We start from the raw sequence: 72089 nt of genomic DNA, 5'->3' as shown, positions 1-72089 counted from the left end.
CTGGGATCCATGTCCTTGTGTAATTCCTTCTGAAGAATAAGGCTGGATCTAGTGACTCACTTCTAATGACTAGGATAAAGTAATAGGTTTCTTGTTCTGAGATTAGGGTTTTTTTGTTTTGTTTTAAAGATTAGACTTCCACTGAATTAAACTCTGATGTAAATTCGTGACTGATTCATATCCTGCAAAATAAGGATGGCTAAGTTGCATTAGAAAGACTGATAACAAAGGACACACTGAAATGTTATATAAATCAAAAATTTTGCATTATCCAGAGCTGAGTATAACTATTTTCCCCAATATCCAATAGAATTCAAGCCATCATCATAGAAAGAATTTATATATTTTTGTAGATTCCACATATAAGCTGTAGCATATGATATATATATTTTTCTGGTTTACTTCACTCAGTGTGACAGTCCATCCATTTTGCTGCAAATAGGTTTATTTCAGTCTTTCTTATGGCTGAGTAAGATTCCATTGCGTATCTGTACCACATCTTCCTTAGTCATTCATCTGTCAATGGACATTTAGGTTGCTCCCATGCCCTGGCTATCGTAAAGAGTGCTGCACTGAATGCTGGGGTGTGTGTGTCTTTTCAAATTGTGGTTTTCTCTGGATGTATGACCAGGAATGGGATTGCTGGTCATATGTTACCACTATTTTTAGTTTTCTAAGGAACCTCCATACTGTTCTCCACAATGGCTGTACCAATTTACAATCCCACCGAAAAAATGGGAGGGTCCCTTTTTCCCTACACCCTCTCCAGAATCTATTATGTGTGGACTTTTTGATGATGTCCATCTGACCAGTGGGCAGTGATATCTCATTGTAGTTTTGAGCCACATTTCTCTAATAATTAGTGAGGTTGAGGATCTTTTCATGTGCCTTTTGGCCATCGGTATGTGAAATTAGGTTTTCAAGGGCTGTGACTTCCACCTTGCTGACTCTCTCACTCTCTCTTGCTTGCTCTCTTTAGGAGCCAGATGCATGTCAAAGGGCCTAGAAGACAAGGAGTTAAGGATGCCTTCCAGCCAGGGGACACCGAGGGACGAGAGACGGAATCTTACTAACACCCACTGAGCAAGCCTGCACTGAGCCCTGATCAACTGAATGAGATGATGTGCCCATGCCTGAGAACTGATGCTGCCCTGTGAGAAACTCTGAGCTGCAGGACCCAGCTGAGCTGGGCCTTGATTTTTAACCCCCAGACACTGGGAGATAATAAACACATGTTATTTTAAGGCATGAAGATTTGGGGTAATTTGTTACACAGTAACAGATAACAAATGAAACAAATGGCCTTATCAGGTAGTACCTGTGATGATGACATAATTTAACATAAGTAAAGTGCTGTGAACACTGCATAATACTTGATAAGGACTCCTTAAATGTTGGGAGTGTAAGTCCTACTTATTGCCAAGGTTAGGCAACTTCTGCAATATGCAATATTAAGGCTGACAAAGAGTCTTGTCTCACACAAATCCCCCTTAAGCCCATTGGACCACAGTTCAGACCCAAGGAGCAGCCTTGCAGTTACAATGTCAAGGCTCACATTTTTTTTTTTCAAACTTTAGACTCTTTATTTTATATCTGGGTATAACTGATTAACAATGTTGAGATAGTTTCAGTTGAACAGTGAAGGAATTCAGCCATACATATATATGTATCCATTCCCCTCCAAAACCCCCTCCCATCCAGAATGGCACATAACATTGAGTAGAGTTCCATGTGCCATACAGTAGGTTTTGTTGGTTATCCATTTTGAATACAGCGGTGTGTACATCTTATAACAGGTCAACTCTCCAGCCAACTCAGTTCTGACTTTCTCCAGAAAGGCTTTAGACACAAACCCCACTCACAAAGCCCTCGCCTTCCTCTGGAAACTTTCCCTCATTATTTTCAGTGTCCAACACACAGTATGGTCTGGAACTGTATTCTCTCTTTCCTGGCCCTTCCTCCACCCCCAGATCAACTTGCAGCCCACTGAAGCCAAGTCGTGGAATATTACAGAGCTCGGAAACAGATCACATGCGTGTGATCTTGGACAAGCCACACAACCTCTCTGTGCCCACTTCTTCATTTGTAAAGTGAGGACAGAAATACAAACCTCGGAGGTTAAGACCTTCACAACTTTAGCAGAATGCCCAACCTAAAATTCACTGAAACGTCTCAGCCATTTCCGTTATTATCATGCCTTTGTATTTCCCTCCAACCCTGCGCAGACGAGGTACTTGAAGGGGATTCCACATATGCTGTTTTTTCTCCTATCACCGTCTTAGTATGCAACTGATTTCTTAATATTACTGCACTGATATCCTTGCTTAGTGGGATTCAAGCTTCAGTAAAGTGGAATCTTTGCTTGTATTCTTCACAACTTGATTCTAAGGACCTAGCACAGTGCTTAACATACAGTAAGAGTTCATGAAGTGATGATTGAATTGACGAATGAATGATGATGCTTGCAAGGCACTTAACCTCTGAGTTGGCTTTCTCTGAATAGGAATAATACCACTACTACAAAGAGCAGTTGCTGCTTTCAAACCCCTGCAGTTTATTCTATTCCACTGGCCAAAAATTTAGTTCAGGTTTTCTGTTAATCAGTGGTCCCCGATCTTCATGGCACAAGGAGCCAACTTTGTGGAAGACAATTTTTCCAGGGACCAGGGTCAGGGGGCATGATTTCAGGATGATTCAAACGCGTGACATTTTTTGGGCACTTTCTTTCTAATATAACGCTGTGGCTGATCTAACAGGAGACACCTGTCTGCAGCCCAGAAGTTTGAGACCTCTACAAGATGATATGGAAAAACCTGACCTATCTTTTTGGCCAACCCAATATGTCTAATAGTACAGCTCACCCTTCCTGTGTGGAAGCTGTTTCATGTGGTTCTGCTGACACTGACCAGAGGGGTGGTACTGTCACCAAGCTGGCCTGGCCAATACAGAAATATCACTTCTTTGGCTATGGGGATGCACAGATGAGTATATGCTCTAAGCAGTTTCAATCCATAAGATTAGATCAGTGTGTTGTGCCTGAAGGACAGCGAGGAAGGGCCAGGGATGTCTGGGTGAGCAGCCTCAAGAAGGAGTGGGCCTCATGCTCTTTTGTTCATAAGGATTGGCTGAGAATAAGCTGAGACAAACGAGATTTCAGGAATGGACTTGTGAACTGGTTTGGACAGATGGATGGAAGAGCCAGAAAGAAGCAATTCTCTGTCTGAGATGTCATCCTTCGATTTTTATTTGTCAAACTCCTGCTCATCCTTCAAAATCTCATTTGAGGATGTTTTCCCTCCTCTAACTCTCCTAGATTGAACTGATCATGAAGGAAAAATAAAACGAGTAAGGGAATGGAAGACATTGTCCTGCCCCAGGTCAAGCCAGACATTTCACTTGTCCACAATGGCCATGTGTTTTTTCCCCTCTGCTGGGTCTAGGAGAACTTCCTGAGCTGACGTAAGTCTGTCAGAGGTTACTGGAGTTCCTTCAGTCATATTTCGGGGAAGACGATGTGCCAAGGGGATGCCTGTATTAAAGTGGGTATTAAAATAATTAGATTATTTATCCATTATTAATTATTTTAATTTCTTAGGGTTTTCCTTTTACTCCCTTCCCATATTCAATAAATCTCCCAGAGCTGTCAATTCTTCCAATGTAGCTGTCCCTCAATGAGATCTTGCTTGGACTGGAAAACCAACTTCCCAAATGGCTTGCTTGGCACCACTGTCCCCGCTTTAATGTTAAAGTATTCATTGAAACAGCGGCCTTACGATTGCAATCTATCTGGAATTCAGGGCTAATCTTGCCATTCGTTGGCTAAAACCTCTGAAGAAATCTCACTAAAAGAGTAGGTCACCACTACCCTGACCTTCACATTCTTATTGGCTGGCATGTCACACATCTGTCCTGTTGTTCTATTCTCTCCACTCTTCCACCATACCAGGATCACATCCCTGAGCCTTAACCTGTGCTCTTCCCATTGCAGAACCTATAGCACTCCCTTCTCCTCCAAGGAACTCAAGACCAACTCAAGACACATGCTCAGTTGAAGCCTTCTACACATCACCATGAGTTGTCCTTTGAGCTCTTCATCATAGACTCATCATGTAGTATTATGGCTATTTGTATGCATGTATTATCTTCATCTGCTAGACTGGGAGTAATTTGATGGTCTTATTAATCAGGGTATCCCCAGCTCCTGATACAGTAACCAGAATATAAGTGAAAGTGAAAGTCGCTGTGTCATGTCCAATTCTTTGTGAAGCCATGGCCTGTAGCCCACTAGGCTCCTCTGTTCAACTAATTCTCCAGGCAAGAATACCAGAGTGGGTTGCCATTCCCTTCTCCAGGGAATCTTCCTGACCCAGGAATCGAACCCTGGTGTCTTGCATTGTAGGCAGATTCTTAACCATCTGAGCCACCAAGGAATCCCAACTAGAATATAATAGATATGCAAAAAAAGTTAGTAGAGTTTCTATGGATGTCAAATATGTCTCAGGTATAACGCACAATATGGATCTGACCTAGATCCAGTCATGACTCATGGTAGTGTCTGAAAGTCTTGAATGGAGGTGGGGGTGGGAAAGGATTCCTGTAGAGTGTGATCTGGGGCTCATCATATGGGTAGTGACTTTAGGAATGGAGTGCAAAACAATTTCTTGCCCGCAGGGTAAAAACAGGGGGAGAATTCCCAGTAGAAGTAAGTGGCCCAATTTGAGGAAAATTAGAAGCAGCCAAAAAAGCTTCAAGAATATTGAGTGGCTGAAATTAGTGGAGAAGTAAGAATCATTTGCTGAAAGTCTTCATGCTGAAGTGATGGTCCTTGGCTTGCAACACCGGTCACCTGCTTTCATGAACTTCCAGACAGCAGAAGAAAAGGCGAGAGCCCACATATGGGATGACTTAAATTGGTGCAAGGGAATGTGTGTGTCACTCGGATCGGGGGGTGGTACGTGCTGCCTTATTAGGTCCAGGCTGAGGCCATGGTACAGTCATAAATCAAGAAGCGGGTGTTTAAAAAACAGTGGAAGTGCTAAGGAAACGTGAAGTGGCTGACCTGTGGGGCTGGGCTGTTACTCCCGACAAGAATTTCGATGACTAATGATGTGGATACAGAAGTACTTAACTTTCTTATAACCGCACGTGTAATTTATTTAATTCCAGGGGTATCATGCAGTTCTGGAAACCCTTTAAGATGTTGGTGATCTGTTGAAAAAGGTTTCCCATTATTCAGAAGAGGCTGGAAACGTATGCTTCCAAAATCCGTCCCCTGCCCCCTACCGCACTCCTGGTAACTGGGATTCAAGGGCAGAAAGGTGGGATTGACGAGAGGCCACCCACCTTTCTACTTTAATGTATAGTTTGTGAAGTTTTACCAGTAGATAATCATTCACCTGGGTCTATGAGAGCTTTAAAAAGATAAAAATAACTGGGAAGGAGGTAGAGCTGACTTCAAGATTTAGTGCAGTGATCCCCAACCTTTTGGGCACCAGGGACCAGTTTCATGGAAGACAGCTTTTCCTTGGACCAGGGGCAGAGGGGTGGTTTCAGGATGTCTCAAATGCATTACATTTATTGTGTACTTTATTTCTAATCTAATGTTGCCCCTGATCTGACAGGAGGTACTGTCTGAGGCCTAGAGGTTGGGACCCCTGATTTAGTAGATCAGGTTCACAGAGACTCATAGCAATCTGCTGAGAAAAAGGCCTAGATGCTTAGGGGCGGTGAAGGATGACAAATCATGGAAGCCTGAGACTGTTCCCCTGCCTGCCTGCCTGTTGTCCTGTGTTCATATATAATATGCTTCTTAGATGCATGTGAAAGTTATATTTAAATTGAACAAGCATCATAAATTTATAGATGCATAATAAGAAAAGGCTGGTCTCAGCTAATTATCAGCTACCACATAATCCTTAATTGGACCTTACTTGTTTGGTGCAATCTTAGAAATAATATTTTTAGTACGTTGTTTGTTTAAAATAGTTTCTTTTTCTTTTCTTTTTTACTTTATAACTGAACACAGGTAATAAGCTTAAACCAAGTGAATGATACTGTTTATTTGTTTATTTTATGTCTTTTCTACAAGCAGGCCAGTTTTATAAATCTTCTCAAATAATTAGTATCATTGATCCTTTCTATTATATGTTTGCTTTCTATTTCATTAAAATTTGCTGTTATAGATTCCTTATTTGTTTAATTTTTTAACTTTCTTTGAATTAATATCTCTGGTACTCTTTTTAACTTCTGGAAGTGAATGTGTAGCTGATTGATTTCCAATTATTCTCTATTTCTAACATAGGCTATTATTTTATTATCATTTTCTAACAATATTTTAAAATTTCTATTTTGATTTCTTATTTGATCCATCATTAACCTGGAAGTATATTTCTTGATTTCTAAGCATATGAGTTTCCCAATTATGTTTAGTTACTGACATTATTTCTCTATTCTGTCAGGTTCAATCTGCAGCCAGATTTACACTCTGAGCTTTTAATTTCAGTTATAACATCCCTGGTGGCTCAGATGGTAAAGAATCTGCCTGCAGTTGGGGATACTGGGGTTTGATCCATGAGTCTGGAAGATCCTCTGGAGAAGGGAATAACTATGCACTCCAGTATTCTTGCCTGAAAAATTCCATGGATAGAGAAACCTGGTGGGTTACAGTCCATGGAGTCACAGAGTTGGACACAACTAATGGACTAACACTTTCATTTTTCACATAGTAACTTTCATTTCTAGAAGTCAAAGTTCCATATCATTCTATATTTTTGTGTTTCCTGCTGAAATTTTCAAACCCATCTTTATTTCTTTAATAGGCAGTAAGTATAGTGGTTTTTATCATCTAAGTCTGATAATTCCCATATATGAAATCTTGGGGTCGGTGCTGCAACTCCAGTTCATGGTATCCGCACTTGCAAGCTTAGTGCTAATCATTGTCCTTATACAAATTATTTAGGGAGGTTGTCCAAGCCCTTTCATGAAGGTACATTCTTCTAAAGAGGATTTAAAGTTCTTTTTTCATGCTGGTCATCTAAGGCATTGTGTGTGTGTTGTATTTACTAGTCCCTAACTTAGGATGCGGAGAAGGCAATGGCATCCCACTCCAGTACTCTTGCCTGGAAAATCCCATGGAGGGAGAAGCCTGATAGGCTGCAGTCCATGGGGTCACTAAGAGTCAGACACAACTGAGCGACTTCACTTTCGCTTTTCACTTTCATGCATTGGAGAAGGAAATGGCAACCCACTCCAGTATTCTTGCCTGGAGAATCCCAGTGATGGGGGAGCCTAGTGGGCTGCCGTCTATGGGGTCGCACAGAGTCGGACATGACTGAAGCGACTTAGCAGCAGCAGCAGCAGCAACATAGGATGCATGCATAACAACTTTAGACCAATCCAATGATTAGAGCTTTTTTTTGTATTGTCCCGGTGAAATCAGTTTTAACTCATTCATGGGGGCCAGGCATTTGTTAAAGCCTTGAAGGGTAGGTTTTCTCTTGTTTTATATGTTCCTTATTCTTCTCAGTGTTAAGACAACTCCCGTGTTCCATCCAACAGTTGGAAGTATAATATAAGGTAAATCCTCGCTCACCCTTACTTTGAGTGTGTAGTAGATCATAATCTTAGATAATTGTGAATTTGTGTGGATGACCATCAATCCCAGATTTTGTTCAGGCTTTCACATCTATCCATCTTCAGCTTATTGGTTTCTAGGTAGTCAAAAAATCTTCACACTCATTATTTCTTCCAGGGAGACAAATGTTCTTTGTGTCAAAGTAATTTTGCCTTCTTGCTTAACTTATAGGATTCTTACCTTCAGGTTTGATGATGTGGATCACTGATAGTCTTTATTGAATTTTTTTACAATATTGCTTCTGATTTGTGTTTTGGTTTTTTGGCCACGAGGCAGGTGGGATCTTTGCTCCCTGACCAGGGATCAAACCTATACCTCCTGCATTGGAAGGCGAAGTCTCAACTACTGGACCATCAGAGAAGTCCTAAGTCTGTACAATTTTGAACAAGAATTTCCACTAATTTGTCAGCATTTTGATGCTTTTAAGAAAATTTATTTTTTTCCTATTTTCATAAGAATTGTTCAGTTCAGTTAATTTCAGTCACTCAGTCGTGTCCGACTCTTTGGGACCCCATGAATCGCAGCATGCTAGACCTCCCTGTCCATCACCAACTCCTGGAGTTCACTCAGACTCACATCCATCGAGTCAGTGATGCCATCCAGCCATCTCATCCTCTGTTGTCCCCTTCTCCTCTTGCCCCTAATCCCTCCCAGCATCAGAGTCTTTTCCAATGAGTCAACTCTTCACATGAGGTGGCCAAAGTACTGGAGTTTCAGCTTTAGCATCATTCCTTCCAAAGAAATCCCAGGGCTGATCTCCTTCAGAATGGACTGGTTGGATCTCCTTGCAGTCCAAGGGACTCTCAAGAGTCTTCTTCAACACCACAGTTCAAAAGCATCAATTCTTTGGCGCTCAGCTTTCTTCACAGTCCAACTGTTACATCCATACATGACCACTGGAAAAACCATAGCCTTGACTAGACTTACCTTTGTTGGCAAAGTAATGTCTCTGCTTTTGAATATGCTATCTAGGTTGGTCATAACTTTTCTTCCAAGGCATAAGCGTCTTTGTTAGAATTGTTAGATGTCCTTAAATAAGAATTGGTCCAAATAGCTTAGCCTGCTGTTTCTGGGAGCCAATATTTGCTTTTATTTGTAAAAAGAAGCACACAAAAGATCTTTTCTCCATCACTTGTTATTTTATTTAGAAAATTTTACAGAAAATAATATTGTTGTATTAATGGTTACATAATGGAAAAGCTATCCTAAGTATTGGGAATCTTTAATTAGTGGCTTTTTACTAATAGGATATGAATAATCTCTCTGAATTCTCAACAGATGTTGAGAGTTAAAACTGTTGTATTTCAAAGGAAATGGATGCATTTACTATAAAGTACAGTAATATGGTTCTTTTGATCATTGTATTATGATTTAAGTCAGACATCTTCATTGTTTGTGCAATTTCTCCAAACCCATGAAAGATGATATATTTCCCTCTGGCAGAAAACCAACACTCTGGATTGGGCACTGGGTTATTTAACCATCTCAATAAATAATTTACACTTGAGGATATTATGCAGAAACCTTTTCAATTAACTGGTGTTGACAGGGAAACTAAATATAGTAGTCAATGAAAATTTTTTCAACACATTCTTGACCTAACAGGCAGAAAAAATCTTATTTAAAAAATTATCTACTCTAGAAAACCAAGGCACTAAAGGGAAAAATTGTGAATAATAATGGTTATAAATATGAGAATTAAATATCTACATTTTTATTTTAGAGAAAAATTTTAAGTTTAAATATGTACATTATTTTAGTTCACTAAAAGAAGTGTCTACTGGAATAGTGGAAGGAGGCTCTAAAATCTGAAAAATTTTGGTTCAAATTCTGAACCCATCAGGCTTCAGGCAAGTCACTAGGCTTAGGAATAGAAATACCTTCTATTTCCAGTGTTGTTATAAGGATCAGAGATAATATATGTAAAATATCTCATATAAATAGCAGTTTTTATTATTCTAGAAAAGGGCTTTCTCTTAATTTGTCCTATGAATTGATGATGCAAATCTTAGGGATTAGCAAAAATGTGACATTATTTTAAAAAGAAAATAAGCTCTTTAATTTTTTTTTTAATTGTTTTTGTTTAGTCATATCTGACTCTTTTCAATCCCATGGACTGTAGCCCACCAGGCTCCTCTGTCCATGGGATTTCCTAGGCAAGAATACTGGAGTAGCTTGTCATTTCTTTCTCCAGGGGATCTTCCCAACCCAGGAATCAAACCCATGTCTCCTGCTTGGCAGGCAGATTCTTTACTGCTGAGCCATCAGGGAAGCTTTTTTTTTTTTTAATACAGATGCACTTATTTGAAAATTAATTACAGGGCAGAGTAAATACCTACTGGTTAGGGCAAAATTAATTGTGTTGGCTTTGGAAAATCATATCTAATCAACTGAAGGCAGGCTGCTTACTAGAATACACAGGACTCAGCAGACAAAAAATGGACAGCAGTACTATATAGAAGCGGTAAACTATAGAAGCTTCCAGGGCAATTTATGACAAGATTAACTCTTTTTAGCCTATGAGCCTTCTTTGTTGACATTCTAACTCCCCTCCTATTAATTTCAAATTACTACTGACTACAGTTGTCAAAAAGGTGACACACTTACTAGAGTTTTCATTCTTGTCATGAGTTTTGCATAAGATTATGTAGGAAAATCCAGCATTACTTTCACAAGTCAGAAAGGCCTTCTTTTCCCTATGAAGATTGAAGTCACTCTCTAAGGAAAACTAAGACACCATCTTCCAAGCCAGTTAAGTCAGCTCCATATACCCTGGCTATCAGCAGGGTGGTAGACTGCTTAGTTTTAGATCATTAATTAATGAATTAAATAACCATCCTAATATCTTGTGAGTAATATGTATATTACAGCTCTGTACCAGATGTTAACAGGAAATAAGAATGTTCAAACATGTCCCTTCTTTCTGGTTCTTGAAAACTGACATCTAGACTTCAAATCTTCTCTCACCTTTATTTCTCTGATTTGATTTGCAACAAATAAATAGAAATATTTAGTCCTAGGGTAGCCCAGGTTTCAGTTATGTCTTTTTAATCTGTTCACACTACCCCAAACACTTATGTAGGATTATCCATTATAAGTCTTTCTACAATCTTAATCAAATTGCCTGCTAAAGGAAGCCTGATATTTATTACATTTTTTCTTAAATGGAAAACAGCTGTGATAAATTAATTCACTCACCAGAAATCTCATATTAGAAATGATTCTCAGATATTTTCTTAACTGCCAGTCTTTCCAACTATGAATAATATATTCCTCCACCCCTGTGTCTTTGAGCATGGCTAATTCACTTGGCCCCTTTTCTACCTCTCTGTGAGGCATACTAGAGGCAAAATGTCTCCTGTGCCAGACTAACAATATTTAGATGATAAACGGATATTTAAAAGAAGGAAAAAAAAAAAAAGAATCACTCAGAAGGCAGCATAGTCAGCCACAACAGAACGCAGGATTACAAGGTCCACGTAAGATCCAGATCCATCCAGAGCATCAACCCCCCTCCCCTACTTACGCAGGTATCACTGCTAATGTCATCAAACACGCCACCTCAGAATTAACTTCCTCTGGTTCTATAATAACAAATCAAGATTCTGATTTCATTCCCCAAGTGAATTTCTTTACTTGGGTAAAAATGCTACCCAAAGGAAAGAGACTTCCCTCTCCTTTTGTGGTTTTTTGTTATCAATGGGAATTTGGACAAATTCAAATATCTGAAGCTGCTAAGACCCAAACATTGTATACTGATATTCCCAAAGACTTGCCATGTTGGCTGCCTCTCATCATCAGCCCCCTCTCTTTCAAGCTGTAATATTCAATTTCTTCATGTTTTCACTTGCTCATTTGCAAGGTGATTTTTATTTACAAATTTATGTTTCTTCTCTCTAGTCAGTAATTCCAGTGGTCTGTTTTCTCTATAGAAAACAAAATCTATCCCAGATAGTTTAAGGAGGAAGAGATAGATTATAGTACACTAGGTGCCTAGAGAATAATGGGAAGCGCTGAAAAAGTAGGATAGGTTATAGTCCCAGGAATGACTCCAGAAACACAACAGTACTGACCTGCAAGTAGGAATCTGGAGGGCGCCCATGAAAATACTGAGTCACAACTGGCAGCACCACACCTAATAGTAGGGATCAAGAATCTGGGATCAGGAGCCCACCGCAATGGCAGCCCCCTCTCAATAACCATTAAGAAGTGAATGGACAGAATTATGAAGTCTATCCCAATTGCCTCTTTCTATCAAAAAAATAAAATTTAGAAAAACAACCAAAACCCCCTACCAAACTAGACAAAAAGAAATTACTCTGTACCCATAGCCTTTCTTGCCAGCAGAAAATAGCCAAAAACACCAGGAAGAAGTATTTCTTTTTAATTATCTCTTCAAATGTCACTCTAGGGGTATCTTCTTGCTGGAAACAGATTTTCATCCAGAACATAGACAATGTATGTTGTTTTGTTTACTGTGTTACAACTCTGCAGTCTATGCAAGCTAAAAAGCATGCTCCAGATGCAGGTGGCAAAGAAAATCGAAATGCAATTGGCCACATCCAGAATGTTTTTGGTTCTATTCATCTTATGTTTCCATAAATTTAACATGTTCTATTGGAGTTAGCCTATCTTTCACATAGCCTACTGCTCACAGGTGATCGCTTGATGTGTGTATATGCATTTGTGGGTAAGATTGAAGTTGTCCACTGGAGTTCAGTTCAGTTCAGTCACTCAGTCATGTCCGACTCTTTGTGACCCCATGAACCGCAGCACGCCAGGCCTCCCTGTCCATCACCAACTCCCGGAGTCCACCCAAACCCATGTCCATTGAGTTGATGATGCCATCCAACCACCTCATCCTCTGGCGTCCCCTTCTCCTCCTGCCCTCAATCTTTCCAAGCATCAGTGTCTTTTCCAGTGAGTCAGGTCTTTGCATCAGGTGGCCAAGTATCGGAGTTTCAGCCTCAACATCAGTCCTTCCAATGAACACCCACTGCTGATCTCCTTTAGGATGGATTAGTTGGATCTCCTCACAGTCCAAGGGACTCTCAAGAGTCTTCTCCAACACCACGGTTCAAAAGCATCAATTCTTTGATGCTCAGCTTTCTTTATAGTCCAACTCTCAAATCCATACATGACCACTGGAAAAACCATAGCCTTGAGTAGACAGACCTTTGTTGGCAAAGTAATGTCTCTGCTTTTTAATATGCTGTCTAGCTTGGTCATAACTTTCCTTCCAAGGAGTAAGCGTCTTTTAATTTCATGGCTGCAATCACCATCTGCAGTGATTTTGGAGCCCCCCAAAATAAAGTCTGACACTGTTTCCATTGTTTCCCCATCTATTTCCCATGAAGTGGTGGGACTGGATGCCATGATCTTAGTTTTCTGAATGTTGAGCTTTAAGCCAACTTTTTCACTCTCCTCTTTCACTTTCATCAAGAGGCTCTTTAGTTCCTCTTCACTTTCTGCCATAAGGGTGGTGTCATCTGCATATCTGAGGTTATTGATACTTCTCCTGGCAATCGTGATTCCAGCTTGTGCTTCTTCCAGCCCAGCGTTTCTCATGATGTACTCTGCATATAAGTTAAATAAGCAGGGTGACAATATACAGCCTTGATGTACTCCTTTTCCTATTTGGAACCAGTCTGTTGTTCCATGTCCAGTTCTAACTGTTGCTTCCTGACCTGCATACACGTTTCTCAAGAGGCAGGTCAGGTGGTCTGGTATGCCCATCTCTTTCAGAATTTTCCACAGTTTGTTGTGATCCACACAGTCAAAGGCTTTGGCATAGTCAATAAAGCAGAAATAGATTGTACAAGCCCCTGGAGTTAGTTGCAAGTTATACTTAGCGTGATGTCCTATGTGAGATCCTATATAGTTTCATTCCAATGGAGGCTACAACTAATGATTAACTATGTAATGTGTGTATCATTGAACGTCCCCATAGCACACATAAAGAGGAAAAATAGATAAATTCTCATTGGAAAAAATACTCTCATTTGATTTTTTGCAACATTTACTTTAACGAGATATTGTTGTTGTTCAGTTGCCAAGTCATGTCCAAGTTTTTGTGACCCCATGGACTGCGGCATGCCAGGCTTCCGTGTCCCTCACCATCTCCTGGAGTTTGCCCAAGTTCATGTCCATTGAATCAGTGATGCCATCCAACCATCTCATCCTCTGTCGCCCTCTTCTCTTTCTGCCTTCAATCTTTCCCCTCAATATAATGAGATACAGATCCCAACTCTGCTGTTCCTTTCCTTTCTACTTTGCCATAATTTTCTAATTTAAGTATAGTCGCTTTTTTATAGCTTCCATTATTTTTTTAAAATACAGTTATCTTCTTTTCCAGTTCACAGGAAATTATAGAGCAAAAAATGCGTGCTCAGAGAAAAAAGGAAAATACACAGTGACTTTTGCAACACCCTCAGCTTCATTTATCTATAGGATGGCTCGTGATAGCTTTGTGTGAGCTTTTGAAAGTTCAGCCAAGCCAGCTGCAGTGATCAGCACGGAGACAATAGCTCCCACACACGGGGCTACATGGATTAAAGAACCCGATCCATCAGTAAATCTGCCAGATGGCAGTGGAAGAAAGCTTGTAACTCTCTCACTTTCATTTCAACAGCAGCAAACAATGTTCCATGTTTAAAATAAACTCTTCCAGATGAGCTAAAGATAAACTCTGAGGTTGGTGGACTTGAGCTTGCTAGGCTGCAGCTCTGAAGTGTTTGATTATATTAACACAAAATCCCTGGGTAGAACCTGCTTCTGTCAACAGAATGCTTAGACTCGAACACCTACTACACAAAGCCATTTCCTGTGCTTTCATGGGTTGGTGGCAGAAACTCACTTGGCTTTTTTCACTGAACTAATAATGATTGCGTGTGTATATGTGTGTGTGTGTGTGTGTGTGTGTGTATACACACACATATATCCCTGTTCAGCATTCCTCAAAGCATGTATACAACTCCTAGATATACATAAAATGGCAACACTGTGTGTAGGTCTGCACAGATAAAAGTGTTTTGAATATATTTACAACTGAAACTTCTATTTACTCACTCATTACTGCTCCCTTAGTAGCAAAAAAGATGCCATTAGGATTTAGTCTTTCTGCTGATGACTGGATAACTATTCAATCTATGGGCTATACAAAAAACAAAAACAGGAAGGAAAACAAAAGTACAAGTATTTTTTTAAGTTAGAATTTACAAAGGAAGCTTGAAAACAGATTTTAAGACCTGCAACTTAAGACAGATCAAGCTGTGATTACATCATGTGCGACACGGCAACTTCTGAAGATACAATGATATACTGAAAAAATAATTCTATTAAAAGTGTTCAAGAATTTATTGGTTTAATGCAATCTGTAGGAGCTTTAAATGAGAGAGAGAAGCAAACAGTTGATGATGAAAATATGTCTTCAGTTCAGTCACTCAGTCGTATCCGACTCTTTGCGATCCCATGAACCGCAGCACGCCAGGCCTCCCTGTCCATCACCAGCTCCCAGAGTCCACCCAAACCCATGTCCATTGAGTTGGTGATGCCATCCAACCATCTCATCCTCTGTCATCCCCTTTTCCTCCTGCCCTCAATCTTTCCCAGAATCAGGGTCTTTTCAAATGAGTCAACTCTTTGCATCAGGTGGCCAAAGTATTGTAGTTTCAGCTTCAAAATCAGTCCTACCAATGAACACCCAGGACTGAGGCTACAAAAAACATTTAGGACCAAATATATCAAATAAATATATTGGGACATTAAAAAATAAAAGATATTCCCAAATTTAGATTAGAAGGCTTTGGGAAAATATGATACAGATACATTCATAACCAGTTCCTCCAAACTGAAATTTTTCTTATATGTCAGTGATAGCTTTATTTTATACAATAGAAGCCTTCTTATTTGAACTTGGTGGGTCACATGAAAAGTCGATTAAAGAAGGCAATTGTAAAAATGAATAATATGCACTGCAACATTATTATTTGAAATAAAAACATTTAACATGTTCATTCATTTCCAACTTCTGATATAAAGCTAAGGGTTTGTCTTCACTATTTTTCTGAGTATGAGCTCACTTAGAATTCTATCTTCTAATATTCACATAAATAGGGTAGTCTATGATTTCCAGATTTTGTGTCTTTAGAATGGAGTGAAAGTTTAAGCCACTTGCAAAGACTGAATATGGACAACTTTTAGATTTTTGTAATATTTATTTTTAAGTATTTGACAGTTGTTCTGAGACTTTATCCAACAGTAAGTTTCTATTGATTCACCTTCATTTAGCTTTTACAAAGCACTCAGCTTTCTTTTCATAAAATTTCATTTTCTCTTTGTATTTATATTTCATCAGTTTGCATTATGATTAATAACTTCTAGTGTGATTAATAAAAGGCATAGTTAACATACACGTGTAGGTTTGGTTTGGTTTCCTTCGCTGCCTCCTAGGTCCCCCGAGCCTTAGAATAATGCCTGACACATTCTAGGTATTCAATAAATATTTATTAAACAAAATGAATGGTACAGAACTTACCCTTCCTAAATGTATCACAGAACAGGTGAGGGCAAAAGTGCCAGTGACATGCTAGAGGGAGCCTGCCAACCTAGTGGATCCCCATGCTGTGGGCCTCAGTCACCATGTTTTACAAAAAGATCAGAGAACTGGTTATTATAGCCAGTCTGTTAGAGATGATCACTGGCTAAGAATGCTTCTACTGTACTTTGATTAAATATCTAGCGTAGCAAAAACTCTTTGTATAACTGAGCGCTCCCTCTAACTTTCCTTTAGGAATACTCTCTATTCCTCCATGTTAACCTGTAACTAACTTAACTCCCTGCTGTCCAGGGAAGCTTTGGGAAACATGTGAAGCTCCTTCTGTGGGGCCAAGCTCCTGAAGAGTGATTAGGAACATGTCTTCACTGCAGTATTCCTTAGCACATTTGGAATCAATTAAATATTTAAATACAGGTTCTCTTAGATCTCAGGCCAGGCCCAGCAGGTTTGTGAGAGAGGGAGCTGAAGGCAGATACTGCTATTCTTCACACCAGAATCTGGAGCTGCAGAGAGATTTGAAAAATATACTCTCGCCACTTCCTGGGTCTGCAAGCAAACAGTCCAATGAGATGAGAATGATTAAGAGAAACAACATGAGCCTTACTAAGAAATAGGAGTAACAGTGTACTTGAGAGCTGCTGCCTTACACCGTGTCTTAAAAACAAAAAGAATATATTCGGATGCTGCATAAGTACAACAGTATGGCCTGAGTGATCCAAGAATGTTTTTATATTTTTTAAGGATTGTCAAAAAAAGAATATGTAGCAGAAAAAGAATATATACCTGTGGCTTAATAACCTTAAGTATTTACAATCTAGCCTTATTTAAAAAATTGTTTTAAATTATGTTTTAAAATTATTTATGTTAACTGTGCTTAGTCGTTTTTGCAGCTTGGTCTTCTCTAGTTGCTCTGTGTGGGCTGAGTTGCAGTATGTGGCCTCTTAATTACCCAACCAAGGATCAAACCTGGGACCCTTACATTGGGAGTGTGGAATCTTATCCATTGGACTACCAGGGAAGTACCCAATCTAGCCTTTAAAAAAAAAGTTCACTGACTCTTGATTTAGAGGGTTTTTTTTTTTCCCATTATGCATACTCAACTAATTACTATTAACAGTATGGGGACGACAGAGGATGAGATGGCTGGATGGCATCACCAACTTGATGGACATGAGTTTGAACAAGCTCCAGGAGTTGGTGATGAATCGGGAGCCTGGCGTGCTGCAGTCCATGGGGTCGCAGCGTTAGACCCAACTGAGCTACTGAACTGAACTGATTAACACCTAAGGTACGTTGGGAAGAGGAAATGAACATGTGGCAGGCATTTTGTTAAACTCTTTAATCTGTTGGTTTCTTCACTGAACAATCCTCCAAAATAGGCATTCATGTCTCAATGACAGAGCCAAGGAAACAGAAGAGATGGTTACTTAACCTCTCTGAGGTTAAGTAACTTGGCAAGGTCACAGAATTGTTCATTAAACCCAATGTCGTGGTATATTTAAGTAGTGGGGTCACTGTCCTAATTAAATACTACTTAGAATCCCACTATATAAAATAGTTACTCTGAGCAAAGTTGAGGCAGAAGACCCAGAAGTCTCACCTTTTCAGAATAACCTGCTTGAAACAGACATCAACATTTCAAAAGATTAAGTCAATAACCAATGGGTTTCCAAATCAATTATTCCATTGTATGGCATGTTACATGCTTATCTCAAAAACAATTTGCTAAGAGTATCACAGTAACAAAACTGCCTTTTTCTTATTTCCTTGTCCAGTGAAATAGAAATAAGTCAGCAGAAAGGGGAAAGGAAAGCAAAAGGTTTAAATAATCTTCAAAATCTAACTAGTTCTACTATAGTGATTAGTCCTTGAGTCCACTGAACACCAAGTGGGAAGGACATCTTCCAAATGGCAGCTCATTTGACCTGAATAGTTGGTGTTTCCAGACAAGTTTCTAGTTTTCCATGATAAGTTAATATATCCAATTTTATTATGGTGCCACAAATAAGAACTCTGAAAGGCTCAACTCTTACAAAAAAGTCCCAAATCCCCTGAAAAGCATCAGGTATCAAAATACAGCCAGAAAAGATGGTATTAAATGAAAAAAAAAAAAAAAAAGGTTCCTTTTTAATGAAGTCAAGGTGTAGGACAGATTTATTAGCTTCCATTTTTCCAGGTTGCATTCTGATGTATTTCCTGCCCGTATTTCTAAATTCAGCAGGTCTTTTTTAGGATTATTTTTTAAAAATACATTTCAAAGAACACGATGCAGCTATAATGACACCTGCAAAGACACACCTGTGATAATACAAACACTCAGTGCTCCTCATATTCACCACCCAGTGCCCTAAGAGGAAACAGATCTTCCATACCATCTGCCAAGATGCTGCCTTTCTTAAAAAGAACTGATACTGGTAACCAGATATTACGGACAGGACTGCTCCTGGTCAAAATGGTCATTAAATTCTGTGTAGTTCAGTCTATTCTTCACTGTCATAATTCACTTTGCCAATATTATGAGATGGTTAAAACAAAGTTAAAATTATTTTTGATGCCTATAATATTCCTACTTAATTTTAATATTTATTCATACATAATTCATTATTCAATATGTACTGTGTATCAGGTACAATACTTGGTTCTTGAGGAAATAAATCTAGTAAGAATATATTTCCTTGGATAACTCCTATCCCAACTGCCTAATTGGAGTTGTGAACAAATAATTAGTGTACTAAATTGCTAGTTAAATTTCAAGTGCTCAGTAAGTGCATGTGTCTAGAGTCTGTCATGTTGGACAGTGCAGACAGAATTATTTCCTCACTTCAGAAAATTCGACTGGACAGCACTGAGTGAAGAGTACAAGGTAAGCCTGTGGCCAGTTGAGGGAGAGTCTCAAAAGTATATTAAAAAGTTTAACTGGAAATTGCTTATAAACTACTGAATTCCACAAATTTCTTTCAGGAAAAGCCTTTGAGAACTCCATTCTCAAAGCATTGCTATAATCTGGTTTACCCACACAGCTTCTATATTTGAATAATACTTCAAATTTTAGAAATAATACTTCAAATTTTAATATTTTAGAAATATTACTTCTTAAAGCAGTGCACAAAATGTGTGGGAAGAAAATACACTGGCCATACCATCAGTAGAGGCTAGTGATATGATAAAGGACTAACTTCAGTGAAGCTTCTAAAGAAAAACACAATTAAGAATCTGTATCAATAAATTTATTCCAAGTAAGAATTGTGCATTCACACCAGGCATATTATTCCCCACAAAAGCCAGTATCATCATTAAAATATTTAACACTAAATATACCATAAAACTCACAGTTATGTGAAAAACTTCTCAAGGTATCTATTTCAAGTCATTAAATTCTTCAATATTTGTAATCCATGCATAAACATATCACTCATAATTATTGATATGCTTATTATATATATTTAAAACATCTTTTGGGAAATTTTATGCTCTCCAAATAATAACTTCTTAGTAACTTAAAAATACCTCTATGAACCTCTTAGCAGTACTATTGTAAAACCAAAATTGTATTTTCAAGCAGCAAGGATCCAAGACACACCATTCCTGACTAAAGACAGGGCTGCTATCCGGTTTTCCAAACAGCTCTCGTCCATTCCTTGTCCCTATTTTAATATGCCAACCATCACTTCACTGATATCCCAAAGTTTTCTCGCCACAGACTCATCCATAGCTTTGGGCAACAGTTCTTCTTCTTTACAGTCCCCAAAGTACCTCCCTGAAACACCTTCGACCTCAGGTGAAGAGGCCAAATAAACTGCAGTCTGGGCCCCCTCTTCTGGAGTTTTGAAGAAAGCCCATGACACTAAATTGAAAAGTGGTCTAACTAACAGTGGGATGTGTATGTGCCTCCCGAGGTTAGTCCGCACTACGCCAGGGTGTAACACATTCACAGTGACGCTGGTGCCTTCTAAGCGGCGGGCTAGTTCTCTGGTAAAAAGAATGTTAGCCAGTTTGCTCCGACTGTAACAGAAGCTTTTATTATAGCTCTGTTCACTGTTCAAGTCTTCAAAGTTGATGTCTCCATATTTGTAAAGTTTAGAGGAAACGACCACAATTCTGCTGGGAGCTGAACTTTTGAGGAGTCCAAGGAGAAGGTTGGTGAGTAGGAAGTGTCCCAGATGGTTCACGCCAAACTGCATCTCAAATCCATCTTCAGTCTTCAAATAAGGGCACTGGAAGACCCCAGCATTATTGATCAACACATCCAGTCTAGGCTCTTCCTTCAAATGGCAAAAAGAAAACGGCAGAATTAGGAACACAGGCCTTAAACGTGCCTAAAATGAAATTAAAAAAAAAGAAAAATTCCCACAAACTACTAAAATTCTAAAAAATGCCTCTATGAGTTTTCAACAACTGAGAGAAAAAAAGACGATGACAACTTAAATGCTTATGAGGTGCCTGACTTGTGCTTTTCATGTTATCATCATCTACTCTTAACAATTCTATAAGCAAACGAAAGCACTAAAGTTAGGTGATATGTCCGGTATTACAGGGTTCCTCAGTGGCAAACAAAAATCTGAAGATGAGATTGACACAGTGGCCCTATTCTTAACTGGTAAGCTAGACTGCTTTTCTAATTGAGATTTTTAAACCAAAGTGAGACAACCAATGTGAGCTCAAGAGTGGAACTACAGCAGAAGACAGGTCAGCACTGTTCACTCCCAGGGGTAAGTCAGGATTGCTTTACTCTGGTTTTCTAAAGGTAAAAGGCACCATGCAGATGGAGCAACTTCAAGTTGTTTCCTTACAACTGGGCCAAGAAATAGAGAGCATCAGGGATACAAATTAAGACTGGAGAGAACATCATGAATAAATCAAAGAACATTAAGACAAAAATTACAGTTATACAAATACCAGAAACACCACCATGAATCAGATATACCAAGTCTCACAATAACAGAAAAGGAGACTAACAGGAGGTAGACCCAACAAGCACCTTTGACCTCTATTATGATTTTAGAATTCACAGTTCTTTTTTCCTATATGAAAAGCTTTCAAGCTTCAAAGGGTCCCCAACTTAGGAGATCTATACAGTTAGAGTTCTGCAGTTTGATCATATCCTTCTGCATCCCTCCAGATTAAAGTCCTAAAATTTAGACTGTCAAAAGGGAAGTCTTTTCATTCCTTACTTAATGTAAGGTGGCTTTCCCTCATCCTTTCCTGGTTCCTCTGTCTCTTTTGATAGGCAGAGGAAAAAAAAAAAAACATACGTGTTCCAGGTGTAAAGACACAGTGATGACCCACAATTATATAAATCTGAGGTCAAATTTCAAATATTACTGGTCCTTTTGCCAAACATAAATGAAAAGAAAAATGTGTTAAATTTCACAACTGTTATCAGAGCCTACCTGTCAGAGGATTAACTATTTCTCATTCTGTCTGTCTCAGCACCTTTTGCTTTTCCAATAGTCGACTTCAAAAAGAAGGCAAAAGTTCACCCGTGGGGGAAAGAAAGGAGTGTTCTTTTCAGTAATCCTTTGGAAGAGTTTCCTGTATTAATCATTTCTAAGCCATCATTCTTTGCTGGGCTTGTGTATTTTAAGACTTTATCATTTACTGTTTTTTAAGTTCTAGAAGATAAATGAGATAAATACCAAGAATACCAACTTGTGGGAAATTTACACTTCCTTTTTTTTGAATTCTGATTACAGTCACTGAACTACTGAACTTCAGAGCCAGGAAGGAACTTAATACATACTTAGCAGGAAGGACAACAACTTTGTTATCTGTTTATTTCCTTAACTTTTAATTGGTTTGTCAAGTGCCTTTACTTTTCAAAGTAATAAAAAACCATAGTATCAAGGAATAAGTATACACTGCTGCCCCATCTACATCTTTAATGAATAGGAAGGTCCGTTTTTGATCCTTCCAACATCTCTTATAAACTATTACTTCTTATTTTCTAAACCTGTTTTACTTGATAATGTAATACTAGTCCTAAAAACAAAATGAAACACACCTCTTTAGATCTGTAACAGCTCCCCAACTGTGCATTAAGGAACCCTAAGAGTCACAAGAACTCTCAGGATGATCTGGAGTGTTTTAAAATTTCAAGGCAAACAAAACAATATGTTGCTCAACATCTCAACTACAGTCTCCAAGTGGCACACAGCTTCAACATTTTATATTGGATATATTCAATATAATATATTCTATATTCCTTCTGATGGTGTCCTATCTTTGCAAAGGTGAGTGTTTAGCAGTTGTAATAAATGCAAGTACGATGTTAAAAATCAGCAGAGAACAGAAATGAGGGTGGCAAAATCCAATCTGATTCCGACAAGCTGGTACAGTGAACAGATGCACATTTCCCAATAGTATACGTATGGTTATGATAATTATGGTTATTAAAAAATGAAATAAAAGTATCTTTTCTTTCAGCTATGTATATATTTTTTTTCCAAACAGCTGTTGTTACAGAAATAATTAATAGGTTGTTTGGACCTAGTTACTTAATGAATAAACTAAGTTTTTGTTTTGACCCAAGGGCATCATGAAAAAATTAGAACTGTATGAAGCTTCTGTTCTAGACCCAGGAGACTTCTTTTCATATGGGCTCTTTTTTTTTATGCCAGGTAATTTTAGACATCACTCTTCTGAAGACCTCTGGCAAGTCACCTCTGCAGGAAACCCTTCTATCACAAATTCAGCAGAGGACATCCATTTCAGTGTAATATTTACTATCTATACAAAGAAATCCTCTACCTCACTGGCACACAGAAGAAGTAGAGGGGTTGAAAGCAAGGGCTTTAGAGAGATCCTGGGCCAATTACTTAGCCTACCTGTGCCTTAGTAGCCTTACGATGCAAAATGGGGATAGTAATGCCTACTTCGCAGGGTCACAGTGAGGACCAGATGACAATAGCAGCCAAAGTCACTTTAATTTCATTAAAAATTAGAAGTGTGTGTGTATGTGTATATATATATGTGTGTATATATATATATATATATCTGAAATGCTTAGAACAGCTCCTGGCACACAGGCATTTTCAATAAATACTAGGTATGATATTTTTATTTCGGTCCCTGTTTAGAGCACATGACCACTGGCGTTCCAAGCTCCAGTCTATTTGGAAATTAGGCCAGAGTCCCCGCTAAGGATACTACTCAAGAATTCACTGGTGGCAGAGAGCAACTTCCTACTCCAGCAGGGGAAAATTAAAAAAAAAAAAAAGACTTGCTCCAAAGTCCCTGGCGAGCAACCTCCCCTATCTGCTCTCAGGCTCTTTGAGAGATGGCTTAGTGCAAAAGAGTCACTTGGGACACAGGAAAAAAACAATTCAGAGAACTGGCGTGTCTCCTCCTGGGCTGTCCTCACATGGCAAGAGGAAATGTTCAGAAATTCGCTTATTTTCCTCTTGGGTCCACTTTTTTTTCCCCCCAATTTTTCCAGCTTTCAATTCCCCAGCCGCCTCCATCACTCGATCATTTCTACCCCTGGCCTCGGTCATTCCCAAGGTCACACCCCCTCGACTGTGGGCGGTCCTTTCCTCGTTCAACCCACGGCCCTCCAGGCCCCGCCCTGGCCGTCGAGACCCCCCACAATAGCCGGTCGCGGATCTCCAGAAGGTGCCCCAAGCCCCACACCTGGAGCATCTCCTGACAGAAGGAGCGCACGGAGCTCAGCGAGGCGAGGTCCAACTCCTTGACGACGAGCTCGCCGGCACCGCCGGAGTTGGGCCCCGAGTCGGGGCCTCCCGCCGGGCAGACCTCGCGACGGAGCTGGCCCGCCGCCTCCTCGGCGCGCTCGCGGTCCCGGCAGCCCATGATCACTCGAGCCCCCAGGCGCAGCAGCTCGGCCGCTGTGGCGCGGCCCAGGCCGCTGTTCGCCCCCGTGATCAGCACGGTCTTCCCGCGCATGAGGCCGGAGTCCCTGCCTTGGTGCAGCCGCTGGACGCTGGACCCCACAAACCGCCGGGCGGCTAACCACAGGATCCCACCTAGTGCAGCCAGTAACGCTGCCGCGGTACCCACTGCCATAGCCGCCGGGGCCGAGGGCCCACCGGCCCCTGCGCGGGACTTCCGGGGTCGCGGCTTGCCAGGTCCAAAGCCGGCCACCTGTACGCAAAGGACACTGGGCACGCGGTTCGTCGTCTCCTGAAGGCGGCGTGGGGCATGCTGGGACTTGTAGTCTCCTTTCCGAGGGCACCTGATTGGCTAAGAGAGTCCGGCGTTTGTGGTGCCTCGGTGGAATGGGCTCCCATCGCTAGAGGAGGGTGACCTCAGGTCCTTAGATTTTCAGGCTCCTGAGGCCACTGCCCACGGAAATCCCAGAGTGGTGGTGGCCTTGCCTGTGGGATGCCTAATGACTACTTTGAACTTACGAATCTCTTTTTAGGCTGCTTTACAAATCCCACAATTTAGGGCTCGTTTACTGTGTTTTCCGTTTAGGACACCTGGGACTTGTTAACCCTCAGTTCAGTTTACCTTCATTCTCTGGAGGATGGTCCCTGTGGAACTGAAGTCTGAGGAAACGCTTCCCACCCCCCGACCCCCATAGCTGATGCTAAGAACTTAAGCAGCATGAATCAGTTAGAAACAGAATAGATCTGCGGTTCTCAGACTTCGGCGTTGCATTGGAATCACCCACAGGACATGTAAAAACAAGAAATTTCAGGGCCCAGGCACTAGCGTTTCGAATTCATTAGAAGCCAAGATAGAACCTGAGACTTTGCATTTCTAACAGGTTCCTAGGTGATTCTGATGTGGCTGATCTGGTAACGGAAGACTATTTAGCATTGATCACTGTATAAAAAGTCATCCTCAGATGGTCTTATGGGACACTGAGAGAGATACACTGTGGAAAGCTTGGGCTGACTGTACATATAGACTTACAGGCTCATCCACAAGTGTCTTCTTTCCTGTTTGCAGAGGATATTAAATGTAACAAGGAAGTGAAAGTGTTTTTTACATTGTAAAATGCTTCAAAAATGAGGGAGGTGGGGGTGGCTATTGCCACAGAGATACATCTTTGAGCTGCAAACTTCAAACTTTAGGCCAGGTTACCCTTAAGCTGGAATACATTTATCTACTCACCCATCTAGGGTGTGCCAGGCCCAGTGCCCTGTGGAGTCACAAGGAAATAGGGTCCTATTTCTGCCCTCAGGGTGCCTACTGTCTGGGACAGAGACCTCTCTGCCTGCCCCCATTCTAGAATCTTTAGGACAAAAGATGAGACACACAACCTTTATAATTTGAACTACACTCCACAGATGATTTTGATAATCCCTCCTCCACTTCCTTATATTTGGGAAGGATATAACATGCAACCAAAGGCATAATATTAATACAAAGAGCAAACGGGTAGGATGCCAGAAGGTATTTTCTTATTGAGTGCTGAGAATGGAGCTCAGAGATGGGATGAGCACCAGGAACAACAGTCTTGAAAGGGAGGCCTTTATTCCACCTTACCTGTAACTTGATGCTGCCTCTCCAACTCACTGAGCCAGGAGCACATGTTTCCTCTCTCTCTTCCTTTCTCTCCTTCCACATCTTCCCATCCTTCAAAGCCCACCTTCATTTCCTGACAACTTCCAGCCCATATAGATCTCTGCTTCAACCTCAGTTGGCACTGAAGACTATTAACCCTCTGGTGTTGGGTATTTGAACTTGTACATTTGATTTTTTCTAAGGGATTGTTAAATAGGATGGGATGGGATAATATCTGAGTCTGTCTTGTGGCCTTATTATTGGGTAATGCAGAGAAAACAGTAGGTACTCAGAAAGCATAATGACCGATATTATTTTAGACTGGCTTACATCCAGTTAGGAAGCAGATCAAAAAGTCTGTGTCAGCAGCGGTCTGATTTAATAGAACTAGGTATGGAATATGTGGGTGGGGTAGAGAAGAAATGGAGTAGAAGGAGCAAGAGAGGGTATGAGGAAGGGAAATAGCATATAGCTTTTGAAGTGAGATCTGAATTTGAATCTTAGTCCTACCATTTATTACCTGTACATTCCCCGTCAAACTATTTAATCTTTTTGAGTGTTAGGTTCTTCACTGATTACAAAAAAAAAAAAAAAAAAAAAAAGGAAGGTGATAATGTCATGAAGTTTGCTTTGATGAAAAATAAAGTAACCATTGAAAATAACCAGCTCATTGTTTCTAACATTGTAGTAGATTATGATTACTAACCAATCAATGCTTTTTTTCTTTTGTAAACGAAAATCACAAAAGAATGACAACAATGAAGCTAGGAAACTACACTTACTGTCACATTTTGAAGTGGTAGCCAAGACTTCTTTCCTCGTACAAACGTTGGACCTACCTGCCAGAACGAAAGCCAGAGACTTCAAATATGAAGCCATGTAGTCCAGAGGCAATGAATCCACCAAATAAGCTTCAAAGATTCTAGGATGCTGTGTCTGGAACTCATCTTGGATGAAAGTAACTTGTATGAATAACTAGCTTCTTTATTTCTGAATGAACAATATCAAAATCGGTATACTCAGGCAGGTAGAGTGGTATTTTCATTTTTGCACTGATAGAAAGGCAGGGACAACAGACTAAAAAGCTCCAGTTTTCAAGAGTGTACTTAACCCCTATCTTTCCACTTGTGAAGACCCACTATTCTATAACAATGATGGGTAATGATTCATTCTAGCTACCAACATCCAAAAATGAGCAATGCTTTGTAAAACTAAGTAGGCTTCTGACATAGCCCTTTTGCAAGTTCTAAACTTACTCTAAAGAGTCATCACTATGACTTATACACAGAGGTAGTTGCAATGTTATCAACAGCATTGACAGCTCAAATGGAAATAGCTTGAAGGTAACCTGAGAGTTCAAAATGTTTTTGAAAACTCAAGAGAAAACCTTTGCAAATTAACAAAGTTGTGAGGTCTAGTCTACTTAAATACCTAATTACCCTAGGGATCCACAGATGATTCCATAATACCAGACTCGATGCTTTATTTCTCCTCCCCATCCCTAATTGTTCACTTTTGACTAATTCCATAAGGTACATGAGCTGTGGTGGTGCCATATTTCTGTGCCCCTTCAATGTGGAACATATGATCATCAAAGAAGAGATGGGGCCTTATCTTTGCCAAAATGGGACCTTTGGGGGCTCCAGCAAGGAAAAGAGCTTCGTCTATTTCTAGACCCCAGCGGCGAAGGGTTTTCAGCACGCGGGCGCCTGAACTGGCTGCACTCCTGGCTGTAACCAGGTAGGTCCGGATAGGGCAACATAACCGTTCGTCTTTGGCATAAAACTTCTTTTGCAGTCTGCCTAAATCTTCCATAAAGCCTTTCAAGGGACCCTGCAAAAGAAAATATGTCACAGCTGTCATCCATGGAGCAAAAGGAAGTGAATGCTAAAAAAGCAGATATTTATAAGAAACGTGTAATACTGCATGAAGCATGCAGTATAGACCAGTAATACATTGCTGAAACTCTTTCGTTTATTGTGATTATATTTCCTTGTATGGAACCATCCTTGCATTCTTAGAATACAAAATAGGATGGCCATATAATTTATCATTTGAACACACACATTTTAAGAGTGAAAGAAGCTTCTGTAAAAAGTTGAACCAGGGCAACAGACGTAAACTATCCATGGGAAAATGGGGTTACTCTAAAGTTTAGCTTAGAACTGAACCAAAACCACTACTTTTTAAATTTATTTATTTTTGTAGAATTGTACATTTTAATATTTATATAAAGTGTACTTTTCTATCTTGTTCAGTTTCTTCAGGGTTTGAATCCAATCTTGTCTATATTTACTGTAATTTATATATACCCTACTTCACACTTACTTTTATCTTCAACCTTTCTGAACACTTACTTTTAGCTGTACCTCTAGCACAGGACAGAGAATTGGATTTTGCTATGTGATACAATCATAAAGTCTTAATTTTTAAAACAAAACTTGAGTTTATAGCATAGGTGAAATTAAAATGTATGACCGTATCACAAAACATGAGAGGGAGGAATTAAGAGTGTACTATTGTAAGATTCTTCCGTTATACATGATGTGGCATAATATTATTATGAAAGTAGACTGTTATCAATTAAGGTTGTATATTATATATCTGATGCTAACTACTATAAAATCTAACATGAGTAATAAATCATTAATGGTTATGCAATTTTAGGAAGCCTAAAAACATACAATATGTACAACAAGTGCTAAGTCACTTCAGTTGTGTCTGACTCTGTGACGCCATGGACCACAGCCCTCCAGACTACCCTGTCCATGGGATTCTCCAGGCAAGAATACTGGCGTGGGTTTCCATTTCCTCCTGCAGGGGATTGTCCCAACCCAGGGGCTGAACCTGTGTCTGTTATATATCCTGCCTTGGCAGGCAGATTCTTTACCACTTGTTCCACCTGGGGAGCCCCCAGGTACAATAAGTTAAAAAGCAAAAATAATAAAAGGAAAAAAATTAAAGTTAACTCAAGATGAAACAAATCCAAAAAATAGGAAGATGGTAGATTTTAATCTGAGGCTTCCCTGGTGGCTCAGATGGTAAAGAATTCGCCTACGGTGCAGGAGACCCAGGTTTGATCCCTGAATCAGGAAGATCCTCTGAAGAAGGAAATGGCAACCCACTCCAGTATTCTTGCTTGGGAAATCTCATGAACAGAGAGACTGGCAGGCTACAGTCCATGGGGTCTCAAAGAGTTGGACACAACTGAGTAACTTAACAACAGCAACAAATAAGTTTCTGCTAATTGAAGGACACTGAACAATATTTAAATTAAAAACAAGCACAGACTGAGAGAAAATATCTGCAAAGAAATATATGATAAAGGACTTGTACCCAGAATATATAAAGAACTCTCAGAACTCAATAATAAAATGAAAAACAACCCAATTCACATGAGCAAGAGATCTGAACAGAAATTTTTTGCCAAAGAATACATATAATGGCAAATAAGCACTTAATAAAATGTTCAATATCATTTGTCATTAGGATAATGCAAATTAAAATCACAATGAGGTGCTACTATGTAACCACTGAACAGCTTAAAACAAACAGATGAAAAACAACTGACATCACCAAATACTGGCAAGGATGCAGAGTAAAAGATCTCTCATGGAAATGCAAAGTGGTATGACCACTTTGGAAAATAGTTTCCTTAAAGTTAAACGTATATTTATCCTGTGACCTAGAAATCTTACTCCAAGATATTTACCTATGAGAAATGAGATTTTATGTTACACAGAATCCTGTGTGAAAACGCTTAAAGTAGCTTTATTTATAAATGTCCCAAACTGGAAATGACCTAAATTATTGTTAAGAACATGTGGTTCATCCATAGAACAGTCTGCCTCTGCTGCTAAGTCGCTTCAGTTGTGTCCGACTCTGTGAGACCCCATAAACAGCAGCCCACCAGGCTCCCCCATCCCTGGGATTCTCCAGGCAAGAACACTGGAGTGGGTTGCCATTTCCCTCCCCAATGCAGGAAAGTGAAAAGTGAAAGTGAAGTCACACAGTCGAGTCTGACTCTTAGTGACCCCATGGACTACAGCCTACCAGGCTTCTCTGTCCCTGAGATTTTCCAGGCAAGAGTACTGGAGTGGGTTGCCATTGCCTTCTCTGTAGAAAAGGCTAATACTCAGCATAAAAAGGAATGCACTACTGATACACGAATGACATGAATGAATCTCAAATGCATCATTTGAAGTAAAATAAATCAAATTCAAAAGATTGCATCCTTTGGGGCTCCATTTATATGATACCTGAAGAGGCAAAACATTAGGGACAGAAATCAGATTAGTGGTTGACAGATCCTAAAGAGAGGGAGTACAATGACTTACAAAGAAACACAAGTGAATTTTGTTAGTATTTTGAGTTCGATCATGGTTTCATGTCTGTACATGTATGTTTGCCAAAACCCTCAGAACCATGCACTAAAAATGATGAATTATACTGTATATGAAGTACACCTCAACAACTCTGATTAAAACAGACACATACACACCCATATGCATGTGTGCGCACACACATACACAGAGATCACTATTCTAGAATGGTGAAATGAGACAGATATCAAATCAGGAGACAATGAGAGTGGATAAATTAATCCTGTCCAGCTGTCCCATTTGCTGGTGACCCTCAGATCTCCTCCATTTGAGACAATTGGACATTGTTATGACCAAACCACAAGCCCCACGGCCAACATAATTGAAAATCATAGTTAGGAATCATACCTCATAACTTCTTTCCCATCAGTGGAAACATCTGGCGAAGTCTGGTCTTTATAGAAGAGCTACCCTTTCTATGTGAAAAGTAGCATATTTTTCCACCGTCAGAAGGACCATATTATGGAAACAAGTATGCTTAATAAAATTCATTGGGTATTTCTCCAATAACCAGTGTTGAGCTTCACGATTGTTTAATGGGAAAATGATTTAAAATATGGAAAAAAGGAACTGATAAGTACAGAATCTAAAAGAAAGTTTGATTATTTCCCGGGGATGAGGAAAAACGGTGTTTTAAGATTATCTTGAAATAATTATTTTCAGAATTTTTAAATGCTATTTTTTAGAGATCTTGTACATTTTAATAATATTTAAAGGTTAATATACAATTGGCTCTAAATTTCAGCAAAGCAAGCATGTCAATTATAACAAAGGGTATTCCTTTTATTAGTAAACTTTGTTAACACTGAACAACTTCTTGACATGAGCTCAAGACTTCTAAACAAGCTATTTAGGAAGGGACTATGAAGTTAAACACACACATGAACACATAGAATTTAAATATCACTTGAGCTGTAATGTGCGGTAAGTTAGTAAAACATTCAGCTTTCAACTAGTCTCTTCATAGTTTTATAAATGTAATAAAACTAATAATATTTAAGTACATCTTAAGTTCAAGAAGAGCTGAGAAAAAAATGCCAATTAAAAAAAGGTCTTGGTAAGATTCACAGGTTAAACCTGAATGATCTATTGTTTCCTATTCAGTTTGGAGAAAATTTTGCTATTCAGATCTCCTTTGGTTTCGAAGTTGTAGGTTTTGTTTATTTTAGACCACAACTTTAACACTTCAATTCATGGATTGATTTCCCCAAACCTAAAATTTTAATTTCAGTTTGATTCATTGTTCATAGTTTGCACTTGTTTGAGGTTCATTATTTGACTGGATTCAAACTCTCAGTTTTGCAGATTTTTCTCAATCATGTTATGCCTTCATGGAGTCTGAGGTCATGGATGAGAGATTCAACAAGTTTACTGACTGGCTGGAAATGGTCTTACTATTTTGAGAACTTATTATGTAGAATTGGCTAATTTGTAAGCTGTATTACCTCTCTTTCTGTACTTATAATTTGGAGGAGATGAACTCTTTATCATGGGGAGAGGATAGAAACATTTCCAAAAGGATAAAAGAACACACACACACACACAAAAAAAAACGTTGGCAGCTTTAAAATGAGGAGTTCATGAAAGAAAGAGAGAAGGCTACAAAGGATAAGAAGTGAGAAGTGCCTAAAAAATTTTATAAAACAGTGAAGAAATAATTATATCTATATGTTGGAAAATGTGTAGATCAAAATTAAGCAGCTTTCACTGAACCTACCTGACCAAGAGGCTTATTGTCTGCTAGGGCTTCATGTTGGAAGCATTTGTCCAGCCCGTGATCCTTGGTACTGTGTTCAGGCTCCTCACAGAAGAGGACGGCGTCCCCATCAAAGACCACACGGAGCTGTGTGTCGCAGTAAGACATGTCCTTGGCGCCTTCATACATCGTTGCGGAGGCGATCCCTGGCAGACCATTGGAATTAATAAACAGTCTTAGGCCCATGAGTTTTAGGGTCTACTATTTAAAAACAAAACTAAGAATAGTCCTCCCAGACCTTGAATTTCCTCTCTGGCTATTACCTGACAACTCAACTCCTCTTCACAACCACACATCTCAAACGAGCTGTCTTTGAGCTGCCTCTGTTGCTATAAGGGATGGGAGGGTGTAAAATGGGTGTAGGACAATCACTGAAGACGTCCACCTCAAGGAAGGTCAAAGCTCTAACAGACAAACTTAGGGGCTTCCACTTGTGGAAACACCTTAGCAGAAAATCCAGTGACAATGATGTAAACAACATAATCACTGGAGCCCAAGGAAACACTAGTGAGACTTCTTTATTAACGAGAAAGAAAAAAACCAAGGAATACCTTCTTGTATTGCTTCTAGTACTTTGTCAGAATCCGCAGAAACATACAAGTTGGTAAGATATGCCTTCAAATAGCCAATGGGGCTTTTTCCTCCAGTCAGACAGAAGCGGTCAATTAGTAATCCTATTATCAGGCAAGAAAGACTTTGTTATGGCAGCAAGTTAAAGACAGCATGCTTACTGGAAATGCAAATTAAAGCTGCCTTCAGAATAACTGAGTGCCTAGAGAAATTTTCGAATTACGTTCATAGTACCAATATTGAAAAATGTCTCAGCTATTTTATATAATAGTAGGTGTGTCTGCTGCATAATAATTTATGAAGTATGTCCAGATAGGCCACGCCAGTTTACTGTCACAACAACTGTGATGGCAGGCATTATTATCCTCATTATAGAAAAGGAGACTGAGACATAAGTACTTGTTTAAGCCTACTAGATAACATTGACTCTTGTCTAGGCTAGAAGAGTGCACCTTTACTTCAGCTATAGCCTCCTCACTTGATGAGAGGGCCACCTGAGATGTGGCTCTATTTTTAAGTACCATTCCCATATTTTCTTAGTAACAATACAATGTAATAGTCAGTAGTGATAGGGTTTAAACTATTTCCCTAAAACTGAAGAACAAAAGGTCTGAAATTGTTTCTCTTGACTTGAAATTTTAAATGAGGTCATTATCAGACTAAAAATTAATAGACCTTTAAATGCCTTCTGAATCAACCAAAGTTTTTAAAAAAACACTAGATGCTGGTGAGAAGTCTGTAAAATAGGCACTTACATACACTATGGATGAAAGTATGAATTGGCACGGACTGTTTAGAAAGTAATTTTATATTTAGTAATAAAAGTATTTTTAAATTAAGTTTATTTATTTTTAATTAAAGGATAATCATTTTACCAAATTTAAATCTTATTTTTTCTTGGACATACCCATAAGACTGGACATGTCACTTAGCAAATAGGCTAAAGGTCTCCACATAAGTCAGGTAAATTCATAAGAGGAAAAATGGGGACCTCCCTTGAAACTCTCTAACACACTGATGGAGATGTCATGAAGAGTCTAGTGTCAAACAAATTTTCCCTGTAAAGGAATAAAGACAGTTTTGCTGGCATGGGTATGAATTTGATGTATGGGGCAAGCAGCCGGGGAGAGTCAGATGTTAAGAGTGGAAAGGAAAGGTAAAAACCTTAAAACCTTTAACATGCATCTGTGGTGAGCAAGAAGTCTGATCACACAGAGAAAGCCCTAGGCTGACGGCTCCTTGAAGTCAAGTTCAGAAGTGAAAAACGTAAAACAGAGAAATATATTGCAGGGCCTGGGATTAAGACTTTGAAATTCACACTTGACAAGTTAAGTCCAGAGCTTTGGGCCCGACTCTGGGCTGAAGTTAAAAATGAACATGGCCTCTCTTGTTCTGACATAGGCAAATAAACATTCTCACGCAGAAGGGGGTGTCAGTATCAAAGAGGCTGCATTAGTTAGGCCACGGCGAGCAAAATAACATGGCTTCTCTCTTCCAGAGCAGCAAGCTGTTCCTCCACACGTTATTTATTTTACTTACCGTAGTGATTGACGCTGTTTATAAGCCGCACTCCCACTTGGGCATGGTTATTAGTCATCAGTACAATATCAAATAAGTCCTGTTCGTCAGGATACAGCTCACGGAGTCTACAGTTGACATGCTGCAGTGCCTGCAGGTTACAAACACGGACGTGTGTGAGGAGGGCCAGGCAAGGTGGGCATCGGGGGTCTGGAGGGAACGGATCCCTTAGGTGTCCAATTCAAGCTCCGAAGACTCTTCCCTGAGAGATTGTGGCTCCTTTAAGGCAGGGTTATGCCATTCATTTCAGTATTTTCAGCCTCTCATACAAAGGACCTCAGCAAATGTTTATTGAAAGATGGGTGATGTTTTGGTTTACTAGAATTATTTCTGTGAGGTAGACATAAGATCAGGCTAACCCTTTTAGGGTTTGTCTATTTTTGTTTTTGATTCATAAAACCTGCCTTTTTTGATCATCTGATGATTATTTTTTATTGTGAAACATATAGGCTGCCTCAAGAGTTCTCATGTTATCCTTGCACAGAGGCCATGTTAATGGTCTCTATATTGTTCCAATTTTAGCACAAGTGCCGCCAAAGTGAGCATTTTGTCTATTTTTTAAATGTGAGTCTTTAGAATAGGTTTGTGGTTTCCTCCAATGATTCCACTATGCTCCATAACTACTTTCTACTTACAACTAGCAGAGGTGTCATTTGTTTCTGCCTGGTTATGATGTTATTGTATCATATTTGTATAAGCTGTATAGGGGATCAGAGCTAGAAGTGCTATACATTTTAGTGCAAATTCCAAGATTACTTTCTCTATTAAAATCATGCCCCTAAGTGCCAAGAGCATCTTGACTTTTTTAATGTGCTGTGTTTGGGGCAGGAGAAGCTAATGTGAATTTCATCATATTTGAATGGGGTGTTTCATTTCTACTACTTGGAATTGTAAACTCACTATTGCTTCTGGTTATTGCTCCTTCTGTGGAGGGAATGATCGTTTCTGTTACAGATCTCGGGATTTGGACTCAGAGTTCCAAACCTCGGGCTGCAGTCCCTCCCTCAACAGTGTTGAAGTTTCTTTGAAAATACAAAGTGACCTAGGGTCAACTTGCAAATGGCAAAAATGACAAGGGTGGACTAGGAATGATAGGAAAACTGGATGAGATCCTAAGGGTTGGCATGGGTCCTTGCCTGCCCTCTAAAGTCCTGGAGGGCCAGAGACAGCTTTGCAGAGTACCTTGACAAAGCGGAAGGCCGGCCCTGGGGTCAAGACGACATTCTCGTTGGTAAGCTGATACTCCATGTATTTCTCCAGACCCTCTTCATCATAGATTTTCCTGCTGTCCATCATGTTGAAGAGTGCCCCGGATGACACAGCAACAGTGATGGCATGCTTGGGTTTGGGCTGCAGAGAGGGGCACCAACAGGAGGACAGTCACACAGATACAAAGGGGTCAGGAATAGAGCTCATGCCAGGGTAGGGTGGGAAGCAAATAGGTGGTCCTGGCTTGGAGGACTGGGATGCTGGAGACAGCCAAGAATGGGATCCTGGCGTCTACAGTGCAGAGGGGCAGGTTTAGGGAGGAGAAGCAGTGGCCTGAGTGAGCTTCCCTGCACCACGGAGAGGAGCTAGGCCTCAGGGCTGGGCTGCGTGGGGATAAACCCGGGTGCCCAGGGGAGGCAGGCCCTGCTCACCGGCCTGGGGCGCGAGCAGTTGGGTGTCTTCTCGTACAGTGTTCTCACGGACGCCCAGTAGGCCTCATCCTCGTCCTCCTCTTCCTCTCGTTTCCTGGCCAGTTCGGACACACAGTCGTGGTCCATCTGAGAGGGGTAGAGCATCCTGCGCTGAGTATAGGATTTCCATTCAGAGGGAGGCGTGCGCGAGTATTCCCGCTGGTGTGTGTCCCTGGAATCGTGCGAGTCCCGGGAGCGGGACATGTCTCGCGTGTCCCGGGACTCTCTCTTCTCCCGGCTTTCTCGCATCTCTCGCCCCGTGCTGTGAGACCAGGTGTCAGGATTCTCAGACTTGGTGGTGCGCCGGGATGTGGTCTGCAGCTGGGCCTCTGGGGACATGGAATTCCGTGAGTCGAGTGGCATGTTTTGCGTGGTTGGTGAGGGCTGTGCTGACAGCTGTTTCGGTGACTCTTGATGGCTAGGGGAGGTGGATGAAGTCCGGGAGGTCGTGGAGCTATTGGGGAGCTGGAACAAGAAAGTGGGCCTCTGGGTTCCATGTTTGCTTAGGGTCCCTGTACTCCTCTCCACCCAGCTGGCATCAAGGAGCTGTCCCTTCTGTCTGTTCCATTCCTAGCTCTTACATGGATCCTGGTTCATCTCAGCTTCTTTTAAATAGGGCTTAGTAGTAGAAGTAGTAATTTAGTCGCTAAGTCGTGTCCAACTCTTGCGACCCTATGGACTGTAGCCTGCCAGGCTCCTCTAGGGATTCTCCAGGCAAGAATACCGGAGTGGGCTGCCATTTCCTTCTCCAGGGGATCTTCCCAACCCAGGAATCGAACCTGGGTCTCCTGCATTGCAGGCAGATTCTTTACCGACTGAGCTATGAGGGAAGCCCTTAAATAGGGCTTAAGGGGCTCCAAATGTTAGACATTTCTGTTATGTGAACACAAAGACAGTTCTCATTTTCCCCAGCTGCCCTGTCAGCCCCTTTCACTTTCTTTGTTCATTTCCTTTTGTGATAGACAGGGTGGAGGTCCTTTTCCTTGCTCCTACATAGTCGGCACACACTTTACAAAGTTCTGTCACTTTGTTCACATACACCTGCTTAGTCAGAGACCTCCAGGTAGGACAGAGGGCTTGAGTAAGGGACCTTGCTTGCCCCTGTCTCCACCTGCCACCTCCACTTAACTCAGCGAGTGGCTGGACCGGAAGTCCCCACCACTGAAGACTCTATAAAGCATCATCTCGGGGCATGTGTCTCCACCTTTGCCCCCTGTAGTTAAAGCAGCGAATACTGGGAAGGTCGGCAGGCTGGAGAATCAAGTGACTCCCCTTCAGAGTTTCTTGTGCCAGGGAAGTTCAACTGGAGAGAATCATCTTCTTAAGCTGGAAGCAATCTTTCTAGAGAAAGGACTCTTTCACTAAGGTGTAAGAGAGATTATAAGTATCCATATATCATTCCAGCTTTTGTGACTGTTTCACAAGTTTCAAAAGGCAAGTTCTTGGTTAAATTATTGAGCCAGTCCTCACAAAGATAGACAGATTGTTTCTCCCAGTGCCTGGGACCGGGTCACCCTCTGCATTCAAAAACTTAATCTCACGACAGACTTTTTCTTTTGTGTGACTAGGCCTAGTTAAGGGCTCACAGTGTCACACAGCCTAGTATTCTTCAACAATTTATCTCCTTTGTTGACCTTTTCACCCCCTCTTCTGAGTCTTGAGTACTCAATGAATAGTTTTTAAATGTGTGAAGTAAGGAAGGAGAAACCGTGGAGTTTAATCATTCAGGGAGCCGTTTAGAGACCTAGAGACTCTAGGTTTTGATTTAGTTCTGTGGGCATTACTAATGAGAAATCTTAGGTGACTCTGTGTTTCAGTTTCCTTACGCTGGGGATTAGTGGGGGTGGGAGTGGGTGACACTAATTAGCTGAAAGATATAAAGTACACAGAACAGGGCCTGGCACATAGAAAGTATCAATGCACATTGCTGTTATTATTACTATTATTCTGCAATGTGCTCTTCCCTTTCGTGCCCATCTCTACCTTAAGACTGGTGTTCTTGCTTCTGGACTCCTCTGCTGATGGAGGTCTGGTGGATGGGCTCCGTGAAGTTCGAGACCACTGATTTCGCACTACGTACCCTCGAGAGTCTGACTTCGGCAAAGTTAATTCTTGTGATCCCTTTTGAGGAGAGAAGAGACCCAGAAGTGTAATACCCCACCCCCACCCCCTGTCCTTCCACACATGTGCTGATGAAATAGCCATGTCGAGCTAAATATGGCAGTGATCAGTGAGAAGGTCCCTGACCTCTATAACCTGTAATTCAGCCTTAGCCCTTGTGTATTTTTCTAGCTCTGATTGAATCCTAACTTCTGTGAGGATCCATGAAGTGGGAATCTACCTGGAAGGGCATCCAAAACCAAGAAGCAAATCTGGTATCTCATGTTTTTTCACCTGTGACTCTAAGAGTCTTAAGCGAAGCTTAGTAGAGTTGAGCATTCTTCCTCCCTTTGCCCCACATCTTTCCTTAAGGATAAGCCTGTTAGCAGATGCTGAAAAGACATCTCCAGCACTTTTGACCAGACTGCAAAGATGAAAGCAGCTGGTACCTGGTTAAGGCTGCCGCAGGGCTCCAGGCACTGCAGGAGAAGGAATAGCGCCCTCTAGCACTCCCTTTGGGAGGAACAGGATGGAGGAGACCATGGAGAGGCAAGTGGACATTTCTATTCCCGTATCCTTCCCCTCACCCAGATTGCCTGTGGCTACCCTCCAAAATCAATAGTTTGATCTCTGCTCACCCTGATCATCGTGATCTGCCGGCCCTGTTCCCACAACAGGCACATGTGAATATAAATACGTATTGTGCGGCAGGGGCTAAGAAGTACTTTTCCCTCAGCTGCACAAAGGCAGCGTCTACACGATGGGTGACCCCGCATGGAGCAACATCTCAGCGAGTGATTCGGTATGACTGCACGCCTCATCTGAAAGATGGTGCAGAAAATGGTCAATGTGATGGCCAGACTCCCCTTCCCTCCCTGATTTGAACATAGACCAGTCTCTTCCCTTAGACTGAGCAGAGGTTTCTATACCACTTGTTCTGTATGAAGACTGGGATGTGGACTGGACTGGGAGGCAGGGACCAGCTAGCTTCTCCTAGGTTTTTCTCGACCTCTCCACAAGGGCATTAGGTATCCCTTAATGCACATCTTGATAGCTTGGTCTTTTCTCCCCAAACTCCACTGCCCCCTAATATTTTTTGTTATGCTGTCTACTCTTTAATTTTCTCACCAACTCTAAAGAGGTCAGCTCACCTGAGTGGTCAGACGAACTGATTTCTCAGAATCTTTTCTAGATTTGTCTCCTTCTAGGCTGTCTTTTGAGTACCTCGATCCAGTCTCATTCTTGACATGGAAACAAAGAATGTTTATTAATTTTTTACCTCAGGGACATTAGAAACTTTGGGTATGGGGAATGAAAGGATAAATAAGAATTAGAATTTGTCTCCTTGCCATTATCAAAAAATATAGATTTTAGATATTATTTTTTCCCCTGTTCTAACAAGCGTGAGTAAAAAGAATACATATCAGAGAACTATACGAACAAATTTTTAATATAGAAATTTGTTGATGTATAGATTTGAGGTGGTGGTAGTTTAGTTGCTAAGTCGTGTCTGACTCGTCTGACTCTTGTGACCCCATGGACTGTAGCCCAGCAGGCTTCTCTGTCCATGGGATTTCCCAGGCAAGAGTACTGGAGTGGGTTGCCATTTCCTTCTCCAGGGGATCTTCCTGACCCAGAAATTGAACCTGGGTCTCTTGCTTTACAGGCATTCTCCTGCATTTCAGATGGATTCTTTACCGACTGAGCCACCAAGAAAGCCCAATAGATTTCGAAACATGATGCATTTATCATTTGAAAAATGATAACGGGGGAAATGCTTTGGGATAATTTCCCAGAGGTCAGTAGCACTTAGAATTAAGTGTGGAGTTGCTTACACAGAACATTTTTTTCCCCATTACTCAGAAGGTTGCTTCTTATGGAACTTTTTCATTTGCCATGTAGAATTGAAACTTCTCTCTCTCTCTTTTTTTTTTTTTCCATAAACCAATTTTCTGTAGATCTGAGCCTCATCAATAATAGATTTTTAAAATCAAAGACCTTAATCCTATAGAAATCAATCAATAGGCATGTATTCTATCCGTATCATCTAACTATTCATAGCATCAAGAGTGAAAAGAGGTTTCTTATCAATAAACTAATAGGGAAGGCCATGCAGGAAAACACAAGATGATAACTTATTTCATGGACATCTATTCCATTTTTTTTTTCATTTTCAATTGCAGGAAATACTATTTTACTGGACCAGTATTTCTATTGCTTCCTGCCAATTCAGTAACTATAATGCAGTCAAGATTAATATTATTTATCTGTTTAAGGAGTCAACTTCCAGCATAAATTGAGGTTTTCAAGGGCAGTCTGTTAATCTCTTTATGCTCTGTGTCTTGCACTCACGAAAAATCTCGAGTTGAGTGATTGAGTCTGTGTCTGAAGAGAATGGCATAGCTGTGCATTCCTAGAACTAATCCTAAAATCTTTTTGTCACCGTGCCCCCAAACACACAAACACCACCACCACCACCGTAAAATCCCGCCACTTCTAAATCCAAAAGATATTTGAATCCAGTCCCTCTTCTCCATTTCTTTTACCATTGCCTTGTTCTAGGCCTTTAGATCATTATGGACATGTAATCTTAAAATACAGCTTTTAACCAGATTTTATGGCCTCAAATCCTCTCAACTTCTAGGTCTATCTACTCGATTTATTTATGATATTTATAAAATATAAATCTACTGATGCTTTATTTTCAGGTGCATTCTTCATTCGCTTGGTTAGAGAGACAAGAGACTCATGCTGTATCCTGTCTACCTGTAACTTGTATACCCTCCACTCTACATCTTATCTCTGTTCTATTTATGCCAAATGACTTGTATTTGTCTGTATACCACCCTTATTTTCTTAAAACCTCCTTTTCCCCTCAGTGTTCTTCAGAGCTAAGCTCAGCATGACCTGGGAGAAGTTCCCAGTGTTAAACATTCCTCCGTGTTGCCTGTGTCTTGTGTACACACTTTTACTGAGCGCCAAATTGAACTTTGTTTATGTATTCTCTTTCCTACTAGGCTGTGCATTCTTCAAAGATAGCAACTGTGTTTCACCTCTTACCACTCGCGTATGAGCATCTGCTCAATGAATGCTGATTATTGGATGGACTTACACCACATGCTTTCAGCTCCTTTTCCTCCACTCTCCATATTCTTTACCTCTCCTTTTGTTTCTATGTGTGGTCATCCTCTGAAATTTGATTGCTGCAAAGCATTGCCCCCGAGAAAAGGATGGGCTGACATCTATGTTTCCTCAGTTCTTTGGCAAGATTCTAGGACATTCAATTCACTGACCTTCTTTTTCTGTTTCAGAGATGTTTGACTCATTTCTCTAACTACTGATATTCTTTTGTTGTTATGTAGGTTTTCTTCTCCCCAGCTCCATTTCCTGTTGTTTCTGTTGCTCAGTTTAGGTTTGCATTTAGAATGTCAAATTTATGACATCATATGTGATTCCATAGTAACCAGCTGACTCTGTGAATATGTGACTTTTTAAAAAAAGAAATAGTATTTATTTGAGTGCATCCATTCATAACCATTGTCTGGGTTTTTATGAATCAATGTCTAAACAATGTTCAAATGTTTAATATCATCATCAGCATTACTGTTTCCTTCTTTTTAAATCTGTCTAATATTTCTAAGTTACTTATCCTATCAATCCCGTTTGTGGGTGTACATTTTCTGGTACTGCCAAAATGAATGGCAGACTCATTTGTGGGCCTGATCAATTCTTACTATTTATCCTGACACACTTTGGAGAACTTTCTGAAAATCTGGAGACTATTTTTAACCGCTGAGACCTGTTCTACGCTTGAGTGTAGCTTCAGTATTTGGTGTATCTTTCACAATGGCAAGGCCACGTCCATTCATTAAGTTAAAGTACTTAATATGGATAGACATAGTGTGGCAGAATGACACTTTCACTGTTTTGCCTGGTGTTTGCCCCATCCCGAAACATCTAAACATACATCTGTCCCTCTTGTGTACACACAGAGAAGAATATGTAAAATCCAGTCCCTGACTCTGGTGTATAAAGTCCAATAATGTTCTTCACTTATGGTTCTGCTTTTAGGTCAGAGACATGTGCCATGTCTATCTGATATTGTCAAGCCATCATGGACTGAGACAGGAGAAGTTCTGACAGCTTTAATCAAAGTTCTCCAGAGGTCTTCTAGATAGTTGGTTATGTACACTCCAGGTTAGACTGCCTGGTTTTCCATCCTTAAATTCTGTCCCCTCCCAGCCCCCATTTCTCACTGTGATCTCTGACAGGTTGTTTAATGATCCTAAATCTCAATATCCTCATTTAGAAAATGAAGATAATGATGGTATCAGCAGCAAATGGCAGTTGTGATAGTTGAAATATAAAGTTTTGAAGACAATGGCATTCATGAGTTAGCAATGGACACTGTCCATGTCACAAAAAGGATGGCTTGGGGCATGTTGGGCCTCATGTTAGTCAACATAGCTGCACCTTTCCTGAAACAACTGAATAGCTTATGGAAGGAAAGAAAAATTTGATTTTCCTGTTGTCTTCATCTGCCACTTGAATTGGTTTGCTGCGTCCATTTTCTCCTGCTGTGTAACAAATCGCCATTTATTTATCAGTTTAAACAAGTCTGTTTATTATCTCATAGTTCCTCAAACTAGAAGTCTAAGTGGTCTTAACTGAGTTCTCTGCTCAGGATCACCTAAGGCTGAAACCAAGGTACACCGGGATGGACCGGAAGCTCTGAGGAAAAATCTGCTTCCAAGTCAGTTCATGTTCAAGGAATCCAGTTTCCTGCAACTATAGGACTGAAGTCCAAGTTGCTGGATGTTGGCCAGCATTTACTCTCAGCTCCCAGAGGCCATTCTCAGGTCCTTGCCCCAAGCCCTCCCTCTCATTAATGGGGAACCTCCGTCATGTTGAATTCCTCTCTTGTCTTGAATCTCTCTGCCTTTCTCTTCTGTTAAGGGACAGAGACAATGCTTTGTTCTTAAAGAAATCAAATGATTAGGTTATGCCTTCTTGGAAAAAATCTCCTTTTATATAACCAAGTCAGCTGATGAGTAAGCTAAATGATAGCTACAAAATCTCTTTGTAGAACATATCATGGAGGTGGTGTCCCACTTCATACGGGGGAAGGAATCATTTAAGGATAAGGGTCTTCTGTGGGCCATCATCTTAAACTGTGTCCAGCACACTCACTTAACTTACTTTACCTTAGTGACTTTTCAAATCCGGAGCTAAAAGAGTAAAACCCAGGCTTGCAAATTATTGACCACCATCTTCTACCTCAAGGAATATAGGCTAACTAGGACTTCTTTAGGCACTTGATTTAAATACCTTTTCTATTTTTGAAAGTATGGGAAAGTTAATAGATGGAGAGGTGTCTGAGCTTATTCTTAAGTCTCTTGGATTCAAGTGTTTGGATATTTTTGGAGGAGTGATGAACGTATCCCTTTAGCCCTCTGATAGTCTGTGACTGTTTTAGCAGTCGTGGAACAGCCCTGGGAGCACCTTGACACCTACTGAGTGTTTGTTGTTGTTGTTTAGTTGCTCAGTCATGTCCTACTCTTTGTGACCCCATAGACTGTAGCCCACCAGGCTCCTCTGTCCATAGGTTTCCCAAGTAAGAAAGAATACCGTGGGTTGTGATTTCCTCCTCCAGGGAATCTTCCCAACCCAAGGACTGAACCTGCATCTCCTGCATTGAGAGATGGCTTCTTTACCACTGAGCCACTAGGGTGGCTAGGGAAGTCCAATGATTTTTTTTTTCCCCTAAAAATAAACTCAGCAGTGGCCACAGGACTGGAAAAGGTCACTTTTCATTCCAATCCCAAAGAAAGGCAATGCCAAAGAATGCTCAAACTACCGCACAATTGCACTCATCTCACATGCTAGTAAAGTAATGCTCAAAATTCTCCAAGCCAGGCTTTAGCAGTTTGTGAACCATGAACTTCCAGATGTTCAAGCTGGTTTTAGAAAAGGCAGAGGAACCAGAGGTCAAATTGCCAACATTCGTTGGATCATCAAAAGAGCAAGAGAGTTCCAGAAAAACATCTATTTCTGCTTTATTGACTATGCCAAAGCCTTTGACTGTGTGGATCACAATAAACTGTGGAAAATTCTGAAAGAGATGGGAATACCAGACCACCTGACCTACCTCCTGAGAAACCTGTATGCAGGTCAGGAAGCAACAGTTAGAACTGGACATGGAACAACAGACTGGTTCCAAACAGGAAAAGGAGTATATCAAGTCTGGATATTGTCACCCTGCTTATTTAACTTTTATGCAGAGTACATCATGAGAAACGCTGAGCTGGAAGAAGCACAAGCTGAAATCAAGATTGCTGGGAGAAATATCAACAACTTCAGACAGGCAGATAATACCACCCTTATGGCAGAAAGTGAAGAACTAAAGAGCCTCTTGATGAAAGTGAAAGAGGAAAGTGAAAAAGTTGGCTTAAAGCTCAACATTCAGGAAACTGAGATCATGGCATCCGGTCCCATCACTTCATGGCAAATAGATGGGGAAACAGTGGAAACAGTGGCTGACTTTATTTTGAGGGGGCTCCAAAATCACTGCAGATGGTGACTGCAGCTATGAAATTAAAAGACACTTACTCCTTGGAAGGAAAGTTATGACCAACCTAGACAGCATATTAAAAAGCAGAGACATTACTTTGTCAACAAAGTTCCATCTAGTCAAGACTATGGTTTTTCCAGTGGTCATGTATGGATGTGAGAGTTGGACTATAAAGAAAGCTAAGTGCCAAAGAATTGATGCTTTTGAACTGTGGTGTTGGAGAAGACTCTTGAGAGTCCCTTGGACTGCAAGGAGATCCAACCAGTCCATCCTAAAGGAGATCAGTCCTGGGTGTTCATTGGAAGGACTGATGTTGAAGCTGAAACTCCAGTCCTTTGGCCACCTGATGCAAAGAGCTGACTCATTTGAGAAGACCCTGATGCTGGGAAAGATTGAGGGCTGGAGGAGAAGGGGACAACAGAGGATGAGATGATTGGATGGTATCACCGACTCAATGGACTTGAGTTTGGGTAAACTCCGGGAGTTGGTGATGGACAGGGAGGCCTGGCATGCTGCGGTTCATGGGGTTGCAAAGAGTCGGACATGACTGAGTGACTGAACAGAACTGAAAAATAAATGTGAGGATAAAGTGATATATCCTTTTTACACCTTTCTGTAGAAATGGAGTCATCACTCATAATTGACCTTCAAAATGTATACCTGAGGTATCAATGTGGGTTTTCAAGTCAAATAAACCTGCATTTAAAAGCTAGCCCTGCTACTAATTGTTTAGTAAACCTCTCAACACCTCAGTAAATCCCCCAACATCTCTGAATCTTGTTTTTTATCTCTACAAGATGGGTATTATGATATCTAGTTTGAGGATCTCTTAGGGAGAAAGATATGTGGAATGCTTTTAATATATTTGGCCCAGAATTCCTGGTTTTGTGGCCAAGTGAGTCACACACATTACTTTGCAGTCCCTCTCTTCAGGAAGCAGGGATTTCCCACCCCTTGAATCAGGCCTGCCTGTGTTTTATCTACAGTGGTGCTGAGAAGTAGCATTGTGTGAGTTCTAGAACCTGGGCCCTCAAAAGCTTGCAGTAGCTCATTTTCCCTTCTGAAATGCCTAGGGATGGTCTGAAATCTTTATGAATGAAAAAACATGGACCATGAGAGCTCATGATTTTGATGAGGCAACTTGTCCAAAGTCACAAAATCGGCAGCAGATAGAATCAAGTTTCTAACTCAATCCTATCTGCCTCTGAAACTTAACAATGATTGTTTTTTTTTGTTTAATCACACTTCCTCATCTGGGAGCTTCTCCAGTGGCCCATTCTTCTATCCCCAGCTTAACAGTAGGCCAGTTGGAAACCCTATGCAGTTAATTGAATAGTCTAATTAATTAGATCAGAAAAACCTTGCAAGTTTCTAAATATGAGCCTTATCCAATGAGACCATGTCTCTACAAGTCACAGAGCATGAATAAGGAGAAACTTCTCATATCAATCCTGCTGACAGTGTTTGTGAATAGTATGCTTGCTATGAGTTGGTAAGTGGAAATTCCTCATCCAGAATATTGATTGAAGGGCAGCATGCATATACCAGGCCCTGCCCAGATGGCAGGTATGTGAGTGTTCTGTTTACATGGGTCAAATCTGCAAAGTACAAGTTCTGGGATGGTTATCCAGAGAAGAGAGTATGCTGCTCAGCACTCACCAGTGAAGAATAAGCTGTTTTTGAAGTTCATATTTCTTGAGTGTGTCCATCTTGATTATCTGTATGACTCAGGAGAAACCGTGAATTTGGGTAGCCAGAGAACTCTGTCTGTGGCACAGGCTAATGTGATATGATTGATGGATTGGGAAAGAATTAAAAAATGTAAAACACTTGTAATTTTTTTTTTTTTTTTTTTTTTTGAGGAACCACCATACTGTGTTCCATAATGACTGCACCATTTTGCATTCCCACCATCAATCCACAAGTGTAGCACCTTCTCTACATCCCCACCAATACTTGGGTTTGGTTTTTTTTTTTCAGTTCTTGTTTGTTTTTTTGGTAATAGCCATTGTGATGAGGTGATATGTCATTGAGATTTGACTTGCATTTCCCTAATAGTTAGTAATGCTGAACATCTTTTCATGTACTTATTTGCTGTGTGTATATCATCTTTGGAAAAATATCTGTTCAGGTCCTTTGTCCATTTTTTATTTTTTTATTTTTTTAAAATTTTATTTTATTTTTAAACTTTAATTTTTTTTTTAGATTTTTTTTTAATGTGGACCATTTTTAAAGTCTTTATTGAGTTTGTTACAGTATTGTTTCTGTTTTATATTTTGGTTTATTGGCCTCAAGGTATGTGGAATCTTATTTCACTGACCAGGGATTGAACCTGTGACCCCTGCTTGGAAGGCAGAGTCCTAACCATTGGACCACTATGGAAGTCCCTAGAAAATATATATTTTTAAAGTAATCTGGAGGGGAATCATAAAGTTAAAGATGTTCTTTTAAAGTATAAGTCCTTTAAAAATAGAAGTGTTACTTAATTGCTATATAGATTAGCATTCTGAGCTTCAATCTTCCCATCTGTAAAATAGGAATTAAGTGTTTATATGTGTCTCACAATTTTGTCATAAAACTTGAATGAAATCATGCAAGTAAAAGCATGTAGCACAGTTCACAGTGAGTTCTTAATAACACATACCTCCAAGACAACTTCCATTAAAATATATATATATATATATCTGCATGTTTCAACAGGGAGAAAAGGTCAATTGGAAGATGGCCAAAGGGCTTAAAAATCAGGCAGGCTAAGTAGAAATTGGTGACCACTTTCTCATAAAGGTGAGAGAACTTGGTGCCAGTGTGAAATCAGGGTCTTGATCTTTTTAAAAAATCATGAGGAATTTTTTCCACTTCTCATTTGGCTAAGCCAAAATGGTCCATGTTCACCTTTTCCCCTCCATCCTGCCTTCAACACTTACTTTCATAAGTAAAGTTAACAAATGATCCCATTTCTCCCATTAGTAACAGCCATTAGCAGGAATGTTCAACACTCACCAACATTAACCAAACCCTAATTAGCCAAACACGGCCTTCCACCCCTTACAATGCACACCTTTCTTTCCCATGCCTGCTATGACTCTCCTAAAAGAAACATTTATAGAACTCCCCTCCTTAGCCCACTCTCCCTCACATCATTAATCAGCTTGCTATGCCTCATCCAAAGGGGGGAAAAAAATTATTCAGTTTCCTGTTGCATGCCGGCCAGATGAGCAAGTGCTGAGCAGGACTTCAGTATGTACCCTCGTGTTCACGTCACATACACAGCCGCACCTGGGACTGGGGTGTGTTAAGGAGGACGTGTCCTGGATTTCACAGAGGCCGCCTTTTAACTGTCTGGTAATGTATGATGCTGTGGTGCTTCCACTTTCCAGAGCCAAGTCTTGAGCAGAACAAAGCAGGGGAATACTTTCTAGCCTGGGACCTGGAGGCCGCTATCAGCTTGCTTGGAGAACTCATGATCTGAGAGGGGTTCTGAGGACTCAGCTTTAAGAAAAGGAAAAAAGAGAAGGTTGAGATATCTACATGTATGCAGGTTCATCACACTGCCCCTGCATTGTCACCAAGTTATTTCCTACGTGGAGGTGACAGTGGTAGGAACTTCATTTCTGGGCTCCAGGAGCTCCCAGGCAGCACGTCTGCCTCCTTGGCCAGGTGGTATGTTGTGGAGATAAGTAATGGGTTTGTGGTCTGCAGACTTGGCTTTGAACATTAATGCTGCCACTTCCTATGGGTCTCTGCAAGTTCCTTAAGCTCACAGCCTGTTTCCTCATTTGTAAGATGGGAATGATAATAATACTGACCTCATAGAGAGAAAAGAAACAAGAAATGTGAAGGACGAAGCACAATGCCTGGCACAGAACAGGCACTCAGTAACCATCATTGTCCCAGGTCCCCTGCCTCCTGATTCACCTGCAAAAACAAATTTCAGGGATGCTGGGGAGGATTTTATCTGGACCCTGTGACCACCTAGCGAGGGCCTTGCCCTGAACTTTAGTGCCCCATGAACAGGAGACTAGGAGTCTTTTCTCTTTGTTTTACTTTGGCCTGTTTTTTATTTGGGGTCTGTGTGATTTCCTGGCAACAGCCCCGTTGGTGGTGAGAAAATATGCGTGTTTGCTATTTGAGGAGCAAGCAGCTTGTTTCTAGAGGTCCCTCCCCCCCAACATGGTTGTAAAATGTAGGTCAGCAATGAATGTCTCTTAGCTCAGCACAGCTCAAAGTAGAATCCCAAGTCTAGTCTACCTTGGATTCTGTATTCCTGGGGATGCATATGGGCCAAATTGACTTTCATAACACTTTGCAGTCTTTTGAAGTTTGACTTCAAGATTCATAGCCTTTTTTTCTTTTCTGGTTAGTCTACTTGGCTGCCCACTTTCTCCTTTCCAGTAAAATCACAAGTTTACTTCTACTCCTGTGTTCCTATTTTGTGGATGGCACTACCATCCTCCCAGTAGTTCAGGTAAAATCCTGGATTTATCCTAGACCCCTGCGTCTTCCTCCCTATCACATCCTGTTGCTCATTAGCATCTTTTGGCTTAAGATCATTAATATTATTCAAGATCAGCCATGTCCTCCCATCACACATCCTTTTACTGTGTGTTTCCTTTCTTCTGAAAGTAGTCTCTAGTAAGCAGCATATAGCTGGATATCTCTCTCTCTTTTTTAAAATCAATTCACTCACTCTTTGTCTTTTGATTGGCAATTTAGTCCATTTACATTTAAATTAACTGTTAATTATTTTCTAGATTTTTTGTTTGTTTTGTAGTTTTTCTCTGTTTCTTTCTTGTATGTCTCTAGAAAGAACAACCCTTAGACTACCCAAGAAAAAAAAGAGGACTCAAATAATTAAAATCATAAATTAAAGAGGAGAAGTTATAAGTGATAGTACAGAAATACAAAAGATCATAAGAGACTACTACAGACAATTGTTGCTTAGTTGCTATGTTGTGTCAGACTCTTTTGCAACTCCATGGACCATAGGCTCCTCTGTCCATGGATTCTCCCAGGCAAGAATACTGGAGTGGGTTGCCATTTCCTTCTCCAGGGGATCTTCCTGACCCAGGAATTTAACTCATGTCTCTTGTATTACAGACACATTTCCTGCATTACAGGCAGATTCTTTAACACTGAGCCACCAGGGAAGCCTATACAATTGTACATCAACAAATTGTGTGACCTGGAAGATATGAATAAAATCCTAAAACATACAATTTTCTAAGACCAATGAGAAGAAAACATAAAATCTGAATGGATTAGTAAGGGATTTGAAACATTAATGAAAATTCTTCCAATAAACAACACACCAGGACCAGACAACTTGATTGCCAATTCTAAAAACCTGCAAAGATTTAATACCTGCCCTGAGATTCTCCCTAAAAATCAAGAAGGGAAACCTTCCAAACATACTTGATGAATATGAATGTCAGCATTGCCCTGATACCAAAATCAGACAAAGACACCACAAAAAAAAAAAAAGAAAGAAAGAAAACTGTAGGCCAACATCCTTGATGAGCAAAGATGCAAAAATCCTCAATAAAATATTGGAAAACTAAATCCAAAAATATATTAAAAGGATCATACACCACAGTCAAGTGGGATTTATTCTAGGGACATAAGGATGATCCAACATCTGCAAATCAGTCATTGTGACACATTATATTAACAAACTGAAGAATGAAAACCATATGATCTTCTCAATAGATGCATAAAGCACTTTTGACAAAATTCACCATCCATTTATGATAAAACTTTCAACAAAGTGGGTGTAGAGGGAATGTCCCTCAACATAGTAAAGATCGTATACAATAAACTCATGAATAATATCATACACAATATTGAAAAGCTGAAAGATTTTCCTTTAAGATTAGGAACAGGACAAGGATGCCCCTATTACCACTTTAGCATAGAATTGGACGTGCTAGCCACAGAAATTGGGCAAGAAAAAGAAATAAAATGCATCTGAATTGGAAAGGGAAAAGTAAAATTGTTACCATTTGCAGATGACATGACACAATATATCAGATCAGATCAGTCGCTCAGTGGATTTCATGTCTGACTCTTTGTGACCCCATGAATCGCAGCACACCAGGCCTCCCTGTCCATCACCAACTCCCGGAGTTCACTCAGACTCATGTCCATCGAGTCAGTGATGCCATCCAGCCATCTCATCCTCTGTCATCCCCTTCTCCTCCTGCCCCCAATCCCTCCCAGCATCAGAGTCTTTTCCAATGAGTCAACTCTACGCATAGGTGGCCAAAGTACTGGAGTTTCAGCTTTAGCATCATTCCTTCCAAAGAAATCCCAGGGCTGATCTTCTTCAGAATGGACTGGTTGGATCTCCTTGCAGTCCAAGGGACTCTCAAGAGTATTCTCCAACACTGCAGTTCAAAAGCATCAATTCTTCGGCACTCAGCCTTCTTCACAGTCCAACTCTCACATCCATACATGACCACAGGAAAAACCACAGCCTTGACTAGATGGACCTTTGTTGGCAAATTAACGTCTCTGCTTTTGAATATCCTATCTAGGTTGGTCATAACTTTCCTTCCAAGGAATAAGCGTCTTTTAATTTCATGGCTGCAATCACCATCTGCACTGATTTTGGAGCCCAGAAAAATAAAGTCTGACACTGTTTCCACATCTATTTCCCATGAAGTGATGGGGCCAGATGCCATGATCTTCGTTTTCTGAATGTTGAGCTTTAAGCCAACTTTTTCACTCTCCTCTTTCACTTTCATCAAGAGGCTCTTTAGTTCCTCTTCACTTTCTGCCATAAGGGTGGTGTCATCTGCATATCTGAGGTTATTGATATTTCTCCCGGCAATCTTGATTCCAGCTTCTGTTTCTTCTAGTCCAGCATTTCTCATGATGTACTCTGCATATAAGTTAAATAAATTAGGGTTAGGGTTCATAGATTTCTGTTTTATTCAATGGGTAAAAACTCACTAATATCATCATTTATTTAGATGCACAAATTTTTTCCAGATTTGGCCAGTAAAAGCTCTTCCAAGTAACCTCTTATGTGTCTTTGATTTGTCCCCATAATTCTTTCAGTTATTTTCTACTTTCTGAAATAACAGAGCTCTAAGGACCTATTTTACACTTTCTCTCTTCCACCTCTGAAATTAGCTATTAATATTTCTTGAGAGCTCTGTTTTGTTTAGTATTTAGAAACCAATATATAGGCATTAAGTGGCTTGTTGCTTCTAGTATGTCACAGCTTCTAGTTTCTTCCAGTTGGTGGAGCTTTGTAATACACACACACACACACACACACACGAACACACATCTGTGTTTATTTCCATATCTGTTTATCTACCTACATGTTTATAGTATTGAAACTCATGAATTTATTCTGGTCTCCCCAATTGCAATCTAGCTCTATATGATTCACTTTAATCTCTTTTTCTGTATTTGTAATTCCCTTATTTGGGCTTCCGTCAACATATTTTTTCCCTTAGTTCTAGTGTAAAGATTGGATAGTTTTGAAATTGCTAACCCATAACACTGTGGTAGTTTTTAAAATAGATGAAGAGCCTTCTTCCTTGTTCTCCTGCCTCCAGTGTTTCTTGCCCCAGTTTCTTACATACACATAGCTATCAGACCAACTTTTAAACATTTGAAACTAGAAACACTCCTCTATACTCAAGAGATAATGAAAGATAAAATGCAAAAGATTCAAAAAGAACCTATGTCATTTTGAGAAAAATATTTGAAATCAGAGTAAGTACCATGTTTATGGGCTTCCTGGTGGCTCAGATGGTAAAGTGTCTGCCTGCAGTGTGGGAGACCTGGGTTCGATCCCTGGGTCGGGAAGATCCTCTGGAGAAGGAAATGGCAACCCACTCTAGTATTCTTGCCTGGAAAATTCTGTGGATGGAAGAGCCTGGTAGGCTACAGTCCACGGGGTCACAAAGAGTCAGACATGACTGAGCGACTTCACTTTCACTTTCTTTCACCATGTTTATGAAAAGGATTAGAATAGAGTCCTAATTTTGTTAAGTTATTTAGCATCCAGGTCATTGAAGGTACTTATCCTATCTAGCAGTTATTCACTATTAAATCTGAATAATATTCTAACGTGAGAAACTTCTTAGCTACCCGTATTGACTTTGACTATATAAAGACCTTGTGAACATTTGAGTTATTTGTATGCATGGGCTTTTTCTTAATGATGAGAAAAAACCATAAGCATGATATGTTTCAAAGTACAAATAGACTTGTTTATAATATGAGTTGGTAAAGACTCTGCCTGCAATGCAGAAGACACATGTTTGATCCCTGGATCAGCATGATCCCCTGGAGAAGGGAATGGCAACACATTTCAGTATTCCACCCTGGAGAACTCCATGGACAGAGGAGACTGGCAGGCTACAGTCCATGGAGTCACAAAGAATTGGACATGACTGAGAAACATATATTTTTTAGAAGTCTTTACTGAATTTGTTATACTATTTCTTCTGTTATTTATGTTCTGTTTTCTTCTGGCTATGTGACATTACCAAGAAATGAACTCACACACCCTGCATTGGAAGATGAAGTCTTAAAACCACTGGACCACCAGGAAAGTCCCTTCACTGGTATCTTTGAAATAATTATTGAACTAATACTCCATTACTTATTTTCCTATGGAAGAAGTTGATTATTTATTAAATCTTTACCCTGCTTTAAAAAATAGACTCAAACATGAGAGCTGGGTATTTCCCCAAGCACTATATTCCTCTTAAAAACTAAGGATGTGATACCTGTATACAGTGGAATATTACTCACCCATAAAAAGAGCAGATATGAGTCCATTGTAGTGATGTGACGAACTGACAGCCTATTATCAGTTCAGTCACTCAGTCGTGTCCGACTCTTTTCAACCCCATGAACCGCAGCACGCTAGGCCTCCCTGTCCATCACCAACTCCCAGAGTCCACCCAAACCCATGCCCATTGAGTCCGTGATGCCATCCAACCATCTCATCCTCTGTCGTCCCCTTCTCCTCCTGCCCTCAATCTTTCCCAGCATCAGGATCTTCTCAAATGAGTCAGTTCTTTGCATCAGGTGGCCAAAGTATTGGAGTTTCAGTCAACATCAGTCCCACCAATGAACACCCAGGACTGATCTCCTTTAGGATGGACTGGTTGGATCTCCTTGAAGTCCAGAGGACTCTCAAGAGTCTTCTCCAACACCACAGTTCAAAAACATCAATTCTTTGGCACTTAGCTTTCTTTATAGTCCAACTCTCACATCCATACATGACCGCTGGAAAAACCATAGCCTTGACTAGACGGACCTTTGTTGGCAAAGTAATGTCTCTTCTTTTCAATATGCTGTCTAGGTTGGTCTTAACTTTCTTCCCAAGGAGAAAGCGTCTTTTAATTTCATGGCTTCAGTCACCATCTGCAGTGATTTTGGAGCCCAGAAAAATAAAGTCAGCCACTGTTTCTACTGTTTCCCCATCTTTTTGCCATGAAATGATAGGACCAGATGCCATGATCTTAGTTTCCTGAATGTTGAGCTTTAAGCCAGCTTTTTCACTTTCCTCTTTAACTTTCATCAAGAGGCTCTTTAGTTCCTCTTCACTTTCTGCCATAAGAGTGGTGTCATCTACATATCTGAGGTTATTGATATTTCTCCAGGTAATCTTGATTCCAGCTTGTGCTTCCTCCATCCCAGTGTTTCTCATGGTGTACTCTGCATAAAAGTTAAATAAGCAGGGTGACAATATACAGCCTTGATATACTCCTTTTCCTATTTGGAACCAGTCTGTTGTTCCATGTCCAGTTCTAACTGTTGCTTCCTGACCTGCATACATGTTTCTCAAGAGGCAGGTCAGGTGGTCTGCTATTCCCATCTCTTTCAGAATTTTCCAGTTTGTTGTGAGCCACACAGTCAAAGGCTTTGGCATAGTCAATAAAGCAGAAATAGATGTTTTTCTGGAATTCTCTTGCTTTTTCCATGATCCAGCAGATGTTGGCAATTTGATCTCTGGTTCCTCTGCCTTTTATAAAACCAGCTTGAACATCTGGAAGTTCATGGTTCACATATTGCTGAAGCCTTGCTTGGAGAATTTTAAGCATTTTTTTACTAGCGTGTGAGATGAGTGCAATTGTGCAGTAGTTTGAGCATTCTTTGGCATTGTCTTTCTTTAGGATTGGATGTGATGAACTTAGAGCCTGTTATACAAAGTGAATTAAGTCAGAAAGAGAAAAGCAAATATTATATATTAATGCACATGTATGAAATCTAGAAAAATGGTACTGATGGACATTTTGCAGGAAAGACAAACATAGAGAATGGACTTGTGGACATAGCAGAGAAAGGTGAGATCTGGGCAAGCTGAGAAAGTGGCATTGACACAAATCCTCTATCATGTGCCAAATGGATAGTAGAAAGCTGCTGTATAATACCAGGAAGCCAGCCTGGCCCTCTATGATGAACTAGAAGGGTGGGATGGCGGAGAGGAGGGAGACTCAAGAGCAAGGGGATATATTCATATGTAATTATGACTGCTTCACATTGTTGTATGGCAAAAGCCAACACAACATTGTAAAGAAATTTTCCTCCAATTAGGAAAAAAAAAGCTAATGCAAGCAAGAGAATTTTGAAACTACTAAGTTAATGGCAAATCTTATCAGATTTTCATGCTCCATGATGCTCCTCTAACATTGTATAACCCTCTATTATCAAACATATTACAGGACACTTCGATTGTCATTTGTATGTCTGTCCCTCCCGGATCACCTTGATTATACTTTGTATTCTAGTGCATAAATTGGCCTGCTTCATCACAGGCCTCAATAAATATTTCTGAAAGAATGAAGGCTGGGTGACTACCTTTTGAAATGAATGGACTTCTCTTTCTCTAAGATCTCTTTAACCCATTCATTTCCAAGCTTGATCTTACAATGTGAAACTGACATAGGAAACATACCTACATTTCCACAATAGGATCTGCAAGGCCATAGATGGATTATAAGCAAACACATATATTGAGAAACTGCTAGATGCCAGATGACTACTCTATGTGTTTATTTGTTTTCAGTCTTACAGCGACTCAATGATGAAGGAAATAGGAATCTCATTTTGCAGATAAGTGTCATGGGAACTGAGTAACTTTCTGGGGAAAGGAAGGAACCAAAACTGAACTCTGTTTATCTGACTTCAAAACAATTTTTTGGCTATGTGACTGCCCACCAAAGTTCGGATGATATCAGAGCTATGCCAAGTAGGAACATCAAGAGGAAGCACAATGAAAAAGTTAAGTAATGTCTGAAATTATGTTGAGAAGCATCACCAAAATAAGTGAACTTATCAAGTAAATACACTGGCTGGTACAAGCAGCTGGTTGTATTGGGGAGGAAGTGTGACACTTTTGGTGGGACAACAGGTTTTTATAAAGTATGGGTTAATGGAGTAGATGACATTTTGGATACCATCAAGAAAAATGGGCTTATTTTATAAATGAAGAAACCAAAGTCTAGAAAGAGGAATGGACTTAACCTAAAGTCATAAAGCAGATCAATGATGGAACCAGGAAGAGAAGCCAGGGCTTTGCAGTCTGTCTCTTCTTACTGTATCTAGCTGCTTTATTTTATTTTATTTTCTCATAGTCCATCTTTCTCATTTGCTTCAATTCAATAACAAAACTCTATTGAGAATCAGCTTTGTAACAAGCATTATATTAGGCATTTGAAGTCCAAAGGCAGGAGAATGGAATCGGGTTAGTAAAACACTCGTCTCTTTTTCTCTCTGTCTCTCTGTTCTTGACAGTGGATGGCCTCCTCCCTGAGTGCAGACAGAGGTCAGAACGTGCCTGTAACATGAACATGTCTTTCGTGTTTTGTCCTCTCTTTACTGTGCATATGTTCTGAGGCTCAGTGTCACATTATGCAGTGCCCACTGATAAAGAGTAGGCCAAGAATGGATGGGCATGATTATGAAGAGGGGGAAAATGTCCAGATGTTAGTAGCTCACGATGTTTTGATTTGGAGTAGTTGTGCTTTCCCCAGCACCATCACCAAAGGTTTGTCTTTGGTTTATTTGTGTTATCACAACAGTGACGACGGAGTTAAATGCCGCCTTTGAAAAGAGGATTTTTGCTTGTTTCATTTATATTCTACTGTTCTTTCATTAAACATTTCTAAATATCCATGGGGCCCAATTCTTACAAAAATAAATCAGATAAACCTAGGGTTCTTGCCAAGTCAAATATCTACAGTTTCTGGCAATTATGTAATTTCCAACTCTGCTTCAGTAACTATTGCTGATAAGTCAATCGTCATAAAGAGAAATGTTCCAGACCAATCTTTATTAGTGTGTCCTTCACTGATATAGGCAAAGTCTTATTTTAAAAGCAGAGTTCTAACTTTTTTTTATCCCTAGTGAATAGCTTCTCATCATAACAATTTATATCTGGATAATGTCATAGTAAAATATAAAAATGGTAAATTAAAGCCCATGAAATTAGGTTCTGCTGCTATTAATAAAAACTGTTCTGGTTTTCACCATTTTGTTTTGATGGCACTGTCTTATAATGCAACTTTGCAGTAATGTATTTCTGGCATTGCCAGTTGATTTGGCCCAGACGAAAGCAATATTTAGAAAGTTACTCTGTAGAACTGCTTTAGGAAGCAAGAACTTGAGAATCATGTGCTAATTTAAATACCTTCTTAAAGTTGAAGTTAAACACATTATTGATCAGGAAAGGCTTTTATAGAGAGAGAAACTGCTATTTTATAAGTGGTCTAAAATAAACAAACTGAAAATACCAGCCTGCGATGTTTTTCCAAAGTGACGTATCTGGTGCAGATAAACATTGCTTAACATTAGTATATTAAAATGAAAACATTATTTTCAAATAAGGATCTCTGCCTGTGCTTTGAGAGGAATCCTCTGGAGACATTCTTCTCTGTAGCTACAACTCACATGCTATGAACTTGCTTTTATCAGGGTCATTCAGACTGTAAAGAATCTGTCTGCCTGCAACACAGGAGACCTGGGTTCGATCCCTGGGTCAAGAAGATCTTCCAGAGAAGAGAATGTCTATCCACTCCAGTATTCTTGCCTGGAGAATCCCCATGGACAGAGGAGCCTGGTGGGCTACAGTCCTTGGGATTGCTTCCCTGGCAGCTCAGCTGGTAAAGAATCTGCCTGCAATGCAGGAGACCCGGTTCAATTCCTGGGTCAGAAAAATCACGTGGAGAAGGAATAGGCTACCCACTCCAGTATTCTTGGGCTTCCCTGGTGGCTTAGCTAGTAAAGAATCTGCCTGCAATGCAGGAGACCTGGGTTCAATCCCTGGGTTGGGAAGATCTCTTGGAGAAGGGATATGCTACCCACTCCAGTATTCTGGCCTGGAGAATTCCATGGGCTGTATAAAGAGTTGGATACAACTGAGCAACTTTCACTATAAATGATACCATATGGTATTTATCTTTCTCTCTGACTTACTTTACTCAGTATGACAATCTCTGTATCCATCCATGTTGTAGAATATTTTTGCTCAAATTTTCTCATTCATTTCCTATATTGGCCTAGGAGGCAGGGTTTCATTCCTATTTTACAAATGAGGACGCTGGGGCTCACACCAGGTCTTATGCACTTTCATTACAGCACTCCTGGCAAGTAGAAACCTTGAGACTCAACCAGACTTTCTGCTTTTTGACCACTCCCCATCTGAACACTGCATGAGAGTGGGGAGGTGGTCTTTTTTGATGAACAGCAGTAGAGGTTTACCATTCTGATGAAAATACCCAGGAGATAAACCCAGCTTTTGTTTCTGTGAGGGGAAAATAGTCTGGTACAGTCATCTGAGTTTAGATGCTGTCCTCTCACAAGATTGAGTGATAGCCAAGATGAGTTAATCATTCTTTCCCACCTCACACTCCTGTGAATTCAGTGAGAAAGGAGCAAACTGATGGACCCCTGTGTCAAAGAGCTCAGACCTTCAGATTCTCTAACAGGGGGCTTGGTTTGCAAACAGTTATCAGAAGTATTTTGTTGATAGGGACAATATAGTTTAATTTTTGGAGGATTTTCAGATGCCTTTCATTGCCAGAATCAGTTTAAAATAAAAATTGGACACATGGGAATAGAGCTTTATTCCTAATGGCTAGGAGTCTTTGCTTTCAGTTTTCTACTTCTTTGTGTATACTTAAGGGCTGGCTGAATAGAAGCTTCCAGTCAAAGGACATGTGGAGGCAATAAGCCTAGATAGTTAAGAAAAGCTCAACTGAAGAGCTAGGCTGGTTGAAGAGGACTAGAAGCCGGGTTCTATAGGCTGTTAAGGCAAATAATCTATAAGTAAAGTGTATAGTGTTACAAAGGGTAGGTCTAAAAGAAAATATGCTAACTGCACACCAGGAAAGCATTGGCTTTTTTCAGCTCAGTTGCTCAGTCATATCCGACTGTTTGCGACCCCATGAACCACAGCACGCCAGGCCTCCCTGTCCATCACCAACTCTCGGAGTTTACCCAAACCCATGTCCATTGAGTCGGTGATGCCATACAGCCATCTCATCCTCTGTCATCCCCTACTCCTCCTGCCCTCAATCTTTCCCAGCATCAGGGTCTTCTCAAATGAGTCAGCTCTTCGCCTCAGGTGGCCAAAGGACTGGAGTTTCAGCTTCAACATCAGTCCTTCCAATGAACACCTGAACTGATCTCCTTTAGGATGGACTGGTTGGATCTCCTTGCAGTCCAAGGGACTCTCAAGAGTCTTCTCCAACAACACAGTTCAAAAGCATCAATTCTTCAGCCCTCGGTTTTCTTTATAGTCCAACTCTCACATCCATACATGACCACTAGAAAAACCATAGCCTTGACTAGATGGACCTTTGTTGGCAAAGTAATGTCTCTGATTTTTAATATGCTTTCTAGGTTGGTCATAACTTTCCTTCCAAGGAGTAAGTGTCTCTTAATTTCATGGCTGCAATCACCATCTGCAGTGATTTTGGAGCCCAGAATTGGCTTTTTAGCAAAATGCAAAACAAAATACTGGAATAATTTTGAAAGCAAATGATATTTAAGTCACAAAAATTAGAATACAGAAGGTGTCATTTCTGTTTCTTGGTTTGCATCCATTGCACGTTGGGCTAAGAGTATAGATTTCAAACTGTTGGACGATGGGGCTTATCCTCAGTCTGTGTGTGTGTGGGACCGTGACAGGTGAACAGTACAGCTGTAGGGTGATGAACGTATAATTCATCAGCTGGGGTCTTAGGGCCATTTATGTGATTGAATAAAAAGAGTTAACTATGATGCTGTCTTACTTGTCACTTTCTCTACTAGATTATAAAACTTCTTTGCAGAAATGGAATGTTTTAGTGAATTGGAGGGAGGGGAGGTTATTCAAGGAGGAAGCTGGACCTGCCATTGTGAATCCCTTTCGGTGTGGCGGGTCATGTGGTTATAAGGTCAGACAGTGAACATGTCCCCTTTTGAGGTCCTCTGCTGGATTATTTCCTTTTCCTGCTGATCTGGTTGTCAGAGTTCATATTGCTGATCTTTCTTTTAAACAACAGTATCAAACAGCGAGGGGTATCTGTTGAAGTTTCAGGTCAGTACTTAATGAAGGATCCAGAGAGCCTCCTGGCTACTAAAATCTTCTGGAGGATGAGGTCTCACCTATATGTGAGGCAGGGCATTTGAATCCTGCTTCTTTTGGTCTATATCTTTATTGTTCATACATCAATGGAATACTAGCTGCAGGCCAATAAAACAGCAGTTGTCCATGTGACCCTCTTGTCCATGCCCTGCCTTTATCTTACTGTGATCACAGTGTGAGATAGGCATCTTTGGGATACTAAGAAAGAAGTCAGATTCTTCCTTCTTTCTTCCAATGGTGACAGGTATTCCATGGGTGACTCCTGGCTTCCCGCTTTCTGTGTTTCAGGGAATGACCCACAGTTGATGCAACCCCATTCTCCTGCAGCTGTCAGGGGGTACAGTGGTGTGGCTGGGTGGCTTTTAGAGATAGGGAAGGATGGCTGGGCTCCCACATATTTCACTTATAATTAATTTGGAAACTAGAACACTTGGATTCTCTGCTTCTCTTGTTTTATCTGGGACTGTTCTAAAGGGATGGGGAGAGAGGGGTCTGCAAAGGGCATGATAGTGGGGCATCCAGAGCGAGGTGTACAAGCTTGGAATCTCTGCACGCTCCCTGGGAGTGTGCTCCTCTGAATTAGAAAGCTCTAGTTTTAGCTTGATAAACTATTTTCCAGTTAATTCAATTGTTTAGTCCTTGCTGGAGCTAGAATAATGAATATACAGAGTAGAGATTGTGGCTTTCTGAAATGATATCATAAATGTGATTGCCAGATTGAACAAATAAAAATTCAGGGTGGCCAATTTAACTGGTATTTCAGATAAACAATAAATGATTTCTCACTGTAAGTATGTTGCAAGAATTGCATGTCCTTAGTCACTCATTCATGTCCGACTCTTTGTGACCCTAGGAACTCTAGTCTGCCAGTCTCCTCTGTCCATGGGGACTCTCCAGGCAAGAATACTGGAGTGGGTTGCCATGCCCTCCTCCAGGGGATCTTCCCAACCTAAGAATCAAACTCATTGCAAGTAGATTCTTTACTGCTGGATCACCAGGGAAGCCTGAAAATATTGCATGAAACTTCTCAAATATTGCATAGAACATACTTAGAATAAAAAAACTGTTTATTATAAATTCAAATTTGATTGAGCATACTCTATTTTAGGGGCTTCCCAGGTGGCACTAGTGGTAAAGAATCCGCCTGCCAATACAGGAGACACAAGAGACCCGGGTTCAATCTCTGGGTCAGGAAGATCCCCTGGAGGAAGACATGGCAACCCACTCCAGTATTCCTGCCTGGAGAATCCCATAGACAGAGGAGTCTGGGTGGCTACAGTCTGATGGACATGACTGTGTGACTGAGCACTGTATTTTATCTGGTAACCCTATTCATGGATAATTAAGGATAATATTGGTGTTGTTCACAGAAACTAATTTATTTGATCAAGGATAATTTCACTAAAATCAATAGATATATTAGATTTTTGTCCCCATTTTTTTAGGCAAATTATAGCAATAGGATAAAATACATGTTTTCTGCTTTATGTGTGGAAATATGGGAATACCCACACAAATATGAATTTTCATTTGTCCCCAATACGATAATATGCTATACAGGTTTGAGTTTCTTTTTAACTCATGAAAATGATGCCTAAATATAAAATTAGTATACATAGTGAATCATGGATTGGATACGCTGGGAAGATTTAAACAGATAATCTTATTCTGATTTTATTAATATATGTTCCTTGTAGAACATCTATAAAATACATAATAAAAATATGCCTGTAATGTTTCATATATATTCTTACAATTTTGTTGTAATAAAACGTTTTGAGATTTTGTTGTAATACAATTTTGTTTCCTTTTTAAAAATTCACCATTATATCATGAATGTCTTTTTATTTCATTAAAAGCATTTAGAAAATATTTTAAGAGAGACATAAATTCTTTTTCCTTATTGTTTTGATTTCTTTTCCTGCTCTAATGTTAAAATGAAGATACTGGTACATCACTGCTTATTAGTGTCACTGATTACTTTCTTTGGATATATTTATGGAAATACCTTTCCTCCGATCTTTAGTTCAAAACATTTGTAAGACTTGAGCTCTGTGTTGCTAGTGCTGTTAGATGGAGACCCACACTCCCTGTGCTTTCTGTTTCGGTGTTCTGGCAGGAGAGACGTCTCCTGGAGTTTTTGTGCCTTCCTGCCTCTCCATACTCCTTTCCACATGGATAGGCATGACGCATCTAATGGGTGAGTTTGGAAGCAAGTGGTTTGGTTTAGCTCCTAAATTCAATTTCTTTCAAATGTGGCTGCTCTTATAGAGGGTACCTCTGGGTCTTCTCTTTGCCATGAGCACGTATTACCAGGGAACTCTGGCCAGCTGGACAGGCCTCCAGTTGTCCACTCCACTTTTGGGTAAAGTTTGGAAGAAATTTCATTTGGAAGAAATTAAATTTCATTTAATTCATATCCTCTTATCTAGTTATTTTAAGTAATACATCTGATGTTGGGTCTGTCTGACAACCATGTCTGATTCTCAACTAGTCCCGAACTCAACTGTAGAGAAAAGTATTAGTATCACAAAACTCCAAATATAAGCTCCTTGACCAAAAATAATTGAGCCATAATTAGAGGGACTAGAATTCACAGTTGAAAATAGCAGAGAGGAATGAGGTTTTGCATACCACTAAGCACTGGCATGAGGTGTTACAGCTTTTTTTGCATTTTTCTTACAGTTGGGGGTCTTCAAGCTTGGCAGTTAGTACGGTGCATGTTGCAGCTCTGTGGCTGGGATTATTAGTTCGTATGGTGCATCAAAACTCTGGTAAACATGAGCTGCATGGCCCTCAGTGTGTCACCTTGATCTGATTACAAAGACATGGCTTTGGGTGAGATTGGAAATTAAGTTGCTGAGAAAAGGGGCCTCAGTTCCTGTTAAAGATGATTTTACAATTAGAATATAGACTTTTAAACTATTTTCCAGTGAAATATATTTTTTCCCTCCTCTGTACTTTGGCATTTTTTAGCATGGGTAGCAGTCCAGGACTGAATACTTAAAAGATAGCTAAGTTTCAGGAAGAGTGGCCAGCAGCCATGGGCAGGTTCTGTCAGCTCTGTCTCAATCTTGTGGAATTCCAGAGACAGAATACACTTTGCTTGTTCACTTCCCAAATCTCTTCTGCTTTTCTTTAGTCGATGATTTAGCACTTCAACTTTGGAGCTTTGTCCTAGATTTCTAGACATTTAAGTATTTGATCTGTGAGAAAGAATTTCATGTGTTTCAAATCTTCCATGGGGCAGCTCTAGGTTTTGGGAGACTCTGAAGCTTAAGAGAAACAAAAAAACAAAACAGAAGTTTTAATATAATATTAGGTGTGAAAATAAAAATTTATTAAGACAATGAAACAAAATCACAACAAATTACTGGTAGCTTGGTGATCCAGATTTCTCTTTTTGAAATCTCTTTGCCAGTTTATCAGAAATGCTTAATATCTAGAAATCCTTTCCTGGTTGTAGCCTTACTTTCCTTTCCTGCCAGAACACTCTGTGGCTTCTAGAACTCATAAGAGCAGGCCCCAATGTATAAGCTTTATTAAGCTTCATAAGTTTATCTCTGCCTTCTTCAGAGCCTGTCCTTCCATGCCCTATTAGTTATCTGAGAGGACATTTACCTCTCCCAAAAGGATGAAAACATGCCTCAGGGAGATTATCCTCCCCACTTAGAATTTTGAGGTTCCTCATGGACAGAAAAATGTAGTCTAACAGAAGAAAAGTGCTCCTATCAAGGGGTGCTAAGCTAAATTATATCCTATGCTCCATTCATAAGTTTAAGTCCTAACCTCTAGCCCCTCAGAATGTGAAATAGGGCCTGTATCTGGAGATAGGGCCTTTAAAGAAATAATGTAAAATGTTAATCTCTCAGTTATGTCCAGCTCTTTGTGACCCCATGGACTGTAGCCCGCCAGGCTCCTCTGTCCATGGGGCTTCCCAGGCAAGAATACTGGAGTGGGTTGCCATTTCCTTCTCCAGGGGGTCTTCCCGATCCAGGGATCAAACCTGGGTCTTCCTCACTGCAGCAGATTCTTTACCATCTGAGCCACCAAGGAGGCTCAAATTAATGTAAAACAAGGTCATATGGCTGGGCTCTAAGTCAGTATGACTGGTGTCCTTGTAAGGACTGGAGATTAGAATACAGACAGACACAGACATAAGACAGTGTGAAGGCAAAGGAAGAAGATGATCACCTACAAGCCAAGGAGAGAAGCCTCAGAAGGAGCCAAAACTGGCAACACCTTGACCTTGGACCATCAGCTTCCAGAACTGTGAGAAAATGAATTTATAAACAGGAAGTACCTAATCCACGCGGGTATCAGATGTGGGAAAGCAGTGGATTGTCAGGTATGGTAATAATCATAGGGCTGAGGACAGAAGCCTGGGCCTCCCCACACCCTTTAAGAGGTGACTGCTAACACACAGGCCTAAATTGTTGATCTTAGCTCTCCCGGCAGTGTTTATTTGAACAATTCAACATTTCACTGAGTAGCAGGTGATTAAGCATGAATTTACAGAGAAGAGATCTGTAGGTGGCACAGTCAGAAAACAGCCACCGCCTGTAGTCAGCGGTTACTCCAACCAAGAATGAGATCTGAAAAGGCAGCAGGAGGGATGGTTACAAGGCATTGGCAACAGATTGGAATGCAAGACAAAAAAGTGCAAGACAGAGGACGAGGGGCTGACTTGGGAGCTGCTCACAGGGAACTGACCCAGTTCTCCAGAGAGGACGCCTCAGGGCACAGCATTCTGCAGGCTCTTGACTCCCCTCATGCTTGTGGTCTTGGAAGCTGTCTGATTTAGTATGCCATCTTACTAGAAAGCAGTGGCCCCTCCTTCAGCCTCTATTTCACTGTATTAGTTTGCTAGGGTTGCTGTGCAGTCCATCTTTTTATAGGGCATAAAAGTATTTGATGCTGATACTAAGAAAATATTCATTGAATGCATTCAGAGATTTCTGAATGAAATGTCAGATTTCTCAGACACTGGAAGGAAGCCTAGTCTCATGGAAAGGGCACATTGCAAATATTAATGGCTCATGATGACAGAAAGATAAAGCACCATGTTACCAAGAGAAGTATCTTGCCATTCTATTGTAGACCAAGATTCTAGTCATGCATCACATTTGTCTGAGGATGATTTAAATTTAGAAGTATCCAGGCCCAGCTCTAAGATCTGACTCAGGAAGCCTGGGGTGAACCCTGTTAACCTTCATTTGCATTAATACCCCTTGATGATACTGCTGTGCAAAGCTGGGAGCCACTGTTCTAGACTATCCTTATTGATATTGGAATCATTCATTGAACATTACAGATCTCTGGTAGAGACTTAGAGTTTATATCCATTTTTACTTCCACAAAGTTGCTTCATGAGGTTTGTATATTATAAACTTGCTTTAGAAGTGCTGCATGAAATATTTCAAGTTTCAATAAATTTATATTTGATCATTTTCCACATTCAGTTTTATCAAATAAAATAAAATGGGTTGATTATTAGGAAATAAAAATATACTTATGTTTAAAAAACAGAAAAATCCCATAATTTTTTACTAATTTCAATCTTAATTGTAACAATTCTATAACTGTTTACATCTCAATGATCCTTTTGGCTAAAATGTGAACCTCTTATTTTCTTTTTTAGCCTGTATTTCTTGTTGTCTAGTAGACACAACCATTTGTATGACTTGCTAACTCCTTAATTTCAACCAAATTCCTTGCATTGTTTCCATCCCTCTTTTTCTGATACTTCTCTCCAAAACAAAAAGACAGTCGTCTTCTAAAGAAGGATGATTTCTTTTTTGTCAGTTCGTTGTTGTTCAGTCACTCAGTCATATCCCAGTCTTTGCGACCCCATGGACTGCAGCACACCAGGCATCCATGTCCCTCACCATATCCCAGACCTTGCTCAAACTCAAGTTCACTGAGTTGATGATGCCATTCAACCATCAGGTTTTTTTTTTTTTTTTTGTCAATTACATTCCTTAAAACTTGTCTTCAGTTTGGATTATTCTGTCCTTCTCAGTATACAAGTAAGCTACAGGCCATAGTGATTATTCCTTCATAGATTTTTCTGGGTTTTGTCCCTTTTCCTCTTTTTCCACTGTCACCCATTCATACCTCTGCTATCTGCTGTAATTACCTATTTATTATGGATTGAATTGTATTGTCCCAAAATTAATATATTGAAGCCCTAACCACCCCCCACATGACTATATTTGGAGATGAAGCTTCTAAAGGGGTAATTAAAGTTGGATGAAGTCATAAATTTGGGACCCTGCACTCATCTCACACGCTAGTAAAGTAATGCTTAAAATTCTCCAAGCCAGGCTTCAGCAATACATGAACCATGAACTTCTAGATATTCAAGCTGGTTTTAGAAAAGGCAGAGGAATCAGAGATCAAATTGCCAACATCCGCTGGATCATGGAAAAAGCAAGAGAGTTCCAGAAAAACATTTACTTCTGCTTTATTGACTATGCCAAAGCCTTTGACTGTGTGCATCACAATAAACTGTGGAAAATTCTGAAAGAGATGGGAATACCAGACCACCTGACCTGCCTCTTGAGAAACGTGTATGCAGGTCAGGAAGCAACAGTTAGAACTGGACATGGAACAACAGACTGGTTCCAAAGAGGAAAATGAGTACATCAAGGCTGTATATTGTCACCCTGCTTATTTAACTTCTATACAGAGTACATCATGAGAAATGCTGGGCTGGAGGAAGCATAAGCTGGAATCAAGATTGCCAGGAGAAATCTCAATAACCTCAGATATGCAGATGACACCACCCTTATGGCAAAAAGTGAAGAACTAAAAAGCCTCTTGATGAAAGTGAAAGAGGAGAGTGAAAAAGTTGGCTTAAAGCTCAACATTCTGGAAACTAAGATCATGGCATCCAGTCCCATCACTTCATGGGAAATAGATGGGGAAACAGTGGAAACAGTGGCTGACTTTATTTTTCTGGGCTCCAAAATCACTGCAGATGGTGATTGCAGCCATGAAATTAAAAGACGCTTATTCCTTAGAAGGAAAGTTATGACCAATCCGGACAGCATATTAAAAAGTAGAGACATTACTTTGTCAACAAAGGTCCATCTAGTCAAGGCTATGGTTTTTCCAGTGGTCATGTATGGATGTGAGAGTTGGACTATGAAGAAAGCTGAGTGCCGAAGAATTGATGCTTTTGAACTGTGGTGTTGGAGAAGACTCTTGGGAGTCCCTTGGACTGCAAGGAGATCCAACCAGTCCATCCTAAAGAGGATCAGTCCTGGGTGCTCATTGGAAGGACTGATGTTGAAGCTGAAACTTTAGTCCTTTGGCCGCCTGATGGGAAGAGCTGACTCATTTGAGAAGATCCTGATGCTGGGAAAGATTGAGGTCCAGAGGAGAAGGGGACGACAGAAGGTGAGATGGTTGGATAGCATCACCGACTAGATAGACGTGGGTTTGGGTGGGATCTGGGAATTGGTGATGGACAGGAAGACCTGGTGTGCTGCGATTCATGGGGTTGCAAAGAGACACGACTGAGTGACTGAACTGAACTGAACTGAATCTGATAGGACTAGTTTCCTTGTAAAAAGAGGAAGAAACACCAGAGCTGATCCAGTCTCTTTCTCTCTTCAGCCTCAGACCACATGAAGACAGAGAGAAAGATGGTTACCATTTATAAGGGCTTTCCAGGTGGTACTAGTGGTAAAGAACCTGCCTGCTAATGCAGGAGACATAAGAGATGCAGGTTTGATCCCTGCATTGGGAAGATCCCTTGGAGGAGGGCGTGGCAACCCACCCCAGTATTCTTGCCTGGAGAATCCCATGGACAGAGGAGCTTGAAGGGCTGAAGTCCATGGGTTTGCAGAATCAGACATGACTGAGCAACTTGCCATGCCATCCTCCAGGGGATCTTCCCAACTCATGCAATGAACCAAGGTCTCACACATTAAAGGCAGATTCTTTACCATCTGAGCCACCAGGGAAGCCCAAGCGCACGCATACATATACACACACAAAATTCATTTACGATAACAACTTTAATTGCTTGCCTACTGTTCATCTCTCTGTGTAGTGCAGTATTTTTAACCTGTTTCTTGTTTTGGAAGCTGTTTAGAGAGTAGGTGAGAAGATAGAGAGCTAAGTGTATAAAGTTAGCCACTACCCTTTTACTCTTTCATTCATGGGGCAAACTGGTCACTTTGTCTTTCCAGCTCAAAATGCTTATATTTGTAAATTGAGTTTTTGGATGGAATATGTTATAAAGACCTTTCTCTGACTTTTGCACAGATTTCTTTGACATCTCAATAAGCTAGTCTTCCTATTTCTTTCTAATACACTTCTGTGTATTTGCATCTCTACTTTATTACTTTCATTTCTCTTATAATTACCTGTCAAAAGTTTATACCCATTAAATTTTAAAGTACCTGTGGTCATGGAATATGCTGGACTTTAGCACCTGGTATGATGTTTCATACATCACAGGTACTTAATTTTATTTATTGATCAAGTGAGTAGTTATTTCTCATTCAGCCAAATGATGACACTCTTATTTCTATATGCTCAGTCACCTATTAAGAATTTTATAGAATTTTTATCAGGGTTTCCCTCATAGCTCAGTTGGTAAAGAATCTGCCTACAATACAGGAGATCCTGGTTTGATTCCTGGGTCGGGAAGGTCTGCTGGAGAAGGGATAGGCTACTGCTCCAGTATTCTTGGGCTTCCCTTGTGGCTCAGCTGGTAAAGAATCTGCCTGCAATGTGGGAGACCTGGGTTCAATCCCTGGGTTAAGAATATCCCCTGGAGAAGGGAAATGTTACTCACTCCAGTATCCTGGCCTGGAGAATTCCATGGACTGTCTGGTCCATGGGGTCACAAAGAGTCAGACACGACTGAGCAACTTTCACTCCTTGGGATAACTTACTTGGGGGGATAAAAATATTGGTCTTGTTTTCCTCTGATGGATTGGGCAGAGTTAATGGTGGCCCTGTCTGTGGAGTACACTGGAGCAGAAGGTCTTGGGGTCAAGTGGACTTCTCAAGGAAGCTCATTCAAGGTGGCCAGAGGAATGGTATAAAGAAAACTGTGTTGTTGAGAAAAACCAAGGTTGAAGCTAGGAAAGTGGTGGTAAGTGACAGATGTAACAGGTAAGGTAAGGATGATGATAATGGGCAGCAAGTTTAGTAGACAGAGTGGAAGGCAGTATGAAATCAGCTGCAAAAAAGGGATTGAGAGAATGATATAGAACCAAAACAGTGAACACAACACAAGTTCAGGCTCTTGTAATTGTCTTGGGCCTGGTGTGCCTGTGGGTGGGCAGGGAAGTGTGGGATTGGTGACCTAAAGAATTACACAGGATAGGGGAGTTTTAAAGGCCCTGAGTAAATCATTTCTGTGGATTTATGATACCTCTGTTCTCTGGTAGGTATAGCACTGAACTTAAAAATGGGCCATAAGCAGGTAATTTGCTTTAAGTTCTACTTTTTAGAAACTAAAGTGTTTTCCCATTAATTCAGTGTTACATGAAGATTGATTAGATTTCCAAGACAATCAAATAGCACACTTTTATGTGTATTTTTCTAAGAATGTTATAGAAATGTTTAAATGGTTTGTTTTTTTTTGGAAATCAAACATATGATATCTTTTCAGATTGCCTGATTAAGGAATAGTTCTAATACATGTGTTATGCTTAGCTGTTTCTTAGTCAGAAATAACTAAAATACTTCTGTAACTTACCACTGTTTTGCTTGAAATTATAATAACTTTTTTGATTTCTTCATCTTGTGGGAGTAAGTGCATTAATTTCCATTTTAAGCCTCCATTTGATATTAAATTTAGAACAACTTGTTCAAATCTTGTAGCTTTTATCTTGAATAAATATTGCTAAATTTTTATTGAACGACTTGGCTTAAATTTAGTTTTGGAGAGTCACCAAAATCTTTTGCTTCTTCATTTATTTAATCAAATCTAAATTCATTTTCATTTTCCTCCTTGGTAAAGTTATTTCATTAGGCATCTCTTTGCCCAGCTTATAAAATTTAAATCTTTTCTCATAGTGGTTCATTTAAATAGCACACATTCTTTGCTTTTATATTCAGGAATGTAGTATGTGTATTGTTTAAATTTGGTCCCATATTAAATTATTGCCAGGCTTTTTTCACTTCTAAGACCATGAAGAACCTTTAGAGGTTACCCTATACTAACCCTTGTGTGCGTGCTAAGTTGCTTCAGTTGTGTCTGACTTTTGCGACCCAATGGACTGTAACCTGCCAGGGTTTCTTCAGGCAAGAACACTGGATCGGATTGCCATGCTCTCCTCCAAGGAATCTTCCTGACCCAGGGACCGAACCCACATCTCCTGTGTCTCTTGCTCTGGCAGGTGGATTCTTTACCACTAGCACCACCTGGGAAGCCCCTAAAATATAGTATGCTCAATCAAAGTTGAATTTATAATAAACAGCTTTTTTTATTCTAAGAGATGAGGGTTTGAGAGTCAGCACCACTAGACTGATTTCTCTTCCTGGTTCTGCATCATCACACATCCGAGTTTATTGTTCCATGCCGTTCTCCTTTGGCTGCTCATTGTCCTCATTGTTCCCTAATTACGCCCCTTCTTGCCAAACTTGTTGTAGCCCTAAAACTATTCATTATAATTGTTCCTTGGAAGAACTTGAGGTACTGTGCTGAGAACCTTCATGTTTTCCAAGGAAAGTGCTATAAAAATTGCACGTAAACAAGAATTATTGTTTTAGATGAGCTCTTCCAAGACAAATCATCCATGCTACTAGCTTCTGGCACAACCCTATCGCTAACCATCCATCTTAATCATATTTGAAGCTGAAGCACTTTTCTTACCTCATACTCTTCCTTCCCTCCTCATTTTCTGACATTTCCAATTCTTGCCAAATATGTTTTTTTGATTAGAGGTTGCATGGGTTACTACCTGGTCTGTGATGATGTCTTTAGTCAGGCTGAGGTTTATATTGAATGCCGAAGCTCTACAGTGAGGGCTTGGGACTAGTATATTTGCTGCTCTTTTCTTAAAGCTATCTCTGGTGAGACAGCTAATAGTCAGACAAATAATGGCTGGTTGACACACTTAAGTCAGTTACTGAACCATGGGCATGATTTGTCCTTAGTGAAATGTAACTTCTTTACAGTGGCAGTAGGGGATTGGGAAGAAAGGTTGGGAGTTTTGGAGATCAGAGTGAAGTAATGACTGTAGATTCATGTTCTTCCCTTTTGTTCATTGAAAAATAAGAACAATAGCCTACTTATGAGTGTGTTAGATACTTCTGCTAAGCAGTTTAACATGAATTATACCATTTAATCTTAATAGCACAGTGTTGAAATAGATACTGTACTCCTAATTCATGGATGTAGAGACTGAGGCTTACTGAGTTTGAAGTACCTTGTTTTCTCACATACCTATTAAGTATCAGAGTCAAGATTGAACCCAGGCAAGTCAGTTTTTAAGGCTTGAGCTCCTAATCATTGTGTTAAATTTGGGTTTTCCTTCATTTTATTGGATCTTACCTTTTTTTAAAAAAAAATCTTCTAGTGTGTTTTATGTCCTTATCTCTTCATCCAAACCTTAGGAGACTGTACATTTCACAGTTCTATCCAGTACAAAAGATCCTAAATTACTTCACTGGAATTAGTAATGCAATATTAATTTTAGACAGAACATTAAGCTATGTGAACTCCAAAACCCCTTTAATTCCTGACAGTCTGTGATTTTGGAGAGGGATCTGGGTCTGAGCCACTGCTGCACCCTTTTCTAGCTACATAACCTGAGATAAGAAACATTACCTCTCAGGGCTTCAATTTCCTTTTCTGTAAAATAAGTATAAAGAGACATATCTCAGAACTGATAAGGCATTAGTGAAACACTGAGCACAATGTCCAGTGTTTCCCATCTTTATAACTAGATTATTCAGACAATTTTCTCAGCCATAATTAATGTTTTAAGATGAATCTCATTTCTTAAGATCCTGTTAATTAGAAAAAGCATGGTCATTGTGGTTTAGATAAAGTGTGTGTTTTCACAAAGGCAAGGCTTTATCAACTAATGGACATCTATAGAATCTCAAAATAGTAAGTGACCCCAAAGATGATCTAATCCATATCTTTTATTTTGTATATCTCAATACCAAAACCCAAAGAGATTAACTGGATTTCCCCAAATCACACACTAACTTGG

General features: G+C 40.2%; 2 protein-coding genes and 1 non-coding gene across 7 annotated transcripts; all 3 read right to left on the bottom strand.

Moving 5' to 3' along the window:
* Nucleotides 1–19402: 19402 nt before the first annotated feature.
* Nucleotides 19403–24331, bottom strand: RDH14 (retinol dehydrogenase 14). Its single transcript, XM_061433247.1, has 2 exons — nt 23820–24331; nt 19403–20452 (listed from the first exon to the last, which is right to left on the bottom strand). Exons 1-2 carry the CDS (start codon nt 24210–24212, stop codon nt 19835–19837), a joined length of 1011 nt encoding a protein of 336 aa, XP_061289231.1. The 5' UTR covers nt 24213–24331; the 3' UTR covers nt 19403–19834.
* A 2796-nt stretch (nt 24332–27127) lies between these two features.
* On the bottom strand, nt 27128–41157 carry NT5C1B (5'-nucleotidase, cytosolic IB). 5 transcript variants are annotated; one of them, XM_061433245.1, is made up of 10 exons: nt 41020–41157; nt 38878–38967; nt 38365–38547; nt 37610–37747; nt 35588–35713; nt 35130–35297; nt 33909–34038; nt 32351–32473; nt 31761–31945; nt 27128–27494 (listed from the first exon to the last, which is right to left on the bottom strand). In XM_061433245.1, exons 1-10 carry the CDS (start codon nt 41050–41052, stop codon nt 27171–27173), a joined length of 1500 nt encoding a protein of 499 aa, XP_061289229.1. In that variant the 5' UTR covers nt 41053–41157; the 3' UTR covers nt 27128–27170. The 5 variants fall into 5 exon arrangements, with proteins under 5 accessions (XP_061289229.1, XP_061289226.1, XP_061289227.1 ...); XM_061433242.1 differs by having other exon boundaries at nt 35588–36091; nt 41020–41156; XM_061433243.1 differs by lacking the exon at nt 41020–41157 and adding an exon at nt 40839–41004 and having other exon boundaries at nt 35588–36091.
* Nucleotides 34387–34493, bottom strand: LOC133257861 (U6 spliceosomal RNA). The gene has a single exon (XR_009739722.1). It is a non-coding gene; the product is annotated as a U6 spliceosomal RNA (small nuclear RNA).
* Nucleotides 41158–72089: the final 30932 nt, after the last annotated feature.

The sequence above is a fragment of the Bos javanicus genome, chromosome 11, assembly GCF_032452875.1.
Source record: "Bos javanicus breed banteng chromosome 11, ARS-OSU_banteng_1.0, whole genome shotgun sequence".
Taxonomy (NCBI): Eukaryota; Metazoa; Chordata; class Mammalia; order Artiodactyla; family Bovidae; genus Bos; species Bos javanicus.
Note: the sequence above shows the minus strand (reverse complement) of the source record. Positions and strands in the feature narration are given on the sequence as shown.

Excerpts from the sequence above, each read along its gene's own strand:
- RDH14 (XM_061433247.1), bottom strand. The coding sequence starts at position 24,212 with ATGGCAGTGGGTACCGCGGCAGCGTTACTGGCTGCACTAGGTGGGATC. Across the intron at positions 20,453-23,819 it reads TCTGTCAGGAGATGCTCCAG|GAAGAGCCTAGACTGGATGT; the intron begins GTGTGGGGCTTG and ends TGCCATTTGAAG.
- NT5C1B (XM_061433242.1), bottom strand. The coding sequence starts at position 41,052 with ATGAGTCAAACATCTCTGAAACAGAAAAAGAAG. Across the intron at positions 35,298-35,587 it reads ACTGCTCGCGCCCCAGGCCG|CCCAAACCCAAGCATGCCAT; the intron begins GTGAGCAGGGCC and ends CCCTCTCTGCAG. Across the intron at positions 34,039-35,129 it reads CGGCCTTCCGCTTTGTCAAG|GCACTGCAGCATGTCAACTG; the intron begins GTACTCTGCAAA and ends TGTAACCTGCAG.